Source organism: Rhamphochromis sp. 'chilingali' (assembly GCF_963969265.1).
Source record: "Rhamphochromis sp. 'chilingali' genome assembly, chromosome: 19".
In the NCBI taxonomy this organism is placed as follows: Eukaryota; Metazoa; Chordata; class Actinopteri; order Cichliformes; family Cichlidae; genus Rhamphochromis; species Rhamphochromis sp. 'chilingali'.
This window is the reverse complement of record NC_137946.1, coordinates 10,770,417-10,838,296: the sequence shown is the minus strand read 5'-3', so window position 1 is coordinate 10,838,296 and position 67,880 is coordinate 10,770,417. Positions and strand designations below refer to the sequence as shown.

General features: G+C 40.9%; 6 protein-coding genes across 10 annotated transcripts; 1 reads left to right on the top strand and 5 right to left on the bottom strand.

The window, feature by feature from the left end:
- The first annotated feature begins 8,605 nt into the window (after positions 1–8,605).
- gng3 (guanine nucleotide binding protein (G protein), gamma 3) lies at positions 8,606–15,351 on the top strand. The gene is made up of 3 exons (XM_080866581.1): positions 8,606–9,093; positions 9,933–10,032; positions 13,191–15,351. Exons 2-3 carry the CDS (start codon positions 9,934–9,936, stop codon positions 13,317–13,319), a joined length of 228 nt encoding a protein of 75 aa, XP_080722707.1. The 5' UTR covers positions 8,606–9,093; position 9,933; the 3' UTR covers positions 13,320–15,351.
- Positions 14,784–17,913, bottom strand: banf1 (barrier to autointegration nuclear assembly factor 1). Of its 2 annotated transcripts, none has more exons than XM_080866579.1 (3): positions 17,764–17,913; positions 16,816–16,955; positions 14,784–16,368 (listed from the first exon to the last, which is right to left on the bottom strand). In XM_080866579.1, exons 2-3 carry the CDS (start codon positions 16,939–16,941, stop codon positions 16,222–16,224), a joined length of 273 nt encoding a protein of 90 aa, XP_080722705.1. In that variant the 5' UTR covers positions 16,942–16,955; positions 17,764–17,913; the 3' UTR covers positions 14,784–16,221. The 2 variants fall into 2 exon arrangements, with proteins under 2 accessions (XP_080722705.1, XP_080722706.1); XM_080866580.1 differs by having other exon boundaries at positions 16,816–16,975; positions 17,764–17,864.
- Positions 17,914–18,085: 172 nt separating this feature from the next.
- prdx5 (peroxiredoxin 5) lies at positions 18,086–21,078 on the bottom strand. Its single transcript, XM_080866578.1, has 6 exons — positions 20,786–21,078; positions 19,478–19,612; positions 19,266–19,397; positions 19,073–19,111; positions 18,926–18,990; positions 18,086–18,417 (listed from the first exon to the last, which is right to left on the bottom strand). The coding sequence occupies exons 1-6, from the start codon at positions 20,879–20,881 to the stop codon at positions 18,312–18,314; spliced, it is 573 nt and encodes a 190-aa protein (XP_080722704.1). The 5' UTR covers positions 20,882–21,078; the 3' UTR covers positions 18,086–18,311.
- Positions 21,079–26,228: 5,150 nt separating this feature from the next.
- esrra (estrogen-related receptor alpha) lies at positions 26,229–37,846 on the bottom strand. Of its 2 annotated transcripts, XM_080866431.1 has the most exons (8): positions 37,590–37,846; positions 35,838–35,940; positions 29,567–29,950; positions 29,009–29,125; positions 28,789–28,902; positions 27,734–27,901; positions 27,095–27,364; positions 26,229–26,635 (listed from the first exon to the last, which is right to left on the bottom strand). In XM_080866431.1, the coding sequence occupies exons 3-8, from the start codon at positions 29,943–29,945 to the stop codon at positions 26,382–26,384; spliced, it is 1,302 nt and encodes a 433-aa protein (XP_080722557.1). In that variant the 5' UTR covers positions 29,946–29,950; positions 35,838–35,940; positions 37,590–37,846; the 3' UTR covers positions 26,229–26,381. The 2 variants fall into 2 exon arrangements, with proteins under 2 accessions (XP_080722557.1, XP_080722558.1); XM_080866432.1 differs by lacking the exons at positions 35,838–35,940; positions 37,590–37,846 and adding an exon at positions 34,732–34,888.
- A 4,697-nt stretch (positions 37,847–42,543) lies between these two features.
- kcnk4b (potassium channel, subfamily K, member 4b) lies at positions 42,544–52,068 on the bottom strand. Of its 3 annotated transcripts, XM_080867196.1 has the most exons (8): positions 50,765–52,068; positions 49,555–49,684; positions 49,001–49,262; positions 46,007–46,121; positions 45,731–45,891; positions 45,009–45,195; positions 43,716–43,858; positions 42,544–43,627 (listed from the first exon to the last, which is right to left on the bottom strand). In XM_080867196.1, the coding sequence occupies exons 3-8, from the start codon at positions 49,187–49,189 to the stop codon at positions 43,019–43,021; spliced, it is 1,404 nt and encodes a 467-aa protein (XP_080723322.1). In that variant the 5' UTR covers positions 49,190–49,262; positions 49,555–49,684; positions 50,765–52,068; the 3' UTR covers positions 42,544–43,018. The 3 variants fall into 3 exon arrangements, with proteins under 3 accessions (XP_080723322.1, XP_080723324.1, XP_080723323.1); XM_080867198.1 differs by lacking the exon at positions 50,765–52,068 and having other exon boundaries at positions 49,555–49,840; XM_080867197.1 differs by lacking the exons at positions 49,001–49,262; positions 49,555–49,684; positions 50,765–52,068 and adding an exon at positions 48,236–48,349.
- Positions 52,069–57,618: 5,550 nt separating this feature from the next.
- On the bottom strand, positions 57,619–67,318 carry adssl (adenylosuccinate synthase, like). Its single transcript, XM_080867446.1, has 13 exons — positions 67,031–67,318; positions 66,451–66,553; positions 65,885–65,953; positions 62,270–62,320; positions 62,128–62,194; positions 61,897–62,004; positions 61,383–61,464; positions 60,623–60,749; positions 60,365–60,519; positions 59,827–59,951; positions 59,590–59,687; positions 58,536–58,685; positions 57,619–58,423 (listed from the first exon to the last, which is right to left on the bottom strand). Exons 1-13 carry the CDS (start codon positions 67,262–67,264, stop codon positions 58,371–58,373), a joined length of 1,422 nt encoding a protein of 473 aa, XP_080723572.1. The 5' UTR covers positions 67,265–67,318; the 3' UTR covers positions 57,619–58,370.
- Positions 67,319–67,880: the final 562 nt, after the last annotated feature.

Genomic DNA, 67,880 nt, shown 5'->3' with positions numbered 1-67,880 from the left:
AGGATATTGATTCATTGGTGTGATGATGATGATGATGATGATGATGATGATGGGGTAACTCAAGAGAAAAAGTAGACCACCCCGTTCCTAAAGGGGGTAAGAACTCTTCAGGTTTGCCTATCAGAGTAATGCTATGCTGATTCGCTGTCCTTCTTCCTCCAGAGACCTAAAAAAAACCTCATGTTATCGAACCTGTGATGCTCTTCTGTGCCCCCCTTCCCACCCTTTTCATAATGGATTGTTAATCTTAAGCAAATGTAATATTTTCATATTGTAATAACTGGTCCTCGTATTTAGAAAACATTTTTACCTTCATGTACCGACTATACTCTTCATAATTCTTTGAGGTGCACTGTGACAAATACAATGCTGCTATATCACAAAGACTATTATTCTGCACGTCACATTTAGCCGATGCCAGAAGCTAAAGGTGACAGATACAAAGTGGGCTCAAATACAGAGGCCCTGCTTCCGTTGTTTGAATTCAATCCAGGCTTCTTTGTGCTGCCTCGGTGCGGTGTATTAATCTCAAAGCGACTTCGTGCACAACTGTAGGATCTGTAGCTGTCCTGTTGGTCTTCCTTTACAAGCATGACTGGATGGAAAGAAAGAGTCAAATGTAGCAGTTTCTAAAAGCTCATCTCATTCCTGACAGTGGTTAAAAAGTCTGTGATGTCTTTTTCTGCAGATTAAATCTATTCCAAACACAGAAGAAACAATTTATGGGTGAATTCTAATTAGCTGATTATTCCTAACCGATTTTGAACCATCGTGAGGTTTTTTTCAGCAGGTGATGGTGCAGATGTGGAAGCAGTTCTGCTTCAGTGTTCTTTGCAAATAAGCCCACATTTTGACTTGTTTGAGAGGCAGTTGTTACGTAGCATTACTAGCAGAAGAAAATCCTGGCAGACAAAAACTGGGGGACAGCATCTAACAACCATTGGGGAATTTTGCAGCAGTTGCACCTACAGCCACTAAATTCAGTGGTTTCAGTTTTGTGTTGCCATTGTTGTAACAAGCACATTTTTATTAAATAGAGTCAAAATAACTACTGAATGAATTGCCATGAAATTACATTTTAAGTCTTCATCAGTAGATGACGAGTTATTAAAACATTGCTGCCTGTGAGCTTCAGCTGTGCTTTGATGTTCATCACTAGCTAAACTTCATCATGCATGCTCACAGTAACAGTGGTTAGCACAGTGATCTTTAACTGTTTTTATACACACATGTGAGTCCAGATACGCTATCAATGCTAAGAAGTTGGCACCAGACATGCTGGCTCCAAAGCTACTGGACAGCTACTGATGGACTACCGATGTTAGTAATTATGAGAGAAGTAAACACAAGAAATGTACCAATGGTTTGCAGATGCAGCCCACAGATACTGTCTCCCATGATTTTCTTCAGATGGAAATCAGTAAAAGTCATCTACGTAAGACTTTGGAACATTTTATTCCCGAAATGTGGGCTTGTTCTCAGAAAGCCGAAATATCTCTGCACCAGCACTGGCTTCAGTACAGCGTCAGTGGTAAATGATAGCCCAAACCAGCACTGTTGTCATGGTGCAGTGCTGTTCTAGACATAATACGAACTTTTGGGGGGGGGGGTTGTTTTTAAGTGCATTACAGAAATGTGGTATGCCTCAAAACAGAAGTGTATTGCGCATAAACCTTCATAGTTTTAGCTGCTAGAGTTTCTGCGGATTTTTTTTTATCTCCATGAGATCAAGAACAAGTTGCCCAAAGTGATTTTTGTTGGGGTTTTTTTGTTGTTTTATTTTGTTTATTGGTCGACAAGTTGAAGCCTGAGCTATAATAATGCCTAAGGAAAAAGTTCCTTCAACTGAAGAAAAACTCTTTACCTGACTTTCACATTCAGGCATTTTGCCTGAATATATTTAGACCTGGTTTCATTTCTATCCGTGTAAAACAGAATATATTCTTAGCATAAACATGCTTTGAGTCTTATAAACTCTGAGAATATTGAGTAGACCTCAGAAATAGTCCAAAACAATACATCAAAAAATTATAGTGTAGCACAAAACAATATGCAAAAAAAACTAGTGGTGTTATTCTTAAATATTCTTCAGAGAATCTGTAACTAGCAAATCAGCCAGTGTCAGCCTTCTGATATATATCTCTGATGTACACCGGCCTTCATTGAGGCTTCCGGGACCTGCCAGAGAGAAATGAAGTTTGGAAGCTTAAAGTTTTGAAATGTAAATGATGAAAAAAGTGATGTGGGTTCAAATTCTTATCCAGGCAGGAGTCTTGTGCAACACAAAAGCACACCAGCTGCAAATAAGGTTCTTTGTGGAAATGCTGTCTGGACAGTGGCTGCTAACAAACTCGTTCATTCATGTACTTTCTCTTCCATTTCTTACATGTTTGATTAGCAGCAGCTCTGATTACACGGGTTCCTGTGTTGGTGACATGACTGAAGATTTCCCATCAAGTGATTAAACTGCTGTCTTGTCTCTCTTTTGTTGGTTATAGCTGAATATGATAATGTTACCATAATAGCATCCCTAAAGTGTGTGGTGCAAAACCTGATGGCTGGATTGTGAAGTTGTTCTCCGTGTTTATTTCTAGTAACCACACTGGAACTGGCTCTTTTAATAAAGAAATTCTGAGAAATGATTATGTCTGGGAGTGTGTGTTGTACATTTAAAAAAAGAAAAAAAAACCTGTAAACGCTCGGAGAACACAAACATCCAGTGCACTGTGATAGGCTGATGTGCGCCCTCTTGACCGATCACCAGCACTCTCTGAATGGAGTCAGTAGTGTCTGTTTGGAAAGTATTGAACGCTTAGGTTTCCGTCAATACAAATGACCAATTGCAATTGATGATTCTTATGATCACCCCACCCAGATCTGCTTTGCTCATCATTATATAAAACTGGTTTGGGATTCACAGCACTGCGATGGAGCACCCCGGGGCAGATCAATCAGAGACAGAGAGGTTAAAACCAACTCAGCATCTGCCTGGTAATAACCGCTTCAAATAAAAGCAATACTGCATCAACTATATGTAACTGTGGGGACCACATCACAATGAACCTTTTCCTTGTGCATCAGTCCATACTGAAATACAGTACCTTGCAAAATGTAGGCACCTAACATGTCTAGATCAATTTGTGAATTTTGTAGTCACAAATATCCATGAATTCATTTATTGAGGCTAGTCGCATGAAGTCACCTGACTTCCTGCACACATTGCTAGAACGTTGTCAGCCATATTGGATGTGACACAACCACCATTTCCTAGGGAAAAATATGTCTTCCCCAGCTGGTTGGCAGGGGTTTGGGACTGGACCAGTGATCACTTTGGTTGCTAGCCAGTTGCTATGGTTGCCTGTAACTTTTCATGTTTATCTGCAAATACTTGCTACTAACTATACTAACTACTATTTGGGCAGTAGAAAAACATAAATGGAGACTGTTCACCTTCAAAGTAAAAGTTGCAACTCAGCATTGCAGCTGACATGTTTCAAAAGTCACAACTTCTGCTTTGAAGGTGAACCTTGTGTTGCAGTTTTCATGGTTTCACGACAGATTGGAGAGTCCTGGACAGTGTTCGTAGACAAGTCTGTCACTTCACCGCAATTTGATTTATACAGCGCCAAATCAAAACACTAAACTCAAAGTGTTTTATCTTTTTAGGTAAGTACCCTACAATAATACAGAGAAAATCTCAAGCAAAAGTGAGAAGGAAAAACTCCCTTTTGACACAAAGAAATCTCGATCAGAATCAGGCGTGCATCTGCTGGAGAGGCATGCATCTGCTGCGACTGGTTTGGGGAGAGGGCAAAAGGAGAGAGCAGAGGGGTTCTGTTCAAACTATGACCATACAATGTGCTAGTGACCAAAGGAGCCACGAGGAGGTTTTTGCCAACCGGTTAGGGATTAAGCATGTTTCCATAGCAACAGATGGTTGCCAGGAGGTCACTGACAAGATGTAGACCTGCATGACTGGTGCTTTAGCAGCCAGCTTCCCAGCAACCACTTGCAACCAGTCAGGAAATACACATATTTGCTTGCCAGATGGTTGCAGACCAGTCCCTAGGCCTCCACGAGTGATACATTATTCACTTGATCCTACATTGTCACTATAATTGTCAAACAAATGGTGGACAAGTTAACATTGCATGGTTAGGGGTGATGTGTATGCAAAGCCTCGGTATAATAAATTTTGTTTCCTGGAAGATGAATCCCAATGACTGGGGTAATTCCCTGGCTCTTTTTTTTAGCACTATCATAAGACTCATGAAGTATTGGTTGGTTATGTTGATATTTGGTGCATACATTCATATTTCTCTGTAGACATAAACTTTATCATTGAGCCTTTCATTCTCCATCTAATCAACTTAGCAGCCATCTTGGATTGAATCCATGTATTTACTTTGCAGTCTGTATCTAAGTGAATGGGGAGAGCCATAAATTGAGAGTTATATCCAGTAAAGCAAGAAAAAAAAAGGTTTGGCAAAACGTTGCACCAAGTTAAGTTTTTTCCCCCATTAAGTTGTACTTGTACTACACGTGCACATGCATTGTTTCACATTACAGCTTTTAAAACCTTCCCATTTCAGCTGTTGATTGGACTACATGGGTGATAACTATCTTTCATGTTCAGAATTCTCCCATAAATTTCTATTCAGGATCCTTTGAGTGCCTTATCTAATGTCTTTGCTGCCACCTGCCAGCATTGTGAGCATGTTAGCAGTCTGATGTTGTACTGCCTAGCAAACACAGACAGTATAAAAGAAGCTCCCATGATGTCCTATTGTGAAGCATTAAGCTGAATATTTTTGGTGTTACCATCTGTGTGTTTTCGAACCAGATGTGACGAGCGAGGGGTGGATCTGACTGTGGCTCTAATAATGACCATGATTCACACAGTGATCTTCATGTTTTATTCAGTACGACCTGAAACCAGCGTGTGAGCCCATTAAGTCATCAGGATAGCTTTTACTGAGGTTGTGGACCAAAGGAACCGAGAGCTGTTTTTCCATGGATTTCCAGAAAACTTATTGCAGTCAGAAGAGCCGTTTCCTCCTCCTCCTTATACTTTCACGTGCTCCCTTTAGGTCTCGCCACAGTGTATCATCTGCCTTGAACTCACCCTACGTCTAGCATCCTTTAACGTCACACCAACTCTCCATGTTTTCCTTCACTGCATCCATGAATCTTCTCCACTATACCTCCTCTGCACATGCCAAACCATCCCAGCCTTGCCTGGGATGGTTAAGACTTTGAAAGACTTTGAAAGTCTTAACATCTTTTAACTCTGTCACCTCCAGCTCAGCTTGCTGACATCATAGCAGGTCCCACTGTCGTCACGGAAACCTTTCCTCCCAGTCTTGCTGCCCTGGCGCTTATCTCCACTCACTCCACCCTGCCTTTACTCTCTTCTTCTCTCTTTTGCCTTGTCCTTTTCTTTGGATGGTTGACCCCAGGTTTCACTGTATCTGCTCCTTGCAGCTTTACTGTTACACCTGTCTCCTTCTCATTGGCACACATGTAATCTGTTGCGTTTCTACTGATGAATCTAAACCATTATGGTGAAGATGGTGACTGCTGTCTTTGAGGCGTCAGAATGTTCGCATCGTTGCAGTTTACTCCAAAACGTATCAGAGAAAACCACTATGTGATATTCAGGAAACTGCTTGTAGCGCATTCAAATATTACTCAATGGTGAATTTCCTGAATGTTTACATAGTGAAGCTTTTGTCGGACACATCTTTATCTCAGCTGCTTGCACATCTGTTGCCACCTTTAGTACAGTGTGTGGCGGTATGATGGCAACAATCTACTCGCTACAATTGCATCAGTCTCCTGAAACCAGCCTCCTATCAAAGTGTGGGCATTTTACAAGATAGCTCATCAACCAGTGATGTGTGATGACTCAGAGGCTATTGCAACGGATGCTTTAATGTGAAAATGTCCACACAGATTTTATTTAAAAGCGCCAGCTCTTTTTACAAGCTAGAAATCATCAGACATAAATGGTCCCACAGATAATGCATTAAGCATTTTGCTCTTCGATACGAGCATTTCACCGACTGTTGAGCTGACACACACCCAGCGTTTCAGCACCACAGCGGAATCAATGGCCCCAAATGGCTTAAAATGAAAGTCTTTTACCAACATTGTTTCAATATTTATTGACATCAACCTCGAGGCAGAGAAGTGCCCTGCGTGCTACATGCTTTCAGACAAAAGCAAGGCAGTGACTGGGTCACAAGAGTTTCTCTTGAAATTGCAGTGTGTTTGAGAGGAAAGTGATTATCCCTCTTTACTTATGCAGGGAGATAACAAGACAAGATCTTATCCTCGCTGCCATTTTTCTGCCTTGTTATTGAAAATGGTCCTAAATTTGTGTTTGCTAAAAATCATTTTCCTATCAGGTGCATAGAGTGAAGCTGCAGTAAAGACATAAGACTGGTTGTCTCTCAGCTTTGAGTCTCCAGATTCATAGGTCCCAGTGTGGCATGGCAGTAATTATGTTCAACTTAATTAAGCTTTGTTAATTATGTAAAAAGGAGTAATAAAAGGTCATTAAAGGCATCATTTAAAGGATGCAAAATGAAACACCGAGTTAACACCTGAAATTTTGCTAAACTGGATTTATGCACATTTTAAGTTGACCTTTCACCGAGCCACACCTCTATTTTCTCCTGCATTGTTTTCCCACTTACGCTTGACACCATTTTTTTTTTTCATTAGTACGGCATCAGATAATTAGCTGACTTATCTGTTGGATGTGCACCCACACTAATTATAACAGAGAATAACCTGCAGAGATGAAAGAGGAGCTCTGGTAGACCATCTGGTGAGTGCTTTAGACACGGCTCCTGCAGTCATGTAGTGGTTTGTACCTGCTGTCGTTGTTTTTTCAGAGTTTGTGCCAGCACAAAAAAACTATCATAGGGTTGAAACTGGTTCTCACAATACAAGTAATGTTACCAAATACCTGCTGGGTTCATTTCTCAGATGTGCTGCCTGAAATGGGTCTGCTCAGCAGAAAAATACACGACAGAAAAATGACCTGAAAAGCAGTGAACTTCTACAGCTTATATTGGTATATACTGTATTCTATACCATACATGTTAAGAATAAGAACATGAACTATTCCTCTAAGTCATATCACTAAAATTATATCAAAACAATATGGTGTGATGTGTGGTTTATTACATATATAGTGCACAGCAGATGTGTTCAATCCAACATTATATGTAACGTATTCCTGTTTCCTGTGTTCTTTGTTAATGTTTTATCAGTTAGCATTAAATAGATTAGAAAAGAGCAGCATTATCGTGCTAGAATTTTATAATTAGAAAGCCACTAATGACGACACATTTTTAGTGGCTTTCCTTTCAGGTTTTGATGTTGCTTCTTGCTGCTGAGATTTGATTAAATTCTGCCGGCACCATCCAGCAGATGGAGTACTTGAACCTCAGTAGCAGCTTATCTTTTCACCTTCCACCATTGTATGCGCTGCAGCAGAGTAATCAACAGTAGAATAAGTCATGTCTGCACCATATACAGTACAATAGTTAGTTGAAATTAAATTTGTGATTGTCTTCCTCCACTCTCTCTCTCTCCATGCTTTCCCATCCACGCTCCACCATTACACTGTCTAATAAAGGGAAAAGGCACGAAAATTATTATTTAAGAAGAAAACAAATAAATGAGCTATGGCCTGTAACTGGAGCTCATTTATTGCTGGTGGTTATAGGTTATGCGGGAACCACTCACACCTTACCATGGCACAAATAATGTTCACTGACATGCACAGATGTCTTTTTCCTTCTCATTTTTAAAAAGAACAAATTATTTTTAATGAATTTCACTTTGATTTGGGCAACTTTACACCAAACACAAAGTTTAAATTCTGTTCTACTGTATTATTATTATTATTATTATTATTATTATTATTATTATTATTATTATTATTATTATTATTATTTCATACCAACGTTGCAACTTATGGCAAGCAAAACGGACAAACTAGCTGGAACGCGATACGCCCCTCAGTAACCAGAGACCATACAAATGAAAAGATTCCACAGTCGAAAAAGAGATGAGAAGGGCAGCAGCACAGCGCCATTAAAGCCAAGAAAACACTAGCATAGCAAAGATGGCGTCGGACTGCTTTTTCAAACTTCAACTCCGTGTTGTAGGTTTTCAGGCTGTCTACTCGAGTTTCTCTTAATATAATTAACTTTGCGCAATGGTCAGTATTCTATTACTTTATAGTCCAGTCTTCACTGTAGAGTTAAACACACAGAGTGGTGTTTTTCTTCTTCTTGTACATAGCGACAGCCATAGCTGTTGTTGGCGGTGAGCTAACGGAGCTCTTAACTTCACAGCGTCTTTGGTCTAACGGCGTCGTAAAAATCTGGTTTCTGACAAAATCTACGTCCCTTCTGCCATTTTCTTTTTCTTTAACATTATAATATGTACAAATTGAGCCACTAATCTGAATTATCTGTAGCACATAATTATTTAAATGCTAGCCGACATCTCCCCAATTTAAAATGTGATGTAAACCATTGAGCCAGACTGCAGCAGTCCCCATAGCAACAGAGGAGAGGGTGGACATCACAAATGGCACAGAGACGCATCATGATTCACACCACTGGAGCTCACGTCCCAAGCTGTGTATAGCATTTTAGCACTGAAAACTAATCCCAGACCACACAGACAGCCCTGCTCCATGTCAGAGATTGAAACCTGAGAGATTCCAGTTGGCCCCAATTTCCTCAGCACAAACGTGGTACAATCCACCCACATTAGAAAACCTTTACCAATGCTCCCCCCTCCCTCTGTCTGGCAGGTACCACTCACTGCTGAGGGGGTTATCCTATCCATCCACCGCAAATCTAGCCCTCGTTGTGGCAGAATTGCAGTGCATTGGACTGTACAGAGCAGGGTACCATCCAGGCTGTTGTCTGTGAGGGGTGGGGTCCGGCTACACTCATACCACCAACCATAAGCTGACAGAGGGACACCAGAGAGGCAGAAAAAGACAGGGGAAAAAAGAGAGAAGAGGGGGGAAGACTGCACCTGAAGAGGAATATAATACGGGTAAGGAGAAAAGGGGGGTGGATGGAGGGAGAAGGAAAAAGACAATGGGGAAAGGTCCAGAATGGTTCAAATAGATTCGTTCCTTTGATGCTATGCTTTTTTCCCCCCTTTCCTTCCTGCTGACAGTCCATTTAATTTCAGTCCTTTTTCCATCTGTGACACGTTTTTCCCCATTTGTTATATGTGGGCATCATTTCGTGAATGGCTGCAGTGGTTATTTCATTCCACATTTGATATTTCTGTGCCTGTTCCCGTTCATAGTGGGAGAATCTGTGGGCTATAGTGAATGATGCTTACCATTTGGCCCAGTTTGTGTGTTGCCTTTGCATTTTTGAAAATATATGGGAATTTGATCCCATATCAGATATCAGATGACATAATGTGGCAGCTGTGCCGATTCTGTGACACAGTATTGACTGATATTTATAATATCTGGCTTCATGCTTGCCTTAAAGCCCAGCTTGCCTAAATACATAAATAATATAATGCAATTTTTGAGCACAGTTTTTTTTGTCTTAAGAGCTTTATATAATGTATTTGTCTAAAAACTGGTTCTCATGTGTATTCCATTTGATTAAGCAGCTGTTATTTAAAAATAATAATAAAAATCCTCTTAATAAACCTGTATAATGGCAATGAATAGTGCCACCATAGCTCACTGCAACCATATTTGTATTTCTAATATTTTTCATGGCTCTAAAAATCCATTCAAAGTGAAGGATGCATGCAACACAAAAACAGTAAGATGATAAATTATTTTTTCATTTCAGTCAAACAAATGCACAAATCTACTGAATGCTTTTCCTGTCTCTTCTATACGTCGCCATGTTTGTGGCTAGGATGAAAGGAGACACCCCAGTGAACAGCACCATGAGTGTCGGCCAAGCCAGGAAGCTGGTGGAGCAACTGAAGATCGAGGCTAGTTTCTGCAGGATAAAGGTGAGGCGCACGTATTTATCGTGAAGTTTGGTCCAAAACAGCACAAACGAAAGTTTTCTGCTTTAAAAAAATCAAGAAAGGAATTCTTTGATATGTTGTGATAAGTCAGTTCTGTCAGATGCTAATAATTGTGCCGCACAAACTAAATGCAAGTTTGGTTTGAAGATTTTGTTGTAAGCGATGATGGGTAGGCAGTGATGACCTTCTCAAACATACTTTAAGTGAAGGCTTCCCACTGGAGGCTTTCCAAATGGTTTTTGGCTTGCATGATGTTCCTAATTGCATCAAAGCCACCTTGCAGAGGCACCTTGCCTCTTTGTAAGAAATAATCCACGAGCGTTAAAATGAGCAGGAGGCAAACTTGTCTCATGCTACCATGAGAGCAAAGTTTTAGAGATAAGCTTTATCTGCTGGCACCTCTGGCCAATAATCAGAACCTGAAGCAGAAGGTTTGTCTTCACAGAGGTCCAGCACTCTTTCAAAACCTTTGAAACATCTGGCTGTTCAATGTAAAGGTTGAAATTGTTGTTAGAGAGAGATCCACATAAGGAGCACAAGAGCTAAATAATAATTCAGTTAACGTTCAGTTACTTTTATGTTTGCACATTTCATGCTCATATTTAGATTTTATTAAGAAAACTATCCATTCATACATACAAACATCATTTCACGGTCAATCAAAGCAATTTTGAGTCAAGTAAGAACATATTGAATTTTAATTGTTGTTGATGTGTTTGTGGTGTTACTATGTTTTATCTTCTTTACATAATCTACAGTAGTATGTCCATACAGACACATTCAAAATATTATCTACTGTGTGTGGGGCTTGTGAGGGTCCTACAAAGATTTCATGTTCTGACTGTTCCACAGTGTACCTGTGAAAATACAAATGAGAAAGAGCAGAGGCCAAAATAATGCTCATGCATATAAACGATCACAGCAAAGATAAAGATATACAGTGGGGCAAAAAAGTATTTAGTCAGCCACCGATTGTGCAAGTTCCCCCACCTAAAATGATGACAGAGGTCAGTAATTTGCACCAGAGGTACACTTCAACTGTGAGAGACAGAATGTGTAAAAAAAAAAAATCCATGAATCCACATGGTAGGATTTGTAAAGAATTTATTCGTAAATCAGGGTGGAAAATAAGTATTTGGTCAATAACAAAAATACAACTCAATACTTTGTAACATAACCTTTGTTGGCAATAACAGAGGTCAAACGTTTACTATAGGTCTTTACCAGGTTTGCACACACAGTAGCTGGTATTTTGGCCCATTCCTCCATGCAGATCTTCTCGAGAGCAGTGATGTTTTGGGGCTGTCGCCGAGCAACACGGACTTTCAACTCCCGCCACAGATTTTCTATGGGGTTGAGGTCTGGAGACTGGCTAGGCCACTCCAGGACTTTCAAATGCTTCTTACGGAGCCACTCCTTTGTTGCCCGGGCGGTGTGTTTTGGATCATTGTCATGTTGGAAGACCCAGCCTCGTTTCATCTTCAAAGTTCTCACTGATGGAAGGAGGTTTTGGCTCAAAATCTCACGATACATGGCCCCATTCATTCTGTCCTTAACACGGATCAGTCGTCCTGTCCCCTTGGCAGAAAAACAGCCCCATAGCATGATGTTTCCACCCCCATGCTTCACAGTAGGTATGGTGTTCTTGGGATGCAACTCAGTATTCGTCTTCCTCCAAACACGACGAGTTGAGTTTATACCAAAAAGTTCTACTTTGGTTTCATCTGACCACATGACATTCTCCCAATCCTCTGCTGTATCATCCATGTGCTCTCTGGCAAACTTCAGACGGGCCTGGACATGCACTGGCTTTAGCAGTGGAACACGTCTGGCACTGCGGGATTTGATTCCCTGCCGTTGTAGTGTGTTACTGATGGTGACCTTTGTTACTTTGGTCCCAGCTCTCTGCAGGTCATTCACCAGGTCCCCCCGTGTGGTTCTGGGATCTTTGCTCACCGTTCTCATGATCATTTTGACCCCACGGGATGAGATCTTGCGTGGAGCCCCAGATCGAGGGAGATTATCAGTGGTCTTGTATGTCTTCCATTTTCTGATGATTGCTCCCACAGTTGATTTTTTCACACCAACCTGCTTGCCTATTGTAGATTCACTCTTCCCAGTCTGGTGCAGGTCTACAATACTTTTCCTGGTGTCCTTCGAAAGCTCTTTGGAGTCTGACTGTTTGAGGCTGTGGACAGGTCTCTTTTATACAGATGATGAGTTCAAACAGGTGCCATTCATACAGGTAACGAGTGGGGGACAGAAAAGCTTCTTACAGAAGACGTTACAGGTCTGTGAGAGCCAGAGATTTTCCTTGTTTGAGGTGACCAAATACTTATTTTCCACCCTAATTTACGAATAAATTCTTTACAAATCCTACCATGTGAATTCATGGATTTTTTTTTCCACATTCTGTCTCTCACAGTTGAAGTGTACCTCTGGTGCAAATTACTGACCTCTGTCATCATTTTAGGTGGGGGAACTTGCACAATCGGTGGCTGACTAAATACTTTTTTGCCCCACTGTAACTCAAAACAAGGATGAGGGTCTGAAACATCCATCGATCCTCCCATCCGTTTACTTATGTTTATCCACTTCAGGCTCATGGTGAGGCTGGAGCCTGTCCCAGCTACCATGGAGCAAAAGGTGAAGTGGACCCCGCACAGGTCACCAGTCTGTCGCAGCTCTAACACTGACAACCATTCCCAGCCACTCCTATGGCCATTTTAGAATAACCAATCTAACACACACAGATCATGCAAACTCTACGCAGAAGGCTGGCTGGTGGATTCAAATAGAGGATTTTCTGTCTGCAATGCCACTATACCACCCGGGTTAAAAGCAGCATGCAAAAAATCAATAACTGTCGCTATTAAAGCACCTTGAGATGACTCCTATAACAGCAAGAGGCATCTCAAGGTGCTTTAAATTCATTTAATATTAATCACACAGTATTATAAGCAAGGATTTGGCGACTGTGGGGAGGAAGTCACTAAGTTCCTGATTTTACAGGGAAATTACCTGCAAATCACCAGGATCAGCCAGCTCCCTACTGTGACCACTCAGAGGCGGGATGAGGGGAAAGTGTAAAGGGGAAAAATGTAATTAAATGCTCTAAACCCCATCGTCTCCACCTCCAGGTATCAAAGGCAGCAGCCGACCTGATGGCATACTGCGACGCACACGCCTGCGACGACCCCCTGATCACCCCCGTGCCCACCTCAGAGAACCCCTTCAGGGAGAAGAAGTTCTTCTGCGCTTTGCTTTGAGACAAATCAGGGATTGTTGTGATGAAAAAGTACAACTGTACAGTATGTACATCTATGTACAGTATGTACATGTACTTCCAATCTGAATAAGACATTAATGTACTATAGTAACGTTGCATAAAAGCTGCCGATGTACAGTACATAACCAACTACAAAATGTCTTGAACTAAATTCTTATACTGCGAACATCTGTCTCAATGTTAGAGGAGGGCAAACAAGAATAATTTAACATTTAATCAATAAAGAGTTAGAAAAATCACAAAGTTGCTAAAAGTCTCAAGGGAAGGGGGAAAAACAAAGAGCGTTCATCTGAAAGGAAACACATGCATCTCATGCTCAAATAGGTTACAAGTAACTGCCAGAAGGGACAACATGATCACCAAGTATCTTATTTCTCCACCAGTCACAGGCAACAGATTCATATTGAAACTGGGAACCTAAATTACATTAGGTCTCGGCATTATGGAGGACATGTCTCAGCTCTCCCCATTTAAATTCCCCATAAATGAGAAGACTAATGCCGCGTAATCAAACACATTTTCATTCTTTGTCTACTCGTAGGCAGAGGTCATAACATGGATGCTCCTCTCACAAGTAGCAGCATTTTTTTTCTAATCTAATCTATTGTTGACCTTCGTCATTCACTGTTTAGCCCTGTCTTGGCAGTTACTTGTTTACAACTGGACACATGCAATTGATTTGGGGGGTTTTGGGAGTGGGGGAGGGTATTAAGATTTTAGCCTCTTCTTTTTTTGCTCATTTCTATACTATTGCCGTAGTGTGGATGTGGACGTGTGTGTATGCATAGGTGCTACTGTGAAACTTGAGCAACAATTCTGTGCATCGGATCACTGTCAAATTGAGATTTTGTAGTTAAATAGCACACACACACAAACCCAAACACATTCCAGGAGTTATGGACTTTCAACATCTAATCTAAGCCACTGAAGTAAGATCATCTAATCGGTTATTCTGAGCCTGTCATAATAATAATTTTCTAATTCTTTAAGACATGAAAATAAAAACAAGTAAATGAAGCAGTCTTAATGTACTTTTAAGGACAAGTGTGCATCATTGTTATTTTAAATGATCAGAGGATCTCCAGAGCAGGGGTTCTTAGTGGTTTCCAGAAAAGTCATGGATCAACCAGTGTCACTTTCTCCATCTAAAGTACTGTCAGCTGTTAAGTTTCAACACCACTTTCATAAAAGGAAACGAAAAACTGCTCTTCTCGTGTCCGTGACCTGGAACTTTTGGAAACGCCTCCCTCCTGCTTTGGAGCATTCAAAAAGAAAAAAAAAAAATGAGTGACATATTTTCATCATGTTGCAAATATCTGGAGCTTTGGCAGAAAAAAGGGTAACCATGGAAACGAAGCACTGAAATAAAGCCTCCTGTCATCAAACATTTTCTGTCTCTTGGGGTGTTCTCTGATAAAATGCACAGGAAAAAAAAAAAAACATGTTCAAATGTGATACTTGCTTTTTATTGTTTTATAATAAAAGCAATAGAAAAGCTGAAACCTTTTCACAGTCAAATGCAAACACGTGGGCCTGCATTATAACAAAGAGCTGCTACACACTGGTTACATCTTCATACAGCTTGATAACTGGTGGTGGGTTTCAGCATTTGAACGGAAGATTAGGGAATACAGTGTGAACATGCAGTGTTGTGGACTTTATACTTCTTTAGACCAAGTTAAATGTTTAAAGTAACATGCATTAAGGCATCTCATGTCTAGAAATTCAAAGACAAAACATAGCTCAGCTATGAAGACCTGACCTAAATATCAGGCTCACTGTTGTAACAAAATGCACACAGTGTAGGATTTTCATTTAAAGCCGCTTAAACCAATAAAGGATATTTTATTTGTAAGTCACATGACAGTGGATTAAGAGGGTTTCTCCGCTCTTACTCAGCTTGTAAGTTGCAGAAAGAAAAGAAAGCCTACTACTTTTAACCTACTTTAATTAGCTGCTAACATGGTTTTGCTAGATCTATCACTGTGGGTTTGGATCAGGATGGCTGCTGTCTGACGCTCACCAACTCGTAACTTTGCTTTCACGACCTCCACAGAAGGTTTGCATTTTTTTACTAGCAGCACAACTAGCTGTGATATCGAGCTTTCTAACAAACACAATATCTAAGTTACCAGCAATAGAGACACTTTTATTATTGAAAGTATTGTTTTGTTACATTGGCATCTTTATTTATATACATTTCAATCTTCAAGTCCAAACAAGCTCAGAGTAGACTAGATGTAGGACTGTGGTGTGTCTTCATTTGCAAGACACAAAGATAAAACACTTCACATACATATATCTATATAAATCTCTAAATACCAGTGTCAGTTGAATCTTTTTTTAGGTTTAGTTTTCAGGTTTCACATTAAATTAGCCAAATCTTCTGCCAAACAGACAATCCTTATCAAGAAATCGTTGAAGCAGTGCTGGTGGAACTACAGTACATGAAACTGTGATGATGTGCTACTTAAAAAAAATGGACAACTCATATCAAACCTTCCAGTAGCATTTAAAAACAAGCAAATGGTGCAAGCAGCCCAAAAGCATCAGGTGACTACAGGTGTTAGTGTAGACTGTACAGGTAAACCATCACATTAAATAGAAAGAAATGTGCTGAAATAAATGAAAACAAATCGTGAAGTTAAAAAGAGTTTACCTCTAAAACTGCCATAATGAGCTTAAAATGGTAACTTCTTAACGCACTGTCAACAATGAACACACTAGAAATTTACATTTTTTAAATTTTGAACAGAAAGTACACATAGTATTCCAATAGTTGGGCCACATGGATATTATAAGCAGGGGCTGAATTAAAAGAAAATCAGAAGAGGTAATGTACAGCTTGGACTTCAGAAGTACAAAAACAAATGACTGAATGTTTATAGGAAGGCATCGCACCATTCCTTAAGACAGCCATAGCAGTCACCTTGTTGTTTGACATTTGCTCCGCAAGTGTCCTTCAGCCAATCTCGGAAAAGCTCCTCGTCTTTCTTTAGCACTAGAAACTGTCCGAGGACGACATATGCCTGTGGAAGTGGATGTGAAGACACAACACAAGAATGTAATTAAGACCGATGGGCGAGTATCTAAGAATGAGCCACATCTGTTCTGATAACGAGCAGATCCAGTTTTTAACTGAACCTGAAAAACTGCACAGATGAGTATTTGTTTGGGTGTGTTTGATCAAATTCATAGCTCATTTGACAAGAGAACAACTCTTCTGCGACAACAAACGTTTACAGATGTCCAGAAGAAAAACTGCAGCTTGTTTTTCTTTACATCACAACTTTAGTTGTGCTAGTTTTCCAAAAATAAGAACTAATCTGTTAAGCTTGCGTCAGCTGTGATATACTGCTGCTGTAAGTTAAGATTATTTCAATATTATTCAAAGTAATCAATACCTACTAGGTAAAATAACTTAAAATTACTGTGTGAATAAACACACTGCAGAAGCTAATCAAAAACCAAGTCACCTTGTCAAAACCCTTATCCTCCAGTCTTTTGCCAAGGACTTCTCCGATGCCTGCCAGAGCCATCACTGGCTTCTCTCCCATGGGCTCGGCCACGAAGTCTTTATGTTTTTGGGATGTCGATGACATGGTCTCTTTGGAGTCTGTCAAATAATAGCAGGTGCTAAACGGTAATATAAACAGATCTGACAAGTGAAAACAATACTTACCCAATTTCGTGAAAAGAAAGAATATTTCGTAAAATTACAAATCTAATTTTACTTATATTTTTATCAGTAACTGATAGACTGCACAGAAACTTCTTTAGACAGTAGTTGAACATGATATGGTTTAATGTTTGGCTACTCATGTCAACTCTAGTTATGAACCAAGCCTACAGTGCGAACATATCAACAAGTGCCGTATCTTTCTCTACAGCAATGACTTATTTTATGGAGCTCTGAGTGCTAATGCTAATATATTCAACATCTGGGGTTACCAACTGATCGTCATTACAGAGTAGCATCTAGTCAGACTCACCAAACACAACTACACCCGTGAAATATTTCGCCTGATTGCTTAACGTAAGTGCAGTACAAGCAGTTGAATTGCGCGCGCAACACATTTCAATGCTAAGCGTTTTAGCACACCGAGCTAAAGTTCACTAGCTTCCAGTTTATATTACTGCTTTTTTTCCTACATAGCCGCAGCTTCTTGGCGGGAGATATGTCCATCTCAAAGCCAGGGCTTGCTCCTAAAATAATCACAGACTATCAAGTTAATGCTGTAAAGCTAGAAATCAGGGGCTCATATTTTAGGCGCCTACAAATTAGCCTAACTTGAGCTAATGAAGCTTTAACGCTACTAATCTAATTTTTATTTTTCCTATGAAGCTCATTTACAAATAACCTCTTCCTTTGGGGCACGTCTGCGTTTATCACAACAAAAACCCACAGCTGCGTATCAACTTACCCGTTAGTCTCCCGTCCAAGCTTGAAATTAACGTAGTTAGCTGAAAAGCTACGTGCTTTCGATTTCTGTATAAGCACCGGCGACCACAATGCAATGCGCAGGCTCTCTGCGGCTTCAGGTCAAAAATCGCGTGACGTCATTTCCCCCTGATTTTGATCTCGCAGGATAAACAGACAAACCTCTAGGGCATAACCAACTTTTAATGAGGTATTTCGATTATCACGTTTATCATAAATTATAATAAGCACGTCTTCATTTTTGCCTGTCACACGTTGCTGAGGTGGCAGACACTTTGTAATAAACAGGCAAAGAAAACAGTGTATATTGCTTTCAGTGTGCATTTTATTAACTAGGGAGTAACAGTATACACAGACTGATGCACCGTCCTTAGGATTGGCTTTCATGTCATGGTTGTGCGCATTAATCATCTTCTAACTCAGCTTCTGACACCAGCATGGCATTTGCATCAGTCTTTGGGTTGAGGAGGCGAAAGCTTAAGTAGGTTTATAACTGCAACTTTCACAGTAGCTCGGGGTGTGCGGCTTCTTTTATTCAGCTGACAAAATGCTGGAAGCCAGGCTGCAGGTCAGCCCGGTGCCATCTGGCTCCACATTGAGCTTCTTTACAACTCCGTCTTCCACCAACATAGAATATCTGAAACAACATGAAATACACACTCCAATCTACTTTAGGTAAGACCAACAGAACAAATAACAGTTATGTTGTGTGCAGTTTGTCTTTAATCAGTATGGACAGAATTAAGATTGAAAAATCAGTAGAAACTTCACAAACACTGCAGTTATCTGCAACCTTTGCACAATGAATCAATTGCAGTGGTAGAGGTGCAAAAGCAGGTAATGTGCAAAAGGCCGTATGTAAAAGCATTTCCACTCACTCACTCGCTGCTCCACTCTTAAGTGAGCAGTAAAGTGATTCTGGACAGCTATAAAGTCAACATACTGTGTCATACATACTGTGTCATCATAAGTGTACTATTGTGTAGTGACACTGTTAGCACACAGAACTGCACAGAAAGTACTTATTATGTTCAAGGCAGGAATGATTGTGGGAATGATTGTGGGGATATAGTGCATAAACTTTCTTACTGTGCAAACTTGTTATTAATAAAATTCAGGAATTTAAGACAAACAAAAAAGGTTACCTCTTGGATCGCTTATTCCCAAGTACCTGCACGATTTGATCACTGTCAAGTAACAGGTCAACTGCCTAAGGCAAAGAAAGATGAATTAATAGTCAGTCACTAAAGCTTCAAGTAGCGCTGGAATATAAAGCAGATATTGGTTTTTACCTTTGTGAATGCTCCAGTGGGATCAGCCAGCATCCGCACCTGCAGAGGAAAAGTGGCCATAAGCTCAGCATTACTGCATCCTTAAAGTTCATTTTGGCCATTTCCCAGGTCTTTGTCCAAGACTAACATGTCACAGAGCTCTCTAATTGTTCAGAAAAGCCATCTAAATGCAGGTTGTTCAGTTGTACTCTACCTTTCCATCAGCTCCATGCTCTTTTCCCCATGCAGCCATGACAAACGCATCGTTGACAGAGATACATGCTATTTCCTGTATACCTTTATTCTTCAGTTCTGCAGCCTGCTCCACAAAACCTGGGAGGTGAGTCTGAAAACAAAAAAAATAAATAATTAATAAGGTCAGCTGATTATCAATGTGTACAGGCACTGTTAACAGTGTGGACTCACTTTGGAACAGCCAGGTGTAAATGCTCCAGGTACAGCAAAGAGGACTCCTTTCTTCCCCTTAAACAGTTGATCCATAGCCACCTTATTCCCTGGCTCCCCCTCCTGGACCTCCACTGCAGGAATATGTTCACCCACCTGATGAGAGGCAAGATGACAATACAGAACAATGGTGACCTACATTTCACATTACTGAAGTGAGCAATACTAATGTGCATGTCTCTGGAGGACATTGCATGCACTGCTATTTGTGTTACGTTTAGCCTGCACTTGCACAGAAGTGCTGCAGGATGACACAGTGGAGGGAGAGGGGTTTTTCTCTACGTACGTACGAACGATAGATACAAAAACACACCCATCTAATATTCAGCTTCCTATTTATTAATAAACAAGGCTTGCAGGATCTTGCACGGCCACTGGGGGGCGACAAATCATACAATTAGAACCCATCGGTTCTCTGATTGGATTGTTAAATTTGTGATTGACATGACATTGACCAAATAGGTTCAAAATTCGTACTTGTAACTTGAAACTTGAGTGCAGAGTTTCACACGTATTTTTTGGCTAAGTCCACAAACAAATCTTTTTTTTACGCACACACAAATTCTTGTTTCACATACAAATCCTGATTTTCAAGTACAAAACTGATTTTCAAGTACAAAACTGATTTACAAGTACAAAATATTTATGACCACAATTTGAGCCCATAAAAAAGCCGTATCACCCATAACAAGAGACAATAATCTGAACTGCAATGCACTTGAGTAACGTTATCCTACAAAAAATGGGTTAAATAACCCAATGTTGCAACGATTTGCATGGCCGTGAAGTGAATTCAGAAAAGCTGCAAGTGACCCAAATACAACATATATACTTATACTTGGGTGCACATATACTGGCCGTGATTTTGGCTGTATTTAAAACAAACAAACAAACAAACAAACAAAAGAAAATAGCGGAATACTGCCTTGACGGGCCTTAAAAAGTACCATGAGTGTGCATCTATAAAATAAACAAGCCTAGTCGACTAAAGAGAAGGTGAGATTGATTTACACGCAAGCTACGCTCAAAATGAGTTTAACAGGTGGGGGAGGAAGGTGCGGAGACAAGCACCGACAGGACGGCTGTTATTAACAACCGATAATGATGAAGATAACGGCTGTCACGGGGACGGAATTCACACGGATAGTTAGCATCGTGAGCTACAAATAAACAACGTAACCGCTTTATTTAGCAAGTTATAGTAAAACGCACTGACACAGTCGCATTTGGCTCGTGCATGTCCGGCAGCGAAACGCTCGCAAGCCTTACCTGAATCGGCATTTTGGATGTCGGAGTAATGTGCAGTAGTCTAGCGCTCTGGAGCACACGGGAACTTCTGAGTACAGCGGATGTCACGGGGAGCATTGTAGCTGTTTAGCAAGGTATTAGGAAAGCGGTTGGTGGGGCTTTTATCGTGCCGTGTGCGCTGCCTTAATTTCCGCTTGGACACGCCCAAAGCTCACTTGTCACTCTTACCTCGGGTACAGTTACCTACACTGCTGTCCCACATTAGGTCTGGCTGTAGGTACGTAGTTGCCAGATTTGGGCCCGCTAAGCCTTTATTTACTGCGCCATCTGCTAGCAAACCCACATGTCTACAGTTAGGGCTAGAGACTGAAAGTAGCCCGTGGAGCTATAGCAGTTCCGATAAAGAAAAATAACTTTGCACAATGCAAGGGAAGACTTCACCAAAGTCAGGAAAATGTTATATATGTGTGGGCAGATGGTTCACATATTGATTGTATCAATACCAGTGACGGTATGGGTATCGGATGGATGTTTTGTTTCTATCCTCCTAAATTCCCACTGAATTGTGTTAGTAATTTTTTGGAGGGGGTAAATGACAAAAATATACCTTATATGCTGGCTTTATGGGTTGAAAGTGTCAGCATTGGTATTGGCAATACTGGCCCTGCATTTACTTGGCATTGAGTCAGTATCCAAATTTGCAGTATCACACAGAGCGAATATTCATACTTTTATACTATTAGGCCTTTTTCACAGAAAAAATGATGGTTTGGTTCCATGAAGCCTGTTAGTGAGCCACAGCAGCGAAGTAGTCACACAGTGTATGAAGCCAACCCTCCCAAATCGATCACAGCCCTTGGTTATACACCTGTGTTTCCATTGCTGTGACAAATTAAAAGCAGGCTCTAAAAGGGCTCTTCAGGGACACAAACGCCTTCATTACTCACATCACATTTTGACTGCGTGTATAAAATATGCTACAGTACATTTAGCCCACCATTAAGCTGCTCCTGCTATTTTGGCATCTGTTAAAACATCTATGTGTTTTTTTAGACTTTAAAGACAGCCTTGTGTGTGCGAATGGAATTAACCAGGGCTAAATGTAGTTAACCATACTAAATGATTAAAGACTGAATTGTTATTTCATTATTTGGATCAACCACAAACATTTATTCAAAAATGTGAGTGAGCTTCTGTTGTAACACTGGGCCAAACTGTATTGATTCACTGTTTGAAAATTAAAATGTGTGACAGCATATCTCTATTGGTCCCTGGGGTCTGGCTGCAGTATAAGTCATAAACCCTGTCCTGTCCATGTTAGCAGATGAGACTGGGATAAAACTAAAACAAAACAGCTCTCCTCTTAAAAATTTTTTCAAAGAGATGCTTTCTACCATTATTATTAATTTTCATCATGCTGATTTGGGTACTGGGGGCCTCTGTTAAAATAAGTTTGATTTTAATTACTAAATGCTGTAATACCGGGGAGAAATCTCTATTTGGGAATTACAGACAGAGTAGTGATGTTGAGAGGAGATCCAGCATTTCCACAACAACTTTTATATAGTGACTTTTATATTGTGAGTCAGCAGCATGTGTAAACTCATGGTCCTGGGGCCAAATCTGGCCCTTTCCAAATTTTAATCTGGTCGCCAGCCTGTTCAGGTTCTTGGTAATTTTTTGCTTTGTAGTAATTAATTAAATGTAAAGGCACACCTACGCTGCCACTACAAGATTAGCTTACAATTTGCCAGTTAGGCTATATGATACATGTAAACAACATGACCAAAGGTAGTTGATCATATGATGATTGGCTATGGGAGACTTTTATAAAGCTGTGCAGACAATACTAACAATTATTCTTTTACTTATTTTACATTTCTGTTTCGTTATGCCCCATATTACCAGGATCTGCTATATATTTTATACAGGAAGGGGGCAAATATACGACCTGGAGGCCAAAAAAAAAAATCTTCCAATCCAAGTCACTAGGTGGCGTTGGAGAATGGAAAAATTACAGAGGAGAGGGGCATGAATTTTGCACTTCATATTACCATAACTCACCATAAATACCGGCATAAACCATTAAATATGTCCCTGTTGCTCACTATTTACTTAAAAAAAAAGTGTCTACAATGAAATATATATTTATACATACAAATAGCTGTGGCCATACCGACTCTGACTTTGCCTGGATTAGCAAGATCCATGTCAGGAGGCTACTGGAACAAAGGGGGGATGTTGCACAGGAACCTCAAGCTCCACAGTCCTGTGCAGGATCTTTGCTGTTCCAACAACTCTTCTGGACGCTCTTTGGATGTTGTTTCTGGGATCTACTTGGGGGCCACTGCACCAAGTGCTCCAATTACCACTGGGACCACTGTTGCCTTCACCCCCCTGGTGCTAAAGAGAAAACCTGGGGGCAAAGCAAGGTCCAATTCATCAACAGTTAAGAGCATGTCCAAAGGTGATATGGTCAAAAATACGACGACACTTACAGCTTCAACAGTGGTCTTCATCACAGTACCCTCATAAAACACCCCCCCTCCCCCCGGAATACACATGCATACACATCCACAGGGAGAGATGAGACCAATGGTATGCGGTGGTGGTGTGTCCATTTATTACACAACACAAAGCACCTACAATAATCCACTCCCTTTTTGCGTCAGACAGTGGAAGATCTCACTTTTTTTTTCACAGTGATTTTTATGTGGACAAGTTTAGACACGGACATCAAACTTTGATCTAAATGGGGAAAAAAAAAAAAAAAAATAGCCTACACACAGAAATTCACAGCCAGTATCACACAAAAAAAAGAAAGCAGTGTCAACAAACAACAGTAAATTGAGTAAAAAATAGAATTTAATCATTTAAATAGTCTTTCAAAATACAAACATTGATTTGAATTTCTAAATAATATACCGTTTAGTAGCTATTCTTAATTATAACTGGCAATGCTTATATGTACACCGTGGCTATACAAGGAAAGGTGTGAGGTTTGGTAAATTTATTGTATTGCTTATTTATATTAATGCGCACGTATGCAAGTAGACCCACAAATGACTGTATGACGTCAACAGTGACACTGCAAATGGCCCTCCACCCTAACCCCCGCCGTACCTAAAATGCTAGTGAAAAAAAGAAAAGAAAAATCTACCTTTGCATATATGACCCGTTAATATGGAGAAACTTAGCGGCATCTATGTTTTTGCTATCTTTAAAAAGGTTTGAGAAACATGGCTAGAACACAAGTTTTTCTTTTTAAAAAGACAGACGTATATAAGCTCAAACTTATGAAAACAAGACCAAACAGATCCATCAGTGTCACATTTTGCCAGATTTCCCATTCCACAGTGCCAGCTGTTGCTTATGTAGCACCCATGGATTAGCAGTTGCACTGTTTTAGCTTTACCACCACATCAACTGTGACACACACACACACACACACACACACTTTCTCTCACGAGGCATTTATGAGCCATACACTCCGTAAAGAAAACAGAAACAAATGAACTGCGGGACATTCGGTATGCCCACTACCCACTTTTTAAAACTGACAACAGATCACGAGTTACATTTGTCTCCACAGTTTGTTTGTTTTTGGCCATCTGGCTTACTCTGCCTCCTGAGGTAGCCTTCTGTAGCCTCACCATGCCACCGGACCTATAGAGCCAAGTAAATTGATCCCTAAAATCACAATCAACCTCAGACGACACACACCTGTTTACATTAAAAACACAATCAGCATTCACTTTATCCAACCCCACAACAGTGTGTTTACAATGTAAATAAAATACCCTTAAATCCTAAAAAGGAAATTGTATGAAAAAAAGAGAAAAAAAAAAAAGAAGCAAGTTTCAAGTCTTTACAAATTTCAGTACACTGTGAGCTGCACAAATAAAATTATAATTGGGGGTGGGTGGTTTTCTCACATTTGCTGGCTTTTTTTTTTGTTTTTTGTTAGTTTTTTTTGTTAAAATGTCCACTACAAATTGCATGTTTCTGTTTATTTCAGTGGAATTGTACATGGCTAAAAGATTAATGGCCCTTTTGGCCACTAAATATTATTTTTAGGGATCTGATTTTATTATCCGACACTGTAGCTTTGCATCGCATGGAAAGCTTACTACAGTGATCATTTATGCTGTAAATATACAAACCTGCTGAACAGTAAGCAGGACTTCCACACATCCAAAAGGGAAGATGTTGCATTTCTTGTTGCCCTAAGCCCATAATTGGGCACTTGCAAAAGTTCAACAGATCAGCTGATCTCATATAAAAGCATCTGAGATCTATGCAACATTCTTCACCACTGCAGAAAAATGCAGCAATGTCTCAACGTACACGTATCAATCATACAAATTAGTGTTACACATCACAGCCCACAAATCAAACAGGACAGACCTTTTCTTTTTTTCTTCAAAAACACACCTGCTGAAGTCAAAAACTGTGATTCTAGTGGAGTAGAGAGGGCAGTATACTTTTTTTTTTTTTTTTTTAAAAAGCAGATGAGGCATTTCTTTTCTAATCGCTCGTTGCCACACTAGCTTTAATGTCCAAGAGCCGTGTTCGTCCCTGATCTCAGTGTAGCTCATTGGTTTCGACTGCATACGAACAAACACACATGCTTGCTTGGATGGAAGCCTTTTTTTGTGTGTGCCAGTAGGATTTACATACAACACTTTACATATAAATTAACTTCCAAGCGGAGCATTTTATGTGCATACAGTCTTCATATACACTTCTCCTGGACTGTGAATCCATTGCACAAACTTGTAAAAGACAGCTGCACTCACACCAGCGGCTTCCGCTTCACAATTTAATCCCCAAAGTGCTGCAGTTTTTTCTCAAATGTTTTTTTTGTTTTGTTTTTTTTAAATGTACTCATTTGGCTTCCCTGACCAAACCGGTTTCTACTAGAAGCTCGATTTTTTTGTTGTTTTTTTCTAAAAAGCAGCGCTTGGGGTCCCAAGAGTGAAGTACTACTAATCGAGGCATACAAATAGATGTCTCACCATTTGATCCACATTTTGAATGTGACAGACAATATTCGAGTCGTTATATTGCTTTTAACATATTGCAAGAAATTCCTATGACTTGCCTACAACGGCACACTAAACTATAGTAAATACAAGCACTTAGTGTGCACTTTATTCTGACCCCTTGTTGGACTCTCAAGCATTTTGCCGGGTATGTTATTATGGCTTTTCATGAGCAGATGTAGTACTATTTTTAAGTTCAAAAGCCACATGGTTGCAGTCTGTTATTCGGTACCTACATGTTGTTCTTCAGTGGTTAAGTAACTGCAGGTTGATGCTGTGAAGAAACATGCCGTGAAACGGTTAGAACTAAGAAATATTCTGGCATTTGTGTTAAATGTTCTCACGTGAAGAGCTTTTTACTGAACTCTGACAGTTACATCATTCTGTAAATGGCCAATTTCCACTTCACATTATTTTCCTTTCTTCCTGTGGCCTAAAGGAGATAATGATCGTTTCCTCATTATTAATTCTGAAATGAAAGCTGTCCTTTTCCATAAAACACACATCCACTCTTGAAGAGTAGCTCTCTGTTTGGGGCTTTCTCTGAATCCGCTCTACTCCTGCGTTTCTCTCTAGGGGGAGTCCATCATGGCTTCCAGCATCTCCAGGAATAGTTTGTGCATGGGCACCCCACCCCGGGTCTTGATGCTGTAGAAAGTGGTCAGAGCACGGCCAGCAGTCTGTCGGAGGAGAGGCAACGTTAAAAGAAGACGTCCTGCCCGCTGGGGGTCGTCTGGGCGCCGCTGACATTCCATCTCCAGCAGGGCCTGGTGGAGGAGGTCCCGCAGCTTCTGCACGGCCTCCATGTCCTCGATGTAAACAGAGTCTGACAGAACAACAGGGAGCACATGGTGAGGGAGTGTGGAGGGTGCTGAAATGTTCTCAGCTTTTGTCACAGAAAGAGAGGCTGCCTTGCCCGGTAATTGACTACAAACAAACTAATGTCAGTTGTTATTTATTCAACAAGCAGGGCCTGTAGTTAGCACTCATTGTAGGTGGACCTCTGAGGGACAACTACATAAAGGTTATGAGATGGGTAAACAAATCGCATCATATTTACACTACAGAGAGATCATTTGTGAGTTATTCAGCTACAGTGCGGATACCTGCAAGAAAGCAGAAGACTAGCCTTTAAAACTGGGAATATACAGTGTTACAGTGCACCTACCACTACAAGCTACAACAAAACGCTTCATAAGATGCGAGAAGTAAAGGATGTGTCAAAATACTGAATTCTGATTTATATGTTCCCATAGCTGCTTGTCTGCAGCTGCAGTAAAAGTACCTGAGTTGGTGAGTGCGATGGCTTTTAGCATGACAAATTCCTCCCGGTCCACGTTAAGGGCACGGAATCGGCGAGCGAGCTGACTAATAGCTGCATTAAGCTCTGTCAGTCCGGCTGCACGTGACATCTCCTCGTCAAGGACAAAGTCCTCTGCGAACACCACCTCGTCCTCACAGCCGAGCGAGCGGTACGCTACGCCCAGCACGAGCACCTCCAGCCACACTGACTGCAGCACTGACATCTGGTCTGCCAGAGACAGAGACAAGAAGCCTGCAGGAGAAAGCACAAAGAAAGGGACACATTTAAATGGAGGATGATGGGTTTACTGGTACCAAGCTCCAAATAATGGTTTAGATATTTTAACCAGCTTCATATGGGAATAAATACTTTCATCTGAGCTCTTAGAATAAGGTCCTTGTCTCTTGACATTAAATGCACACTGATTTGTTTTGACTGTACATTTTCTTTAAATTTATTCAGCCTTTAGAGCCACGCTCATGCAGGCCATTCATAACAACAACAATCAATATTCTAGTCATGGTGTGACTGATGCTCTTCAGCGAGCCTGGAAGTCTCTTCCGCTGTTGCCATGCTATTGCTGCCTCTCCTCCCCTCCTTTATTCTCTCTGCATCTCTTACCAGGAATGTGTTTGGCCCAGCCGATGATCACAACCAGCTCACGGTCAGCCAGGTCACAAAGGGTGGTGAGCGTACGCTGGGCCGTGTCCGGCTGCAGAGGGTCGGGCATGGCAAATAACTTTTCTGGCTCTGCTACTAGAAGGTGGGACACGATGATGTTGGAGGAATCTGTCACAAAAACACACAACAAACAATGCATTAATTACTGTATACATTCAGACATGTTGATACCCACAACATCAGCACTGTCATTATCTAAACAAACGCATTCAGATATATTTTGATGATCTCCATTACTCTTCACTGTATTATACGCAGCGCTCTATGTACAGTATATAAATATGGATTTTAAAAATAGGCTTAGGATCTGCCAGCTTTGCCTGCTGCTTATGATCATTATTCTATGTTTATACCACAGCCAGATTCATGTAGCTTGAACAATCCAGGTCAAATTACATTAAATTAAAATCATTACAGAGCCAAAGCTTTTCCTGACCTGCTGATTTAAAGAGTGAAGACTAACAGTGAACCACATCAGGCACTAGGGGGAGCTGTGTTGTAGCTAATTCCAGTTTATTCCAGTTTTGTGTGTTGCTTTTATTTTCTGAGGAGCTTTCCTTTAAAACTTTACATTTTTAAGGGGAAAATTGTTCATTTCCAAACACATAAATCCACATTTTAACGTTAACTCAGTGCAAAGGGGAAAAAAATCTCCCAAATTAACCAAATCCATCTGTATTTCTCCCTTTTTTCTACATCACTATCTTTCATCTTCTTTCAACTTCTTGTCATGAGTAACTTACTCCTGGCCCGGGCTGCGCTCTGCCTGTTAGTGATATGCAGTAGACATTTCTGTGAAATTTAGTCACCATCAGTGTAAGAATTCACGAGTTATAGCCAAAAAAGTGTTTCATGTTGCCACGGTGACCTATGACCGACTACTAATCAGTGCATCCTTGACTCGAAGGGAACTTTTGTGCCACATTTGCAGAAACTCCTTGAAGGCTATTTCATGACACACACAAAAAAGCATAATACAATTTATCAAAGCTCACTTTTTTCGCTCTCCTTTGTCAGCGGTAGAGGAGCACTCTGGTATGTTGCATTCTCCACTTCTGGGCGTCTTTTGTACTTCTGCCTTCCACCCCTGACCCTGTCCAGACGAACTCCTACATTGTGCAAGAATCAGCAGTTCTCATTTAGGTCAGCAATAAACTAAGCAACTGCACAATAATGAACATATTGGAATAATAATCAAAGTCTGGTCACACTCACCCTCTTTAAGCATGCCTACTTTCAAGCACTTGGTGAAGCGGCATGCCTGGCAAGCCTTTCTGCGCCTTTTAGTGATTTCACACTCATTTGATGCTGGACAGCTATATTCAATGTTACCTATATGAAGAAGCAGAAAATGTTAATCTCAACGAATGTACAAATAAATTCGCGAAGAAGCAAGTGCCTATACTCTCTCTTATCTTTCAACCACACACACATTCTGCTATTCCTCTTTTTTTATGTCCTACACTCCGACTATACCAATCCTCATACAGAGGTGTGACAGTGATTTTGTTACACTCTCTGGAAAGTTACAGAAATAATGTCAGGAGTTCATGAAGGTCCCAGAAACAAGCAACAATATGAAAGATTTTCAAAACTGCATACATTTCTTGTTTTTTGGGACAAAATAGCTTTTTTTTTTTTCAATCAATGAGAAGTTTTAGCGGTATTCTAGAAAACAAATACGTGTTTTATACTCTATGTTTTGTTGTGAAAACATTTAAACACATTTAAAGTGCTTTACCTGTCACTAAAGCAAACTTTACCACAACACACCTTGAATGGTTCTCTTGAAGAATGCTTTACAGGCCTCACACGATGCAACACCATAATGGTAACCTGAGGCCACATCCCCACAAACGAGACACAGCCTCTTGGGAAGCGTGCTCAGGGCGTACTTGCATCGACCTGCCCCATTTCCAGCGGAGCCCTCCTCTGCCCCATCGCCACCCTCATCCTTGAAATGGCAACGCAGAGCTGGTGTGTACAGTGGCGGGGAGTAACGTTTAACGTTGTCTCCTCGGGTCACTCCGCCTCCGCTATGAGAAGAATCTGAGGAGGCCCCGCCAGGGCTGGTCCGACCTCCCCCGCCTCCCTCTGGACTACTTGGTTCTGCCTTTATGTAGACATCTGACCGACGCTCACGGGAAGACATGATGTCTGCAGGGCAAAAGGAAAAAGAAATGTCAAAGTAAATAATAGCACAGAGACTTTTAACTCACATCTATATCTCTGAGAAAATCATCAGTCACAGATTTTCATGATAACAAACAAAAGTAATAAAATGATAAAGCAAAGAAAAAAAGGATGTAAATAAACATCTCAGTAGTGTAGTGCCCCTTCATGGGCTACAACACTTTACCATATTCCCACCCCAGTCTTTAGTCCTTCTTAAAGCTTTTTAAACCATCAAACTGTTTGCACTACTGTGTGGGATTTGTGATGGTTTGAGCATAAACACTGTAATCAGAAGGAAACAGGCAGCAGAGAGAAAAACATTTCAAGTTGTGGTGATGCAAATGCTGCTTTAATCTACTATCAAATTAACCTCAACTAACCTTCCCTAAACTAAATGGTAAATGGACTGATTCATATATAGCACTCTTCTACTCTGAGCACTCAAAGCACTTTTCACAACTTGCCTAATTCACCCATTCTCACAAGCAGTTTTTTTCTATGCTCTTTCTATCCAACATTTACACTCTGATGGATGCATCTTGCCCAAAGATGTTTGACCTGCACCACCAACCTTCTGATTAGTAGGAGACCTGCTCTACCACCTGAGCTATATATGTATGTGTGCTTAAAAGTACAGTGTGTAAAATCTTACAGCAGATTGTAGCTCACAGTCTACAATTGCTGTAATCAGACTTTTGCATAATCTTAGCCACTGTAGGACAAAGACATTAAAACACATTACGTTTAGACTGTACCCCATAACAGCAGCCATTATGGGGAAACGCAGAGCATCTGGGAACATGTTTCTTCTACTGTTGCTGCATAAAAACATTTTTGTACAAACTAAATTTGAATATATTTAAATAATATCGACACTTGGAAAGAAATCAGGAATGAAAAACTGATAAGTGTCAATGAAATATTTTCTAGAATTTTACATTTTTTCCCTCCAGTCATCTCAAACACTCTTGTCGCCGTTCATCTGTAGAGAGTACAGGGTGTCACTTTGTTGTTTACCCAGATGTCAATATGTGCCCGTGTCTATTTATTCTGAATGATTAAAACTTTGTAAAATGAGTCTATTAGGAATCTGTAATTCAGTGAAATGTACTTCTGCCCAATAAAAGCAACACCGAGTATCGCTGTTAAGAATGTCCTGAACTTTTCTGTCAGTACGCGCTGCTGTTTTTGTTTGTCTGTCAGCTGGCATAAGTGAATGTTTCTTTGAAGAGGATCAAATATTTCTGAACTCATACATGACATGAGAATGTACTCACACTGTTTATCAGAGAGAAAGTGCAATCTTTAGGACACTCAAGCCTAACATTAGCTGACACAGCGTTAGCGTTTAACCAGTTGTTGTTGTTGTTGTTTAGCCAGCTCGTCGCCAGCTATCCAGAGACGGGAGGGTCATCTGCTGACAGATTAGACCCCTGACTTCAGCTCAGGAGATGAGGCTTGAATGAGAAGCAAGGGGATATTTTACCCAGATGCCAGTGGTGTTGTCTCTTTCATTTGTGTTTTCACTTCTTTGGTCAAGGGGACCCCCTCTCAGATGATGAAACATAAGTATGAACCTTCCTATTTGGAGTCTGAGGATGCAAACATAAAATAAACTGTCCCTCCAAATGCTTATGAGTTCTCCCTTCCTCAACCTTTGACATACTACATATGTGGCTGGTCCTCTACATACATACAAGAAAATGCCATTTGGCTTCTCACACAATTTAAAATACATCCTCCACCAATTAAAACAATTAATTAATTCAAGCACTCCGCAAATCAATGCCTGAACATGTGACTGCATGAGCCAACTGCAGCTGCACCTGGCAGCTCGAAGTTTCCTGGACTAGTCTGGATGTGTAACACTTCATTAAATGGCTGATGCACAACAAATATTTAAATGTCTGGCACAGCAGAAAGCAGATAATCATCTAGTGACTAGAATTACTCCCTACTTTAGAGAGGTTAATCAAAAATAAATCATATTCAGCAACACAACTTATTCAACCACAAACTGCAGTATGCACAGACATGAAGGCCAAAAATAAATGAATAAATAGTGCAATGGTTGCTGCAGTGAACTTTCCAACATCAACTCAGCCATCCTTAAAAGCGAGCCTTTACCGAGCCTCAGCAAATCCATCCGCACACTGAAATCATCAAAGTAATCACGTTCCATTTGGCTAAAGGCGTGTGTCCACCAAACACTGTGAGTAAGCAAGACTTCAGGAAAACGGTCACCATAATGGACAAAAGAGCGATTCTTGAAGTAGTAATACCTGACGAGTATGTGAAACATTACTGGGGAAAAAGAAAGGGTTTATCTAGTTCTTTGAGTTTTATTCGCATCCATCATGCAGGTGCAATGAATTAAGTAAAAAACTTCATACTATTTGTCATCAAAGATTGGTTTGTGAACATTAACAAACAGGAATGTGGTGCAACACAAAAGTGAAATCAGTGGCCTGTTCATTTAGTACAGTTTTTTTTTTAAATGTTTCTTCTAAAAAACACACTGAATTTAGATAAATAAGTAGGTCCAATTTTATTTTGACACAAAGATTTGTACAAACGTGAAATGAAATGCATGAAAGTGCAACAAAAATATTGTCAACGATCTTAATGAATAATTATGACAAATAATCATGACCTTAATGCTGAACAAAATAATCATGATCATCATATTGGCCATAATCTTGCCTTCTAAAGATATTAATGAAAGCTATCAAAAACACGTCGCACCTAATAGAACTACACCTCTGTCATATTTCAAGTCATTAAGATGTCTAAGGTGAGTGAATGGAGGCCACTGTGCTATAAAGAAGTCACTCAATCACATAACTTGTATTCAAATAAGTAAGCAAAAGTAGTAGTCTGTAGTTCTAACTTAAATTATGCTAGCAAAAATAGTAAACATGTTATATTTGGGATGTTTATGAATCTCAATACAAGCGTATAAAAAAGTTAATGAGTCTCAGTACACAGTCGAGATGGCACTCCAGCGAAGGAGAGAAGTACGCAGAAGATGTTGTTTGACATAAAAAATGAAAGAGAAGATTCAATTACCCAAGTGAACATGCACTTCTAATACCAAAATCTGCATCTCTGTGAGTAATTCTGTGTAATGCTTTTAAGCTCAACTTAGTTTTAAAGCCAAATGTCAGGGTTCTTAATGTCAACCATCCATATAAAATAAGACAATCAGCTTAAGAGCAGTCTGATCTCTGACATATAATGTAATAATATCAATGGGGCATCTGAGGTTTCTCGTCTTTATGTAACTTAACAAACTGGTGGGCGAGTGTTTGCATGCACAAACTGACCACCGCTTTGCCCAGCCCAAGCGAGGGTCATCAATTCAGAAGAGAGCGGATCACGCCTGTATTTAATCACTATAAAGACAGACAGTTGATAAATTGCCACCAAAACACTCTTGACATGTTTTATTATTCTACCTGAAACGAACTTTGTTTTCTTGATTTGAATTGCGAAATTGAGAAAGTAACCGTAACGTGAGCATGAACTGTCTCTTAGCTTCACCTCTTAAGCATTAATGCAGACCCTTACTTGAATGACTGTGTTAATAGATCACTGCGTGAGGACGTTGAGGAGGATTTCTGCAGTCTAAATAGCCTCAATCCAGTTAAGTCCTCAGTTTCTCTTGCACACATAGTAGCAATCTACTGCAATTATCCAACATTTTTCTATTTGTTTATCAGGTGGGCTGATAATCCACTCAAGTCTCGTATAATTACAAAACATGTGACTGTGACAACAAAAACAGTGAAGATTCTGAGGCTTTTTGTGATATAATCAATAAACATCAGTCCTGGGCTGGTCAGCTTTGAGTGGTTTATCTCTGTCAGTTTAAAAAATTACTACTAATTACTACTGTGTCAATAATAAACAGCCTCTTGTTCAGACATATTTAACATCAAACTGCACTTCTAAGACATGACCATCAGAAAAGAGCTTTCTGTCTTTGCTGATGGGAACCACTGAGAACAGAACAGAGAGCCTCAGACTGAAAGCACACTATGAGAAAAACAGTCAGAGTTAGTCAGTCCTACTAACAGTGTCAGTAGGTACTTCCCAAGCAAGTAAGCCTTTATCATACTTATTGCTGCAGCAGATAACCCAATCCTATGGTTGCTGGCATACAATTTTCTTTGGAGTTTGCCCTCTCTGTATATGAAAGCTGTTTGGCAAGCCTCGGACACGTCAAAGAAACTTATCCTGTTTAAAGTTTAGCCTACCTGGACTCACTGAAAGCTCAGTTAATCGCTCAACCAGACAGTACCAGTAGTAGCACATAAACACAGATACTGAACAGTGTCATTTGGCTTTGCTCGGACTTGAGTCAGATCATCAGGTCACCATGTGCACCGCTGGCCAATTCGACTTCTTCTTTGGGAAATGTCGGTTTCTTCATAGAAAATGTTAACAAGCATGCGATGATAGCTCTCTGGTTACTCATTGATTCGACTAAAGCAGCGCGTAAAACCTAAAGAGGTCTGCTAAATAGCTCTGTTATCTACTTTATCAGCCATAGAAACGCGTGGTGTTTGCTGTAAACTAATTCCAGCGTGTTTGGTGTAACGTTAGCATGAGCTAGCTTCAAGAGTAGCGAATACATAAATGATAACTGTATGTTAGCTAACTAGGCTAGCTAGCCTACGTTAATCCTGACTATCCAGCTCTCTCCCCCTAGGGCCGAGGTTTATTTTGGTCACTCTAACCCGGACTAGGCTGCATCTTACCTGAGCGGTGACTAGAGCAGCACTGAACGATAAGTCTCCCCACGGTGTGCTATCATGACACAGATCCAGCAGAAAAATCAGTATCCAGACCACCAGCTCCTGCTAGCTCGTGCTGGCTATGTGCGGAGATGGGCCGGCCTACAATCGGCTTTCCCTAACAGCTGGGAGGCGATGCAGGCTAAGCACATAGTAACACTTTCACACTGTCATCTGATTAAAGCGTGTTTGTAAATGTCTCATTTTAAAAGTTAAGCGTCATATATTTACTATATTTTTTGAATGGAGTAAAGGAAGATCCCAAATTATACTGATCAAATATAAGATGCTTCATTGCCAGCTGGAAATCTGATTGGCATTGTCAGAATTATAAGTTAGCATTGTTAATGAAGGATGCAATTAAACTTCTAAACTGTAATATATATTATTTTTGATCAAATGTTTCAGCTTGCTTAAACTAACAACAAAGTTACAATAATCTAGGGGAAGACAGCTAAACTTTTAGCTCCTGGTGTTACACACAAATGTATACTGCTGAAGATGTGTTTCCCCTCACACAGTATCCCCAAAACAAAAAAGAAATTTAAAGTGTCACTGAAGAGCCACAGGCTGATACATTAATTGTTCTTTCTTTCTGTCATCTATCTGCCTCTTGCCCCTCCCTAACCCATATTTTCTGTTTGCAGAGCAATCACGGCCTGTCGTTTCAAGTTTGTGCCCTCATGATATAATTTCGACAACAGACCAAGAGAAGTATCTGTGTTTAGCTGATGAGCCTGCTTTTCTCAAACAGGAACATGTCCTGGAAAGTGTATGACTGCAACAAAACCATCATAATATACGGGTAACATATATAAGTAATGAAAAATACGGTTGTGGCACTGTAACATTATTCTCTGTTGTTTTTACTCAGCCTCAATCCTTCTACAAACTTGCTCATATCTGTGCATGTCCTAAAGGCGTCAGCTGAAAGTCTACCACAAAGTCTACCTTTATAATGACTGAATTGTGAGGAAAAAGAGGCACTTGTTAACACATAATCCCAATTGAAACACGGCATAACGGTGTAACATTTCATCAACATAAAAGGTGACGTAGGAACAGCTTACCTGTTTGGTGACCTGGAGCTTGAAGCCTGTGTATGTCTCACTCCAGAAGACAGCTCAGTAAAATGATATTGCTGTGGGCTGAAGTCTGCAGTTACCGGGACACCTGCGAAGCAAGCAAACGCTTCTGAGAGTATTCCCAAAACTTGCAGCCAAGCCAAAGAGTTTGCTTTTCATGTTTGCCCTTTGTGCTTTGAATGGTCAAATCCCCACAAGGACACCGCGTCCGGCCTCATAATGACCATAATGTATGCAAACTCGCAGCAAATGATTGGCAGGCTCCTAACAATAACTGTGGAGCTAATCTTCACATGATCCAGAGGAAGCATGTGCTCTGCCAACAGTTTTTGTTTCTTCTCTAATGAGGCGTATGGATACACCTAAAACCAACTGTCTTTCCAAAAATACATAACCCAGCCTATCTATCCAGATTTTTACACACACTGCTCATACCCTCCCCCTTTACACTGCGTGACACACTCCAAAGGTCACAGTCACAGGAATGCTTGAAGGACAGACAGAGAAAAGCCAACACCTTGTCTTTCAGTCATACAAAGTTATAAACTTAAGTTTGGTGATAAAGCTATGTAAATAATTAAATTACTTAGGCTTAAAAACAAACACAAAAACCCCAAATGGAATAGTATTCCAGCTTGTTGTTAAAGTCTAAATATGACTGTTAAAAAAATGCCATATCCCAAAAAAGGACACCTATTTTAAGCAACTTTAAAAGTGTGCAAGGCTCTTATATATGAAAACAAACTGAGATGCTTTTCCCATTTTGTCTGGAGGTTAAAACAGCTGACAATTTCATTTTTATAAGTCGTTTCAGTTTCAGACTCTAATCCCAGTAGACTGTTGCACCCAAACAGCTCCTTGTCATAAATGGATTTCCAAGTACACTTTCTATTACATAAGCAAAAAGTCAAATATCACACCTCGACAAGCTCCTTATGTCTTCAACCGTTTAAAGCTTTCTTATCGTGGTTTTGTCAGGGGCAAGGTCTCCGTCAGTGACACGGCATCACATTCACAGACGCGACACTAAACTCAGTTTAAGGGTTTTAAATGCGGCGCACTGTGGAGACAGGGAGAACAGCACCCAGGGGTGACCTTGCCTTACTGATCTCGGACCGGTGAAAGGTTAATTGCCGAAGTGGATTATGCCTTAAGATCAGGGATCTCAATCCTGGCCCAGGAGGCTCGACAACTTACATAGTTCGGTGTGTTAAAACCGAGAGAAATATAACTCGGGAGATTAAAATACACAGAAGAGAAGTTAAAGTGTGAACAACTGAAGAAGAAGTGCCGGAGGGGCATTCTGCACATGAGAACTTGCTGTTTAAGTAACAGCATGCAAGAAAGAAAAACAGAAGAAAACACTTATCATCTGCATGTTGGTCTTTATTTTCTACATTAACGAGTGTGGCTTACAGGTGACTAGAGTACTAACCACCAACGACTCCTCTAGCATTTATTGAAGCATGAATTAGTCCCAAGGTATACATGTGTTATAAGCTTGAAATATGGCGTGCACTGCAAATTATCCCACAGTGTAGGCTATTAACTATTTTCCGGCTCGTGTCCCATATCCCCATTAACGTGGTCAGGCGAACTTAGAGCTCTTTCGGGCAAATCGTGCATGCACATCAGGCTGTCGTCAAGACAGCTGCCACGTCCAAAAAACACTAATAATGGGCAAAACACCCCATGTGTGCTCAACCTCGGAAGTGTAGGCTAAGACAAGATACTTACTAGGAAATGTAAAAACATCACGGGGTCGTTTTTGTTCTTAAATATTTGAGGTCAGTCAAGTCTTTGCGGATTGCAAGTCCACTGGCAGTTGAACTGGATTAATGGCGCCGTAAGAGCCTCGCGACGTTTCTCACATCGCATCACGATGTTAGCATGTAAAAAAGGAGATAACAACAACCGGCGACACAATGTCTTCGCCCGGCTGTTCGGCTCCGTCCACTGCTGTTAAAAAATTCCCGTCTTCGCCTTCCACAACTGAGGTTGTAGCTGAACCTTAGCGTCAAGTCTCCAACAAAAACAGCATCCACATCCGGTAAGAGTATTTCACAGCAAAACTCCGTCGACATATTAAACCTTTCAAACATTTACCAAGCGGGAAGATGACCAAAAATAAAAAATAATCCAGTACAAAAGTCTCCCTCCTTTCCGTCAAATCCGTAACACATTTTAAAAAAGATAGAGACGCTGATATTCTTAAAACGAACTCTAAATGCTGCTTTTATTTTAACAGTTCAACTTCCGGCACACCTCTGGCTTTCTTCCGCGCATTTGACGGAACTCAGTGACGTAGCCTGGATCTCGTGCCTGCTCTCCTCCCTCTGCCACAATTTGCGTCCACTGGGTCTCCGTTACGTCTGCACGCACCTACAACCCGCGTCATCCGCATTTTAATAAGGGCCTGCAACTCGTGAAAAAAATATGACCCACTCCACGTTAATTCGCGTACAGTCAAGGTGTATTCATTCATTTAGTCGAGCTGCTTCAAAGTGCTGATTTCAGACCATTGAGTGCTTTTTATAGCAGTGAACCCTTCCACACTAAAGAAAAAAACCCCACGGCTTTCATATTTGCTGTGAGATTAAAAACACGGGTCTGTTGTATTATTATACGTTTTGTGGCCTATATTCAGAAAGCCTTTATGCTTAAAACACCATAACGAAAATGGCTTTCTGCAACATGCTTTATTATTATAATTATCACATTAGCTATAGGGCACAAAATGAGGCTGCATGTCCTTTCCAGGACACCTCTGTGGAAAATGTAGTCATGCTTTTGGTCTTGTGACGCTGACCCGTCTCACTCCGCCGCTGCACAGCATCTGGACATGAGCCAAGGAAGAAGAGATGAGGAGAGCTGTGCCAAGGGTTGAGAAAGTAAAATAATTAAAGGATAGTAGTCTGAATTTAAAAAAAGGAAAGAAAAGAAAAATACTTGCTTGGAATACAAAGTTCGCCCCCTGTGTTATCCTGTATGGGCTTTTGTGTAAGCCTGCTCTACCAAGGTTCACTTTATTTGGCAATTTTATTATACAGCAAAGAAAACAAACGATTTTCTTTTGTCAAACTTAGAAGCCTCCTGCTTCTAGAAATAGTCTGCTGCCCCCTGCGCTCCCCAACACGCCTGGCAACAGCTGGCATTAAGAAAGCAGAGGAGTTGTCACGAAAGAGTTGAAAAGCTTTTCTACTGGTGTGGTGAAAGTGGAGAGGAGGGGGAGGAAATCAAGAAAGACAAAGAAATCGGAGTAACCATAGTAGCCTATTATTTAGATATCTCCACCCCAAAGCTGCCCGGCGTGATCCGGCTCTAATTATAGCCCAGTATACGTTGGTTTCAACTGAAGCAGTGAGCGCTGTGTCCGAGGTGCGGGACAGCAGGCTCGCTGTGGTTACATAGATGCGGCGCGCTCGCGGGCAGGATTTTCGTGGCGCGCGCCTCACAGGGAAAACTGACGGCGGTGTCACTGCGACCTTGAAGCAAGGTCATTCAGCCTGTGCTGCAGAGACTGCAATTCTTCTGCGGGACTGCATCACACTGCTGCAGACTCTGCATTATCCGGTTGGAGGCGAAACCCGTCATGCTATGTTCGTTAGATTTGCGCACAAATCTGTTTAAAGCGTTTTGTACGATTGTGTTTAGCGTAATAATATAGGTCTAAACACGTGACTGCGCATTGAGTGTGGATGTGCGGGAATCAGAAACCTAAAAAAGAAATAGAAAAAAACACAGTGAATGCCAGATGGGGTCCCTGCGGGTGCTCCTCATAGGGGGTCATGACCTGAGACAGGTGTCAGCTGATAGGCTACATAAATTCTAACAAGAAGCTCTTTTTTTCTTTCTGTATCCACAAAAGGCACTGGGCACTGCATTAGTGAGTCATAGCCAGCACGACTGACTGAAAACAGTCTCCACCTATACTACAGACGCTTATTATTAGACTACAGGCTGTAGCAGGCTGATTCCAGAGTGGGGCTGAACTCATTTGGTGCACTTAGATCCACCTTAAAACTTAAAAAAAAAAAAAGAAAAGAAAAGCTGGTCATACAGATTCAGCCATCACCAAAAAATGCAAGAGAGCACAGGGGGAACATTCTCTTCACAGATGTTTTATGCTGCTCTGCTGTGCACATGCCATGTTGTAGTGGTTATGAATAGCAAGGTCAATGTGCGCAAATGTGGGGTGAGATCAGAGAAGGCTGATTTGATTATATGTTCAGGATGGTCATGTGAGTGCTGACTAACTCTGTCAGTTTTGTTTGAAATGACCTGTATCGGACCGTGACTAGAGCTTCAGTGTGTCCTCGTTATGGGGCAGCTTTGGGGATATGTCTCTAACTGACACTACACTACAGTCTGTCTCTTCTTTTTTTAAAAACCTGAATACAGAAAAGCTTACATATTTACAATCCTATAAAATATTTATTTATTTCGATTTTAATTTAGAGTGGAATTATTCTTTAAATCCAGGCCAGTAGTGCTTTAGCCCACCCATGTGGCCACCACTCGACCCCTGGTGGCAGCTCGGGGAAACTGCAGCAGCGGTGCTGATGACGTTATAGCAGCTGAGCAAGTGTCCTCCAGTTAAAGGTCACCCACTGCCACTGCACATCATCGCTGTCTCCTGACTTCCTGATTGCAATGCCAGAACAGTGCCTTTTCTTTTTAGACATCCTGCGGGGAAAGTGTCAGATTTCCAGAGGCCGGTCGACCACTCCGTTGTTTTCTGCGCTCTGCTTACTCACCACGCAGACATGACTGCAGGCTGCAAGTGTGGCATCTAGGTGGTCACAAACAAGCGCACACAGAGGGATAAATTTCAGTTTTCAGTTACAGATTAGATGTGTGAAGTACAGTTGCATCTTTGACATTGAAGGTTTGCGCCACCTGCTGGCCGTGTTTAGAGAGAAACAAGCTGAGGAGGAGGAGGGGTGTGTATCTACATTAGTGACAGTCTCAACTTTTGTGTATCTGATATTTTGTAACATTAAGGTACACCGGCTTTCCTTTAAAAAAAAGGATACATAGAACAAAAGAGCAGCAGTCACACTGTACTGCTGCACTGTGTTTGTCCTTGGTGCCATTTTCAGGTTGAAACAAGCTAGAATTTCAAACAGACTATCATTTACACGAGTCAAATGAGCAGCTACACAGCACATTCTTAAAAGGATAGACTGACAACTCAAAGGTCCATGCTATAATGCTATTTATACACTGCATTATGTGTGATATGCAAGTCTGACAGCGTATGCCTGCTTTTGTCTCCACCAGCCTAACCAGGCCTATAGAATGCATTAAAGTCAATGCTCGAGTTACTTTATCGTGCTTAGAGTGATACTTTTTCTTCTTATTGCTGTTTGTAGCTATATGCCATGTTTTCTGCCAATATGGCTGCACGCTAAATATAAACTTTTACTTCAAATGTGATTATTTTTGACTCTAAACTAAGCATCTGTTCAGTTGAGGAAGAATACAGTATTCTCAAATCATCCCCTCAAATTAGAAAGTGATTTTTAAAAGCATCTTCATTTTACCAGTGTTTTTTTTTTAAACCATTGGTCCTCAATTACCAAACATATACATTAGCCCGTTCTTGCATCATTGTGATGTCATAAATAAATAATGATGAATGATGAATAAATAAAAAGTGTTTTGTACAGTAATCTCTATGTCCTTTTATATGATATATTACTTAATATGTTTATTGAATTACTTTATTTCAAGGTCAACTATGACCTTGGGCGCCAACCATGAAGGTCAAGGTCAAATGCTTAGCCAGCCTAGTTACTCGTGTCCCTCATACAAGGCCTTGTATATTGTGAAGAAGGTTGAAGACCATCCGTAAAAATCGTGGGTATTATAAAGTTTTTACTGAATTTCACATTGACTGAATTTTCACCAAAATGAAATCACCTTGAGCTGTTTCCTGTATCTACCATCACACAGAAATTGGAAATGATATCTGGTAAACTGTGGACACTAGACTGCTAACAAACAGGCAAACAACCAGACAAACAAACTGAACTGTTTACATACTCCCTGCGTTTCCAGGGAGAATGAACTGAAATGAACCCATTCATCCAGTTTCTTAGCTGCTTATCCAGTTTAGGTTTGCAGGGGGGCTGGAGCCTACCTGTCATAGGGCAAAAGGTAAGGTACACCCTGGACAGGTCACTAGTTCATCATAGAGCTAACACGAGGAGACACACAAGCATTCACACCCACAGCATCAACAGTTAACCTAACATGTATGTCCCCCATACAAATTCTACACAGAACGGTCAAAGTAGCTCAATGGATTTAAATTCAGAAACAGGAATGAACAGAAGTGTGAGAGATGGGGGATGATGCTGGAAATCTTTGAAAAATGTGAAGAAGAAAGAAAATTGAACTTTTAAATTTATTTCCATGTGTTGCACCTTTTCCTGTTGGTAAATACTCCACCCCTCCTTGCCATTCCTACTACAAAAAGGAATTAAGTAGAGATAAACAAACTAATGACAGAAAAGCCTCTGTTTGTCACTATCTACTATAGAGATTTGGGGTTTTATTATAGTGGGCCCACAGTTAAAATGAAAATATTTTTTTAATATAAATAAGATGATTACTATATTTGCCTATTGGTAATAAAATGCTCAATTCATTTCTTGTTTTATTAAAAACAACTTTATTAGGCAGATGTATGTAGTGCAATAGAATTCAATGCATTTGGCCATGAAAATCTAAATATAATGCAGTTTACAGGATTTAAAAAAGATTTCAATACATACCAAAAATGTACAAGAGGATCTCGAGTACCTGTTTATTTGTTGGAGGGATTCAGTAGTTACTGTCACAGATCAGAGAAGCCTCTCTTCAGCACACTGGTGTATAAAGTTTATCGTGACTACTATAAAGATTGTTCACAGAGTCGTCCTTCAGTCCTGGCCCACTAGAGAGCAGTAACTCCTCAGCAAGTAAAGGGAACACTGGCATGAAAATCTCTTCATCACCTTTAAGGGAGGCATAAACACTCACATGCTAAGAACATTAAATGCAAAACCACACGTGGCTAAGGCTTCGACATCTTGTTTTTATCTTGAATGTCTGTATGCAGGCACTATATATTCTACAATTAAAACTCCTCTGTCAAACGAGACTCAATACATTTGCTATCATTCACAAGGCTTGGGTGGCAAATCTGGAACGGATCTGGGGTTTCTATTGGGTTCCTTCTTGTTAGTGCTGTTGGGGCTGTTGTTTTTGTGGTTCCTCTGAGGAACTGGCCTTCTGTGGCGTCTCCTTTTTGGCTGACGGGGATTGGGCTTTGTTGGATTTAGCAGGGGATCCAAATGTAGTTTGCCGCTCTGAGTATCCGAGGACTCGTCAATAAATGCAAGGTTTTCACCAAAGTAGTCCAGAGGCTGGGACAGGTGGGGGTCAGGAGGAGCCTCCTCCTGTTTGGGTTCTGCAGGCTTTTCTTCTGGGACTCGCTCCGTCTGAGTGGCCTGAGAATCTGTCTCCGATCCAGACCCTGACTCATTAGAGGAGGACGATGATGAAGACGAATATGACCCAGACTCTTCCTGACTCTCACGCTGCTCTTCTTGCCCCTCAGGCACCCCATTAGCTGATACACTGTGACCATGGCTTCGAGGGCCGTGGCGGCGCTTTCTCCTACGCCGTTTAAAGGGGTCATCGATTTTTCCTGGCATGCGAAAGTCCACCGACATATTTTGGATGTTCTGAGTCCAGTCAGTGGCGTGGGCTCGCAACTCCTCCATCTGAAAGGAAAAGGATGAAAGCAGAGGTGATGGAGAGGAAGTAGTGGAGACAGCAGGTGATAAAACAGGCATAAAAGAACAGGAGTACCTCAGCCCTGGTCTTCTTTGAAAGAACCCGGAGCCAGTTACCAATCATTGTGAGGATAGATGCAAAGTATGCAAGCCCCAACAAGATCCAGAACCACACCAAGGGTTTGTACCAGTGGTCGCTGCCTTCCTTTCCTGAATCCCCTTTGACACAAAGACACATTATACAGAAGCAGGAGGTAAAAAGGGGCCAGCGCATTCACACATCCGCCCATGAAGCCATCCATTTCCATGGAGTAAATAAACTGTTAAGATAGCAGACTAGCTAATCAATAATTCATCTGTGAAGAAAATCATCATAAATAATTTACGACATTGTCCGCGCTAAGTGAACTTAATGCACCACGACTGACAGCTATATTTATGGATGACTAATTAAGTCATAGCTCCTACTTATCAACAGATCAATACCTTCAACGAAAAAGAAAAGTATGAAAAAGTAAATGATATAAGCTATACTGATCTGGAAGCTATGATTGTGTTTCAGCTGCATCACTTTTATAGAGCCTAATAAAGCAGGATGTACACTAGTGGCAGGCTATGGGCATCCGTGGTGGTGCACAGGGTGTGGAGAGTGGAAAGGATCTCATCTTAATAAAAATAAAAACAAAAACAAGCACAAAAAAATCCTGCAGACTAATTATTGGGGAGATACTGGTGGTCTGATGTGACCTCAGGGGTGAAATAAACCTGTCCTCTCTGCATAAAGTAAGGGTGAGCACTGACTGTCTGAAGAAAAACCTGACACCAGATCCACCCACCCACTTATCTAGTTTAGGGTCATGGAGGGGGCTGGAGCCTATCCCTACTGCCGCCTCTCTCATGCTGTATTTTTTGGTGTTTTGTTCCTCCAGCTGTCGAAAGCCTTAGTTACATATTATTGCGCAATTTACATGACGAACTGCTCTCGAATAAATAGCACAGCTGATTATCCGGTACTGAAATAAAGTCCGCCTATAAAAGCATCAAAGTTTCAAATGTCAGCTTATCAGTAATAAAGTTTTATAATAATCAAATATGTCAGAACAAGCAGAAGGAGCCATTTAAAAACTTTGACAGTATCAAAACACATGGATTGGGTGGGGGTGAGGGGGTGGTGGGGATCACCTCCCTTCAAGCTCTTATAAAGAATGGAACTATCAACAGAGACCAAAGCCATTTCTTGTAACTGGCTAGAATGATAAAGGGCCACCGCTTGAACTAAAATAATACTGAGACAGATGGCCTTTTTCCATTTCCACTTTCCTATTCTGTGTGCACCACTGCAAACCAGCGTGGGTGGTTGATTATATACCTGCAACATAGTCTCCAAACCCCACTGTGGTCAAGGTGATAACCACGAAGTAGGCTGATTCCAGCAGGGTCCACTCCTCCACCTCTTGAAAAATGAAGATTGGCAGCGCAACAAAGAGCACGCAACCCAACAGGATGGACAGGACAGCTGAGATCACACGCACGATGGTGGGACTAACTCGCCATTTCTGTCAGAAAAGGATAACCAATTAGTTCCATGAATATATAGCCTGTATATAAAAGATGGACGTGGTGACGTGATGTCACTCATTTCTTTGTGAAGTCATTTTTTAAGCCTTGAGTTCAGTCTTTTCGCCATCTCCTCTTTAGCGTTTTGAAACCAGACGTCATGAACGAGGTTTGGGTCTGACTGAGAAACCAGCCTGCCAAGCTATGCCGACTCTGAATCTTATCCTATTTTATCACATTTCTGACACTGATTGGACCCCAAATATACAAAATAAAAATCTTGTTATGTCTGAGAAGACTTGATACCATCAACTGAGGCCATAAATGTTTTGGATGAAGGGAACCAAACGCTTCTATGCAATTGAGACCAATTTCTTCTTTTCAAATACAGGTGTAGGCTTTAGATGATGTAAGGCATTGGCTTCACTCTTCAGACCCAAATGTTAGATCCATCTATTATTTATAAAATCTATGGATAAGTATGTTTACAGTGGCAGTAAAGAAGACATTTTAAATATTTTTTGAAGCTCTGACCAGGAAGAGCTTCTCTATCTTGGCCACAGTTTTCCTCAGCCCAGTACCCAGATGGTCTCCCACTCCAGCGAGCAGGATACCAAACATTGGGATTCCCACCAGGGCATAGAAGATGCAGAACAGCTGCCCTCCTTCTGTTTTGGGAGAAATGTTTCCAAAACCTGCACATGTGGGATCAGAGGTAGAAGAGCAGTTGTTTAAAGACTTCAGATGTAATTAATGAGTCCCATCATGCAATTAAATTTAATGAACAAGGACTTTTAGCTGGACACCAACCGATGGTTGTGATAATGGTCCCTGAGAAAAAAAAGGCACTGGCCAGATCCCATTTGCTGACAAATGTAGCGTTGCCTATGGGATCCACACCTGCTCCAGTGGCCTCCACCACCTCCTGGGAAGGGACAGTGGGGGGAAGGTTAGTACTTAGTTGATGAAACACTCCAATAATTAATGTTTCACTGGAAAAGAGGCATTAACAAACACACGAATGAATGAACCCATCCCTGCTACGGGGTACAAAATGCACTGTCATGATCAAAAGCAGGAAGTTAGCGGCGATGAGCAGCTGTGACGGCTCCATTCTGTCCCGGGCATATCGAACCGCTTACAGCACAGAATCAAATTCCCTGATTAAATTATCGGAACATAAACCTAAGCATGATGAGGTTATGAATTAACTTGGCCTCTGCAGAAATCATTAAAACCAATCAATTAAAAGTTTAGATTGAAGATTGTAGAAATGTCTACTGCCAAGTACGTCTGTCCCAACAGATTAGCAGAAACTGACTGAACTTCTCACCCTTTCAAATTCTATTTGTGCAGTGACAACTGACTAAAAGAGTAGGTTTGAAGTAGGAATCAAATCAGTGACACTGTAATTACAAGATATGTGCTGTAACTGTTCGGGTATCAGTGAGCTCTGACTTTGCATGAATTTACCTGCATTCTAGTGGATACAGGAAGACACTGCAGTGAGGTTTTGTGTCCAGAGGGTTTAGCATACGATAATTAGGTTACTTTTACTCCTCAAGTTACATTAAAAGCGAGAGGCAAATTATGAGGTTAGTCATGCGCACCTCAGTCTCAGCCTGTGTACTCTGTGTACCGCAGAAAGGGATGATTTGGAGCCAGAAATATAATCCTTAGTAACTGTGTTCAAGAAACGTCCTGGGAATGCTAACCATAAGTGAGAGGTTCAGGTTTTCATGACACAATTCCCTCACAGATGTAGTGAAATACACAACATACATGCAAACAGCAACTATGAAAACACAATGGTGTTCATACTTTACATGCTATCAAATGTATGTGATATAGAAGTATTAATTAATCTGCTTATTATTGACAATCATTTGTCAATGTCACATGATTGTTTAGATAGCCAGCAAAACTTTATAAAGAAGGAAATTGAGCCAGGGGATGTTGTCACACTGACTTCATGAATTGCTTGAAAGATTTAATATTTATCTATATTCTTATATTTATTTAATTTCAGCGTACAAACTGGCAGCTGTAAAAGTTGTAATTTCGCTTATCTAAGCTCAGCTTATACTGATATACAAAAGGAGACCCTGCACTGATAGCCAGACCATGTGAAAAAAAGTCACGTGGAGAAAGTTCACCAAGCACACCTCATTATTTATTAGCCTTTCAAATCCATAAATTTAGAATCTGGGGTTGGCAGTGATAAGAATGTCTATACGGAGGGACAGCTGAAGCTCTTATTTAAATCTGACATCTCGAGTCTGCTGCTCTATCTGGTACGGTGGTGTCATCTTGCCAAGAGCTGAAGAGCTCCCTAAGGTTTTCAGATAAACATTTACAGTGACGAATCAGAAAGTAGCTGCACAAATTTTGCCTGAATTGAAGACCTCCGGAAAATTCTTTCAGTGTCCAAAAATAACATTAGACAATTACACAACATGCCTACATCAAGGCAATGATACTTTTGTTTAATAAATTCTTCAATAAAATAAATGTCACATGATCAACCACATCAATATCTGCTGGTAGAAAATATAGCATGATCTTTGATAAAGTATGGTGTGCTATGTGACAGATGCTTGAGGAGGAAACTGCAACTAGAAGATGAAACATCTGAATGTAACATCAGTTCGGTGACACATGATCCACAGTGGCTCAATAGCAGTTTTCGTGTAAGCCGACATTAAGTGCATTGTGTCCCCACTTCTATAAGTGCACTGAGGTGCAAAGTTCACCCAAACCATCCCAATCCTTTCTTTCTTTTTCTGATGGAACCAAACGGACGCTATCATCACATCACTGGCTGCATATTATGAGTGCATTTTTTTAAAAGCACAATATATTAGTATCTACATGATTTTAATCAAGCAAATTGTCAAATGCTCTTTTTACAAGTAGAGAAACAAGAAAGTGTTTCAGCTTGGACTTCTTACTGTGCTCACCTATTCATTTGGATATTTAAAAAAAACACACCTAATCGCTCATGTGCTTCCTCTAAATAAACACAAAATACAACAAGACCTGCTTGCGTGCTTCAGTGTCCTTTGATCCCTTTAACCTTTTCCCAAATGTCGCCGAGTTCATGCGTAGATCGCTTTGCAAGCGTAAACAGTAATTTACAATGTTCATTCTAGAGTGAGGACAAGCGTCTCAGGATCACAGCTAGGTTGCCAACGCTCGACCCATCTGTGGATCAGCTGTCACGCAGTTACACTCATGAAAGGAACCTTGCATAGCTGCTCTGACCACACCTGTTATCTGGCTCATAGTCGTCGTGCTGTGCCGCTGCACTGTGTCACCAGCAAAGCTCCACTGAACACGTTACACATCTGAATGATCATCCTAAGGATCCACAAACTCAGCCAGTGCGTATAAAACATGAAGCAGGTATGTGTCACGCACTCAGCAAAAGTGTATTTTTAGCTAGAGAGGCAGTCGGCATCAGAGGTCATCATGACACTTGTTTGGAGTTTGTTAATATATGATTAACAGAAAGCAGCAGCTGGGCAAAGCTAGAGTCACTTTTTGAATGCAAAATGTGTAGTTTCAGTAACTCAAAGTTTGCTGTATGCTGTTCGATTTAGTTAGTTGCAGTATCATATCAGGTAATATCGTGTCATGTAGTATCGTATCGTATCGTATCGTATCGTTTCGTGTCTTATTGTTTAGTATTGTATCGTAGCAATCAATATGACGCTGTACCTGATGGAGATTGTAAAAGAGAAACAGAAACAATTTTTACATTTTCGAAATAAAAGCCAGATAGTGAATGGCTCCTCTCTGTACCTCTATAAGAACCTCCAGCTTGTCTGAGTCGACACAGGAGAAGTTCAGCAGGAAGTCCCGGCGTGTGTCCTGCAGCTTCATGTGCACGCCCTCCTCCTGCGGAGCCTCCAGGGCACGGAACACCACAGCTCCCAGCACCAAGTAAAGAAGAACCCCCGTCAAGATGGCGAGCAGGGTGGAGCAGCGCATGGCTGCACCTCCACTCAGTCCAAACGTTGGCTGCTGCTTCTCTCTGCCAGCCTCAGCACTGGAGTTGCTGCAGCTGAAATATCAGCAACCACACAAGTAGACTGGTTACACACTGACTACGGAGCCTGACAGTAGCCCAGGCTGCCCACACGCCTGCAGCAGCCAGACTATTAGGTCCACAGCAGGCATTAAATGGACTCAGTCATCACCACTCTGCTGACACACATTGAATGCAACATCCAGCACATAAAGCCTGCTCTGTGACCTGCCTTTAACTGAACAGATGTTGCATGAGTATCTATAAAAGATAAGCGATCCATGTCATGAATAGCTAAAACAGATGCGATCATAACAGTGGTGCTCACCTGTTAAGCCGCCCTAGTTGCCCCCGTTTTCGTCTTTTCCAGTCCCTCTCTGTGCTGGCTCTGAGGATGGAGTCCCTAGAGCCGTAACCACTGGGGAGCCCGTCCCCCTCACACTCTGAAGGAGGGGACACTACACGGGACCACAGACAGATTTTTATGTGTAATTCAGCAGTTAGTTTCAAATGAGTAAAGAGGAGCAAAGGGCTCACTTCCTTTAAAAAAAAATAGCTGTCAGCGCCAAGGATCAATGACAAAGAAACAAAGCCCTGAGGTGTGGCAGTGCAGTTGTTGTTGTTTCATACATCATCTGTACACATATGTATAACAGAAGCCTTTAGTTAGTGATGACCCCCAAAAAAGGGGGGTTTCCAGCACTGGATGGAAAGTTAGAGAATTATGATTTGGTTTATTCCCTTTAGGTGATGTTGATCAAAAGTTACAGTGCTGGTGTGGAACAGCGGTGGAACTAAAAAACCAACAGATATGTCAGACACTTTCTGGGAAGTTTAGGAAATTATTTAAGAAGGTAGTATTTTCACTGGGATTTGATAAGTCTGCCACTTGCTATTCATTTTGCATTACTGGTCTGTAAGCCAGAAAAGGAAAACAAAAGAAGCTCTCATCCTCTGAAGTGGTGCTGTAGTCAGCAGGTCCGCTGGATTGGATCCAAAATTAGAGCAATAAATTGTCACACTATGACTGCAAAAAGCACTTGGGCTCCGAAGACTTTTACAGCTGCTAGGACTACACAAGGGGGCAGTCCATTTACTGAATTAAATGCATTCCAATCAGGAGTATTTATGAAGCACATCCTTTAACAGCATAAAATTACCTTAAATATTTGGTTTGTATATACAATCTCATAGATTTGTAAAACAGTCAGTAAAATAGAACAAATATCCAAAGGTGCATGTGAGTAACCGTGTAACTGTAGTTCTTTAAAGAACATACTTATCTACACTACTCCAAAGAACATCTAAACACTGATCACAGCAAAGCAGTTATTCAACGTAAACATATATAAGACTACAGCACAGACTGATCATGGACCAGCTGACAGAAGGAAGTTGTTCTATCCTGTGCATTAAGTCCCAGCAGTGCTTCTGCAGCAGCTAAGCTTTATCCATCCACAGTGATACCATTTTATTACCACTTAGAGTCCCTCTGGGTCCATAAGATTCATGGTACTGACCGGCCCCTGTGTGCTTACCTCAATATGTAGGATCATAAGATTCCAGAGAAACGGCCACCTCATGCAAAGCGTTTCAGGAGTTCGAGCAGCTGCATACTGGGAGTTTGTGTGTGTGAGAGTGAGTGTGTGTGAGAATGATGGCTGGTGCTGAGTGCACACGCAGCAGAAGATACTCAGTCAAACTGACTTTATATAGATAGTGAGGGAGTGAACTGAAGTGAGACACAGAGAGAGAGAAGGCGGAGATGGTGGTGAAGCTAGACTCAGCTTGTTCAGTGTCTTTTTTAAAGATTTCAGACGTGCCGCATGCACATGATGCAGTTTGGATCGTTTGCTTTATTTTGTCATTTTAACGTTTCTCCTGTGCATGAGCATGTTACAGAAGAACCTCTGCTGAAATCCCACGTTTTGCAAAGCTACCTCTGTATCTCTGTGGGATCAATGTTTAAGATTTATTGCCATCTGATTGGTGTTACACTGCAAACTCTGCAGCGGGAAGCCAGCTCAGCCACCCTTCACCCAACCCTCAATAACCTGTCTTCCTCACAAGCAAGAACTGCTGCTGTTCCCTCTGTGTGTGTGTTTACAGGGTTGGGGATACGGTTTTTTTCTAAGAAAACTAAGTGAACTTTCAGACATCCAGAGTAACATTCAGCTCAACACATTGCTGTTGCAGATTTACGAGTCCTGGAGTTATATTATACATCGCCCCAAATCAGGAAGATGGGTGTTATAGGTGATTTATTACACTCATTTCCAGCTCTATACTTTTATTCTTGGTATCTGAAAGAGTAGCTTTGGATGATTTACTAATACCGGGCCTTGGTGTAGCTCCTCAGCTTACCAGTTTGGACAGTGGCTAACTTTCTTCTGATTGGCTGCCCCTCGCAAACAGAAGGCTTAAGTGACAGATAGGTGTGGCTAAGATGACTATATTAGGGATGATAACCATTCTCACTGACATCATATGCATAGAGATGGGGAAAAAAATGTTGGAGTGCTTACTTGCACCTTGTAGTTTGAAAAACTGAGCATGTTCATTATGAGCTTCTGTCTCTGAAATATTATTATTATTATTATTATTATTATTAATGACAGAAAGTTCCAGCAAAGCATAATAGGTTCCGTTTAAATTTGAATACATCTGCAGAAAGTTTTGTTTGCCTCTGTTTCAGCTTTTCACTTTGCCATCTTCCCAGATTTAGAGAGTACTCATCAAAGGCTTGGAGAGATCTACTCATTCGACTTTATTTCCTTTATGTTTTTGTAATTTTTTTACAGAACAATACTGAAGATATCAAGACACAAAAAGCACCCATGGAAACACAAAAACAATAAATAAATCTTCACAGTGCCTTACCCTGGAACAGTTTTCCATTAGCTGAAGTCTTTTGTAAGGTCCACATGTGTATTAACTACATGCTAAACAAGCACATTTTTGCTCACTTCAACATGTCACTTAATGTCAATTAAGTCTTGTGCGTTCATCAGAATCGACCCGGAAAGACTCCAGTCTGGGCCACTGGCCCATTCTTAGGAAAACATTAAGGAGGGCATTTATTTTGGACGTTTTACTGTATTTTTACAGGTTTTACAGCCATTGCTACTGATACTGATACAGACCACTCCCCTGGGCATTACCACACTATACCAACCAGAACTACAGATGTATTGCTTACAATTTAAGCTCAGAGAGTCATGATGACAGATTTCTTTCATTGAGTCAAGCAGAATTTCTTTATGTGGAAAAACTGAGACATACCATTGTACTTATTTGTCTTACATTAAGATATCTGAAGGATTAAATGCGTAGTTAAACTTGATAAAGAAAAGAAAGTTTCAATGTTCAGGCCCACTTAAGATCAAAATGGGCTCCCATGACGCTTTGCTAAAGACACTTGATTTATTCAGAACTCAAGGCCATTGAAAGCAATTTCCTGAATGTAACATCCCACAAAGTTTGTAGAAAAAAATTGCTTTGTGGGAACATTATTCTTCAACAGTGCACAACTTGAGTTTCTGGAAGAGCTATTTTACCAAGAAGCAGAGTGCTGGAGAGCTGGCAATCCCAAATGACATGGTTAGGGATGGGTTGGGCCACAGATTGCAGGAAAAGCAGCCAACTTGTGCTCAGGGTGTGTGGGAAACCACGTGAAGTAACAATCTGTTGTAAAAAAAGTGAACAGGTATTTGAAGAATCAAATACCTTAAACATTTTTGTTTTAACGTGATCTTTATGCAGTCTAAGCAGTTTTATGTATTTAAAAAAAAACTATATTTCAACTAATAGTTTTGATGTTGACACCGCTTTGAAATGTGGAAAATGTCCAGAAAATTATATGACAGCATAAAGTGTCTTAATGAAGCGCTGAGCTATCAGAACAGCTTCAGTGTGTTTTGAGAAGGATTATTTGGAATTGTGCTGGAGAAATTTATCACCGTTCATTCAAAAGATATTCCTTTTATTGGCGTCTTAATGAAGTCGGTGGGGAGAACTGTTTAACTGGATGTTAATTATTTTTAAAAAATGTCCCATAAGTGTTAAAGTGGGTTGAGATTTGTTAACAGACCATTTCATGCTCTGTAAATAACTCAGTGACCACTCTTACCTAACGCTTGGAGGCACTGCCATCCTGGAAACGATCGCTCTCATCTGGATAAAAGTGTCAAAGTGACCAGAACCTTATTTAATCATCTAACACTAAATCTGATGAACGGTTTTGCTGTTTTTCACACAGGAGGACATGAAGATTGTTTTCACCGGTTGGGCAGTTAAGATTACCACTCAACAATTAATCCAACACATCTATAATCCTACACTTCTAATTCATTTTAACCAGAAGTCTAAAGTACGTTATCATAAGAAATTTAGGGACAGATTCACTGCGATCTTTCCACCTCCATTTTCCAGGGTTAGGCTGAGGGTTCCTTTGAAATAGTAATTCAGCTGATCCTACACAGGTTGAGATACTGCCCTGGCAAAAATTGCCAATTCACCACGGTAGCCATGCTGATAGTCTGCTGAAGTCCCCGACAGCTACAGGTGCAAAAAGCCAAACTTCAGGACAGTTGAACGATGCTGAAGATCCAACCAGACAACAGATCACTGTGCTGCTGTGCGCTAAAGCTGAATTAGGGAAAGAGATTTGAAGAGCTGAGGGTGGGGTGGTGGTGGCGAAAAAACATTTTGGGATTGAGAAGATTGGGACTGACCACCTAAGCCAACTGCCGTGGTGGTCAGTGGTGATTGTGTGTACTGCTGTTTCATGTCAACTATTCTTTAGCGAACCTGCTTTTAGTTTGTTTGTTTAAATCAATAAAAGAACAGCTGAGTGAAATGCCTGTCCATTTCTCCTTTTGGTGTGGGCTGATTTTATTAATACTTCTTCAAAGAACTCTGTGACTGGTGTTTGTCTTATTTAAATTGCTTTATTTACTTGCTTATTTACACTGTGTGATTCACAGCAAACAACTGAGGGATGCACTGCAAAAAACATTTGACACATCCAGGATTTCTTGGTGTTAGAACCAAAAACCCCAGTCAGAGTTATGAGTATCAACACGGTGGCATGTTAATCTGAATTTATAAGGTCATTATAGCACTACGTGTGAAAATGTGAAACTTTTAAACGTCAAAGAATAATCGGTTCATTCAGGTCTGTCACTTTATCGCAACTTAATGGGAATGGCTTTAGATTTTTGCCAAACACGCAGAGAATCTGGTGCCTTCACAGATGTGCAGGTTACTCCTGCCATGCATGCAAATGCACGCAATTATGGCTCTTAAACAGTGCAGTAGATGCAGAAAAACCTAATTCCAATGATATTACAGTTGCCTAAAACTAAACTAAAAACTACAACTAGATGTAAAAAAAATATCTTAGCTCACAGATATAACAATAAAAATAAGACTTTTGAAAACTTTTAAATTCAAATGATTTTCAAATACTTGGAAAACTGAAATAAAATAAAAATGTAAAAGAATGTATCATTAGTTTTTGTTTATTTGGTAAAAAATTGTTATTACATGTTATTACATCTATAATAATACCTATGTCTAACGAGCAAACCAACCCAGAGGATGAACTGTAACTTAAACAAACACTATTCAGAAAATATTAAACAAAATAAATTGCAAGGCAACATTTTAGAGTATCTTTAATGTGCAATTTTTAAAATTAAAGTTCCTGGATTCATTTACATTTTACACTGCGCACCACCTTTTTACTAGTTTTGTAGGATGTACATGTTACTGATAAGAAAGTTCGGTGTAATATATGAATCAATGTTAATCAGCGATTACTAAAAGCACACTAAGTAACACCTTAGTCCAGCTGGGTTATCAGTTTAAGCGACAAAAGGATGTGAGTATATATTACAGCATGATAGCAATTCCTTAGACAAGTGCATTATGTTATGTATTCAGATGCATTTGTCTAAGGAGTTTATGCTAAGTGAGATAAGCTTGACAAGTCTGTCTCCATCTTTTCCTGCAGATACTTTGTACTCGATCTGTGCGTGCTGAGCAACAGCACTGGATTTATTACGCGCACTCGCCAAATAAACTGTTAAATGCGTTTAGCTCCTCAATTCAATCTGCGTGAGAGCTGCTGTCTCGTTCTTTCAAAATCTGAACACAGTCCAACTGCAGTGAAACAGGTGTCTTATTACTCCAACTGCATAAATCATGACAGCACGGAGTAAGAAGTGGGTTTACAGGAAAGGGGAAAGAAATGCAGATGCAGAATTCAGTGGTAAACAGAGTTCTGCGAAAATCAGGAGTTGCTCCCCTAAAATGTACCTCCTGCATAAATCATACCTGGAAAAGCTTTTTTTTTTACTTTAGGGAGTGACAGAAAAAGCACTCCCAAAATATACTCCTCTGAGAAGTTACGCAGGAATCAAAAATTCATAACAATTCATGTTATTTCTCATAGTTAAAGTCATCATGCGAATAAGTTACTTACTTCTCGCTGACCAGTGCTTATAAGTGTCCTTTCAGTTATATGTGTGATCTGGTAATCTGAAGGTGAATTCATTAAAGGTCCATCCAGCGGGAGAAGTGGAAGCAGGAACCAGGCACAAACATTGGAGGCAACAAACGCTCAAACTGACTGACCTGATGTAAAATGTGCTCCCAATTACATGTAAAAGGAAGGTGGTGGTAAACAAAAGAGAGGGAGGGGAAGGGGGCAGAAAGGAGGAGGACTACGCTGCTATTATGAGCACTTTATTTTCAATTAAGCCTCCTTGCATCTACTGCAAGCTCACTTTCTGGCATTTTTGATGATGCAGGGACTTCTTAGACTGGAAATTGACTGATTAGCAGACGTTTGCAATTTTAGTAATTTAAGGGAAGATGCACTTCCAACGTGCAGAAGTAGGACAAGCATCAGCAACAGACTGATGTTTTTCATTTTTTATAGCAGCATCAAGAAATCAAGTCTTCGTGTACTTTTATGTACCGATTGTAAACTGTGGTTCAGGAATTCATCCTTTACCAGCTTGTGAAGTTAAGTATTTAACATATTGTTATGGGTTTAAGTATAATAGAAAACAAAGCAGTGAAATCTGAAACAATCACTCCAACAAATTCATAATTAACTGCATAAATTTATAATTAAATTGTTGAGCCAATAAGAGCACAAGACTACACTGAATTCAAAACTATTTTGTGGTGTTCGGTAGGAAAAATTTGGGGTGATTTGGTGAATTTATTTTTGCCCCTCCCAAAGGCATGGACCACAGTGTGACCAGTGTGTCCAACTTTGAACCAGATAATTTTGTGGTGCCATATGGAGATATAGGCAATGCTATGCAATGCAGCTGACATGCAGACTGAGTCTAACACCACACCCTGGCACTGGACTGGTAGGTAACATTATATGGTGGGTTTCTCTTATAGCTGCATCCACACTGGTAGCGATCCACAGTGCCATGGTGATCAGAGGCCATAGAAAGGAAATGACATTTAGCTATTTAAAAAGAAAACAAAAAAATAGTTGAGATTACTGTTGGTCGTCACTGAAATGACGACCAATGAGAGAACAGAATCCCACTGACATATGACCTGGTAGTTCATTGGTTAGAGGATTATGTAGGCAACCAGAGCCTTCAATGTCCAGTGTTTTCAACAAGAAATTTCACTTATTATGTGGAGGCACCTTTAGGGTTGGGCGGGGCACGGCCCGATGGTTCAGCAGTAAACCCAACCAAAAAAGGAAATATTTTGTAATTGTAAAGTTTAAAGTTACAACAACAACAAGACTTGAAAAAAAATAAATAAACACAAACATCAGAAACCTGGTGATTCAGTATTTAAAGTTAAGCTGCTCTTAATGGCAAAATCAATTGTGGGTTGTTGCATCTCCCCATCCGTCTTACTAGTTTTGATACAAGATATTAAGTTTACACACTTTAATCATTTAATTTCCCACCAACAAACACCCCATCATCATCCTGAGATGTCCAATGAGCAGCAGAGAACACCTGTGTGCCTGTTCAGGGCCTTTAACCCATTAGAAAGTCTGAATATCTGGGAAGCCCCAGTACAGTTACACCTCTTATCGATTGGCAAAAGAATCCACTTTACACTCTAATCTAATACCTCCACGTTCTGAAAAGCTTTTAAACTCTAGAGGAAGTCAACTTAAAGAGGGTGCAAACCAAGAAAGATTGAGAGAAAAAATATTTCAGGGTGACAGCGGACTGAAAAATGCATGAAGCTGCTGATAGACTGAGCCTCCTTTCGTCTCTCAGTCTGCTAAAACCATCAGGAATACTGAGATCTGTCCAGAGCAGGTTTTTTTGGAATAAAACATGCTTCCAGAAAACAATTCACTGCATTAGGAAAGAAGAAGACTCTCTAAATATCAGGGTTTCCTTTTGTTGACTTTTATTTAATAGCAAGTTGAGTAAGCATCATACAAGATGGACCAAATACATAAAATGATCAACTAACGTAGCAAATCTGTGTGTGGATGTGAAAATGTCTTCAACTAAAGTTGCTTAGTGTCAATTTATGCTTTTTTTTTCTTTTATTAACAATTGTTTCAAAGCAATACGTCCATTCCAACAATCCCCATAGAGCGCATGTTACAAACTTTATGAGATTGATTCATGTCTGGTCTTGTAAAGTGATCTAAAATTGCTCAATAGAAAAGTTCACAACCACAACATGGCTCACCCTCTAATAACAAAGTCGGAAAATAACCTTTTAAATACAAACGGCTTCCACACCTGTTCATCAGTGGCTCTACAGGTAAAAAAATAACTGCATGGTGAACAGATGTCAAATGAGCTAAATTAGCCTCCAATGTTAAAAATATACTGAGGAATGGCTTCAAGAATAATTGACTTTTTTGTACAAGCTTTTTAAAAATCAAGACCCTCATTAATACGTAGAATCGGTGGAATGCATAAATTATATCTGAAGAATTACCGTGGATGTGTTGGACAAGCAGCAACTGAAAGGCTTCACAGGTACCTTTGCTGGTAAAGTATTCCTACCGGGTAGAGTGTGCATTTTAAACTCTTCTGGTAAACCTATGAAAACCTCAAGGTATCATCTGAGCTGGTGTCGAGGACTGCAGGGGGGAGGCGGGGGAAGCAGAAGACGGAGAGATCAAAACAGTTTGATGATGCTCTCCCTGGACTTGCCGACTCCGACCCACTTCACTGAAATGAGAAGACGCAGGGACCAAAATTCGATTGGCAGGTTTTGGCAAAGCGAACAAAGACGTTGGCTGCAGTTTCCATCCCCATTAAACTAAAGTATCTCTTTACAAACCTGGCACTTGCAGGAAGTCCTCGATGAACCGAATATAATTTTGAGCCTGCACCGGAAGCTCCTCGAAACTCCGAGCCGTCTCCGTGCTGCAGCACCAGCCGGGCAACGTTTCGTATTCCACTTTCACTTGTGTCAAAACGTCCATGTTTGCTGCAAAAGAAGCATCGTTCAGAGAAAAATCGGTCCTGGGAAATCCAGCGCACCGGCCCACAAAAACCCACTGAGCAAAAAGAAATGATAACGTGCTGTTTTTGTGCAGCTCTGGTGCCATTTTAAACAGAGGAGACCCTTCTGATTCATTAACTTCATGATTCAACTTCTTCTATTTGGCAGTACAAACAGAGAGATGAAGACGATAAAGCTGCGTCTGAACAGATTTTGACAAACTCAGGATGTTGCACTTCCTGTTGGGGAAAAAAAAAAAGCTGACCCATGTGAAATAAAGACCCCCCCCCCCCCCCATATTTCTGTCAATAAAGCTGGAGTAGGCAACATGTTTCTAGGCATCTCTAACAAAAAGAAGAAGAAAAGAAAAATCTATAATAACTTTTCAGCATATTGTTGTTTAAGTGGTCTGAGTAGGAAATGTGCAAATGTAGCCTGCTAAGGGCCACAGCAGCAGATCAGGTGAATAACAAGCGAGATGTGAGATACAGGCACGATGGATGTAAGCAGAGAGCAGCCACCTCAGAGAGCATTGTTCAAATCCTGTGTGAAGTCAGGAATCAATCTCAACTTCCTTTTATGGAGCACAGTTGTGTTTGTGATTGTCTGGGTGGAGGGGTCTGGATAACTGACCAGCCATAAACAATCAAAGACTTCAAAATGTCACGCGATCAACTGTTAGACTCAAATGTATAAGGATAGCACTATTCTGAAGAATGTGTACATCCTCACATCTTTTCACATTGTTGTGACACTTGTTTCAGAAGTTACTGAGTCACAGAAACACTAAATCCTGACTTTAAGCTCTAAACTGGGCTCAAACTGTTCTTTCGAACCGTTGCATTTATACCATTTTTCTACAGATCTAGAAAACCTGGGAACATCCTACCTGGAAAACTTGGCAGAGGTTGTCCATTAACCTTATATGCCACGGCCACTTTAATCTCAGGCAGCGTGTCCAAAATGTCCAGCTTCGTCAGAGCAATTCTGCAGAAAGAATTTGTGTTCAGCTTTGATCACAACACAAAGAGCACATGGTGAAACTTGCTTCTAAACATAGCAACGATGCCAGTAATTACATCAGCCAGCGAGGGAAATATTCTGAAATCGTTTGAATGTTCCTTACGCAGAGAAGCCATTGACCATGTGGGCATATCTGACCAAAATCAGGTCCAGCCAACCACAACGCCGCCTTCTGCCCGTGGTCACACCGAACTCTCTGCCTCTACTCTGTAACAGATTCCCGGTCTCCTGCGGAGCAAGAAAGAGACACACAAAGTCAGTTTAAAGAGGGGAAAAAAACAATAAATAAATGGGAAGCATATTCCTTGATTTCAAGAGGCAATCACACCAATACTGCTTGCTCTAATAACTTTACTTTGTACAGAAAGTCAGATAAACATATATTCATCTCTAGTAACACCTGCATGCACACTCCACTGTCATGCTCTCTACAGTACCGGGGATTTGCTGTAATCTGGGGGATCTGAATTGACGTAAGTTTGGCCACAATCATGCGTCTGTAACATCAGGTTGGCAGCTGACCACAGAGGCTGAGCAACTGATGATGTTACAGTCCATATTGGACACACAGTAGAAACTGCAGGAAGTAACTAGGATTTTTTTTAAAGCACAAAAAAAACAATTTGTGTCTTTTTACTCACGTTATCCTGTTCTGTTGGAAACGCACCAACACCCACACGGGTGGTGTAAGCTTTGACAACGCCGTACACTCGGCCAACATAGGACGGAGGCACCCCGAGTCCAGTGCATACGCCTCCAACGGTGCAGTTAGAAGATGTCACGAAAGGATACGTGCCTGAACAGAAAAACACCTGTTAATGTGAGGAAGCAACAAAACAAACAAAACACAACACGTCCATCATCTCAACTCAAATATTTAAAAACCTGTAGATGCTCACCAAAGTCAATATCCAGGAGAGCAGCGTTGGCTCCCTCCACCAGGATTTTCTTACTGGGTCCAGTAAGAGCTCTGTGCATGAAGTACACCCCGTCAGTTACCAGAGGACGCAGTCTCTCTGTGTATTCCTGAGAACACACACAAAAATATCACTTGATGAAAATCTATAAGACTTACCTATACTACTAAGTAAATAATCCGTTTATAGTGCTGTCATTAGAAATCATTTTTCTCAGATACATGAAAGTCCAGCAAACATGGCTGAAACCCTGACATCCCCTCCCTGATCGAAACTGGCCACAGCATGACAACAAAAAACTGAACTGTGGATAGATGAAAGTTTACAGAGGTCGGGTCAGACGGTCTCTGTAAGCTGATTTTCTTTGAATAAGTTGACCCTCACAACAAAAGGTTTAAACAGCAGAGGAGTGGGGCTACTCTGCTCACAGCCATGCACAAAGATGTTATGCAGCTATCACACTAATCAAACAAACTGGACGGGACTCAGGCACGGTACATGCTAAGATAGTCAGACTACAGGTATAGGTCCACTATCTTAGCCTTACCCCTGTTAACATCACCTGTTTTTCCTGCTATGAATACAATGAATATAAGAACTCCCAGTAACACAGGCAGCTAAATGAAATTCAGCCATCATTAACCTTTACACCTGTGATTTTTCCTCTTGTGATGTAGGCCCAACACCAACACCTGAGCCATATAATACCATGAAATACCTCTATGTGATAAGCAGATCTCACCTTCAACTGTTGCAGTTCGCTGTCGATGTCGACATTAAGGTTTGGGTACATGGTGCGAAAATGTTCCGCCAGCATGCGAAACCTGCAAACCATGACGAGCAGGACAGATTATTAGTTAGACACGTTAATGCATGTTTATGTGGAGCCTGTCTTTATGCAGCTGTGCTTCCACTGATTAGAGTTTTAACCTGACACACAGGAGAGAACGACTACGTTACATAAGGTTTCCATAAAAGCTTTTTCAGCTGTTTTCCATAGATGGGTGCTGCCACCTGCTGGTAGGAGATTGCATAAACTGACAATAACTGGACTAATGTGTTATAACACCTCATGTTTTGTCTGTGAGATGTTCCATTTTTTTTAAAATCCTTAAAATGTATGCCTAAACTTGCCATCTGACCAATCTATGATTCAAAATCACTTAAACAGCGTTCCTGTCGGCGGCCACATTATCACGTTATGGTGAGGTGATAAGACTGTGCAACATGAGGTAGAGAAAAAACAAAGCGCTTACTTCTCCTCAAAAACTTTGAAATCTGAGACGAGGTCACAGACTCGCAGACCGTTCCGGGCAGCTTTCGAGGAGTAGGCAGGACCGATGCCCTTCTTAGTGGTCCCTAAACTGGAGCACGAATAAACACAACAAAGTCTATTAGGAAGTGCACACTAAACACAAAGTCATCCCCAGTCTTTAATGCTGTTATACTGCATGCTATTATTAACAGTCATAAAATATTTGATTTACTTTTTCCCTTCTTGCTGCTGCCTCTGCTGCTCCTGGATTCCATCAACAGCTTGATGGAAGTTGAACACTACAGGAGGACAAACGGGACTGTCAATAAGAACACGTGTGTTACTCAAAACTTTGAGGAGAAACTCTTACTCACCGATGTGGGCGCGATCTGAAATCTTTAATCTTTCCTCCCATCCTTGTAATCCTGCACAGGAAACAACGATTCACGTGGTGCAATGTTTTTACTGCAGGAAGCATCTTTTTTCTCTTCTTCTGCATTATTATTGATGCGTGCGCACACACACACACAGACTAATAAACATTTGCTTCATGAAAAGCATAAAACCACTGAACTAGTGAGATGTTAAATGTTGAGAGTGAGAGGCGAGACAAGAGCATGGTTACCACTTTACTGTCTCACATCTTCGTTTAACACTCAGTAAACTTTATAGGCCTTTTCCACTCGAACCTACTCGGGTCCGATCTGTTTTCAGGGTTTTCCATTAGGTGCCAGGTACTTTTTTAGTACCTGCTTGGCCGGAGTTTCCAAGCAATCTGAGACAATCCGAAATTGTGACATCAGGCTGCACGCCACCAACTGGCTAGTAAGTGGCATCAGAGTCATGAGAGTGTCTCCTTAATGAAAATCAAAACTGTCATTTTTGAAACCTGACAACAAGTGAAATGGTTACACAGAAGAACACTGTGATCACAGAGCGTGACAAAAAAACCACAGACTGAGCAGCAGGTATACCATCGCCTCCACGTGCTCCTTTGTTGTGGCAATCGTGTCACATATAAATGACATCACGAGACTCTCGGTTACGTTGCTATAACGACTCCCCGCACATTAAGTGGTACTCAATTGTAATGGAAAATGAGTCGAGCTGAGAAGGTACTAGTGGAAAAGGGGTATTGGTGAACTGAGGACACCCACTGCACTATTTCTTTCTTTCTTTTTTTTATTTATTTCTTTTGTTCTTCCTTGCAGTGTAACTAAAGAAGAACTGGCATATATGTTGCTGCACTTTTATGCATCTTCATATTGCAGCACACCTCTTCTCCCCTTCCTCTGCAGTGGGCAGACTGCAGTCCCTGTAAAATAAATATCTGATGATTTATATAATGAAACAATGCTTGTTTACAATTTTACCGGATTTTGGACAGCCGTTCTTCCTCATTTGCCTTAGAGCATTTCCAAATATTAAGGAAGGGTGAAAATGACTCAGTCTGGTGTGACAAACTGTTTTGAAGGATTTCACACATTCCTTGAGCCTTTTGAACACCTGAGTATTTATCGTAATAGCACACAAACCCAAATTTGTGACTGTCATGACAGATTTACGGTTCCAAACATTGTTCAGTTTTATCCAGTTTAATCATCATAGAGATGCAAAGGAAAAGACTATTTGCTGGAGCTGGAGTTAGTCGAGAAACTGTTTTACTCTTGTTTTATACAGTGGGGCAAAAAAGTATTTAGTCAGCCACCGATTGTGCAAGTTCCCCCACTTAAAATGATGACAGAGGTCAGTAATTTGCACCAGAGGTACACTTCAACTGTGAGAGACAGAATGTGAAAAAAAAATCCATGAATTCACATGGTAGGATTTGTAAAGAATTTATTCGTAAATCAGGGTGGAAAATAAGTATTTGGTCACCTCAAACAAGGAAAATCTCTGGCTCTCACAGACCTGTAACGTCTTCTGTAAGAAGCTTTTCTGTCCCCCACTCGTTACCTGTATGAATGGCACCTATTTGAACTCATCATCTGTATAAAAGACACCTGTCCACAGCCTCAAACAGTCAGACTCCAAACTTCGCCATGGCCAAGACCAAAGAGCTTTCGAAGGACACCAGGAAAAGTATTGTAGACCTGCACCAGACTGGGAAGAGTGAATCTACAATAGGCAAGCAGCTTGGTGTGAAAAAATCAACTGTGGGAGCAATCATCAGAAAATGGAAGACATACAAGACCACTGATAATCTCCCTCGATCTGGGGCTCCACGCAAGATCTCATCCCGTGGGGTCAAAATGATCATGAGAACGGTGAGCAAAGATCCCAGAACCACACGGGGGGACCTGGTGAATGACCTGCAGAGAGCTGGGACCAAAGTAACAAAGGTCACCATCAGTAACACACTACAACGGCAGGGAATCAAATCCCGCAGTGCCAGACGTGTTCCGCTGCTGAAGCCAGTGCATGTCCAGGCCCGTCTGAAGTTTGCCAGAGAGCACATGGATGATACAGCAGAGGATTGGGAGAATGTCATGTGGTCAGATGAAACCAAAGTAGAACTTTTTGGTATAAACTCAACTCGTCGTGTTTGGAGGAAGACGAATACTGAGTTGCATCCCAAGAACACCATACCTACTGTGAAGCATGGGGGTGGAAACATCATGCTATGGGGCTGTTTTTCTGCCAAGGGGACAGGACGACTGATCCGTGTTAAGGACAGAATGAATGGGGCCATGTATCGTGAGATTTTGAGCCAAAACCACCTTCCATCAGTGAGAACTTTGAAGATGAAACGAGGCTGGGTCTTCCAACATGACAATGATCCAAAACACACCGCCCGGGCAACAAAGGAGTGGCTCCGTAAGAAGCATTTGAAAGTCCTGGAGTGGCCTAGCCAGTCTCCAGACCTCAACCCCATAGAAAATCTGTGGCGGGAGTTGAAAGTCCGTGTTGCTCGGCGACAGCCCCAAAACATCACTGCTCTCGAGAAGATCTGCATGGAGGAATGGGCCAAAATACCAGCTACTGTGTGTGCAAACCTGGTAAAGACCTATAGTAAACGTTTGACCTCTGTTATTGCCAACAAAGGTTATGTTACAAAGTATTGAGTTGTATTTTTGTTATTGACCAAATACTTATTTTCCACCCTGATTTACGAATAAATTCTTTACAAATCCTACCATGTGGATTCATTGATTTTTTTTTCACATTCTGTCTCTCACAGTTGAAGTGTACCTCTGGTGCAAATTACTGACCTCTGTCATCATTTTAGGTGGGGGAACTTGCACAATCGGTGGCTGACTAAATACTTTTTTGCCCCACTGTAGTTGTGGTGCAAACACTCTTTCAATACAGTCAGAAGACATTCAACACACATGTTCACTGCACTATTTCTGAAACGCTGTCAGCCAGTTTGGAGCCTCCTAATTTCAATAAGCTCTAAATGTTTTCAGATCTGTTAGGAAGGCCAGTTTTATCTCCCAGCCTCTTGATACGAAAGCCATGCTGCTGGAATACATGCAGCATGTGCTTTTGCAGCATCTTGCTTCAACATCCAAGGCCTTTCCTGAGAAATCTCATTTAATGCTGATCTTATTCAGCATTAAATAGGGAGAGATACTCATACCATCACAGATATCAGCTTATTATCAAATGATGGCATTCCTTGTGTATCTGCAATTTTGAAAACTGGCAAATGTTACAAAAAAAATAAAAAAAATCACTCTGGGAAGCAGTTTTTATAGCCAGAAATGTTACTAATTAACATAGCTGGTTGTGAAATAAGCAAGTTAATTAGTACAATGTTGTTTTTAATATTACACAACACCATCTCACCGTTTCAAATCCAAAATAAATCCAAAAACAAAGATATAAGGGTTCGTCTCACTCTTATTTATTTATTTTTTAAATATTATATAATGCCATTTTACAATACGTCCCAGTTTTGTTTTAATAATACAAATATCTTTTTTTTTTTTGGGGGGGGGGGGTAAATCTACCCTGAAATGATCCTTTATGCTGTGACACTGTACCTTTGCCTTTACGCAGATTCTTTTCGGCCTCCTCAAACAGTCCCGGCAGGTGTATCACCACTCCGTTACCTGTAAGGTGAAACTGAACTTTTAACAAGCCTCGTATAACTCATCTTATACACTTTAGCATCAAGTGTTCCAGTGTGGGAAACAAACTGCTCATGTTTTCCCTCAGCTTTTGTTTGGATGACATCTCAGTGCACCCCTCTCCCAGTTTCCTGTTTTTACAGTAAGCCTACTGGAAACAAAAGCTATTAAAAGCATGACATCCAAACAAAACATACAATAAAGAGATGAGGAATGAAGCACAACAGCACACTGTACATGGTTTAATTCCTGTGGCTGTAAAACTGCACTGACTAGGAGGTCTTTTTATTATCTAGACGAGCCTTAATAACACAGGATCTGGGTAATGTCCTTAACAGCGTGAAACAGACGGACTGATAAGACTGTCTGCCTGTCTGCGTATGACGTTCACTCTGATAAAGGTGATTATTAATGCGTTATAGCATCTTCATCACGCTTCACCATCAGCGAGACTTTCAAAACTCAAGGCTCGCCCTTACCAATGAATGAGATGGCCTTCTTGTTGAGCACCCCACTGGGCAGCAGATGGAAGTCGTACTCCACAGAATCCACAACCACGGTGTGACCTGCATTGTTTCCTCCCTGTGAACACAACATAACATCCATAACCTGCTCACAGCATAAGACCGATACAATGTTGTGTTGTGGTAAAACATGTTCAGTGTGAACAAAGGGTTAAAAGCTCCTGTTCCTGTAGGCGCTGTGTGGCTTTAACAAAGTAAACAATAGCACTTTTATTCGTAGGTGCGTCATTCCATTATATAATGTCATGTTCACGGTCATTTGTCTAACTCTGTAAAACTGTATGGATTTCGAAGCACCACATTAGATTACAAACGACCGTACTTAGGTAGTAGTGCTCGTTAGCGCCACAGCAGCTCTACATCCGGGGAGGTCAGCCAAGGTTGTTGACGTCGGTCATGAATATTTAACTGCAGCTAAACGGTGACGAGGCTCTCCATAGCCCCGCGTTATATTCACAACAAGCCCAAGAAAAGTGTAAGAAGTGGTGTGTTTAAGGGTAAAAGGTGACAAAAGATCGACAGCGTAGCTTGGTACCTGGCACCTGCACACAATATCCGCATCCATGGCGAGTAAGTCCACTACTTTGCCTTTTCCTTCGTCTCCCCACTGCGCTCCGAGCACGACGGTCACTTTGTTCTGCGGCTCCTTCGGAGTCCTGAGTGGGTGCTCCTGCGGGACACCCTCCCGCGGTCGCTTAACGACCGGCTCCCCGTTCAGGGACGTGCTCTCCCGACCGTTAACGTTAGCCATGCTGCTTTCGGATGCCATGCTGCTGCCCCTCTTCCCGCAAACCGGAAAATCGTATTGGCGCGTTCTCTCGTCTACGGGAAGTGCTCGACTTCCGCTTTACGGGACATCCTCTTTTAGCTTTACTTTTTCTTCCCCCTGAAAATAAAACATACGTGTTCACACATAATTATTATCAGTATCTATCATGTCAATTTATGCTGACTAACTGCTATATAAACGCCTTGTCGGTCAGTTAAATTGTTTTTTTTTTTGGTGTCTAATTTAAAAGTAACACACTCACTGATCTCCACTTCCGCTATCAAAGGTTTTTTTTTCAACATTCGTGATTTTCTTTTTAGTGTATTCTGTTTTTTTTTACTTTACTTTTATTGTATTTAACTCATCAGTTGGTAATTTGAGTAATAAATTAAAGTTCCCTTTTAAAACTGCAATAGAGAGCAATTCAGTCAGAGGCACAGCAGAGGGCACCAGTGAGCAAGTCATCTGAGAACACTGAAAGACTAAATTAATTATTTACGTTGTTGCACTGTCAGTATCTACGAAGCTGTGTTTTTAAAAGAAGAAAAACGCAATAATAAATCTAAAAATATACAGCAAACCTAGGTTCCTATTTTTGTTCTATAAAGACAGTACA

What these genes read in the sequence shown, in the direction of transcription:
- gng3 (XM_080866581.1), top strand. Translation starts at nt 9,934, where the DNA reads ATGAAAGGAGACACCCCAGTGAACAGCACCATGAGTGTCGGCCAAGCC. An exon ending in CTAGTTTCTGCAGGATAAAG is followed by an intron (nt 10,033 to 13,190) that starts GTGAGGCGCACG and finishes CTCCACCTCCAG; the next exon opens with GTATCAAAGGCAGCAGCCGA.
- banf1 (XM_080866579.1), bottom strand. Translation starts at nt 16,941, where the DNA reads ATGTCATCGACATCCCAAAAACATAAAGACTTCGTGGCCGAGCCCATG. An exon ending in AGGATAAGGGTTTTGACAAG is followed by an intron (nt 16,369 to 16,815) that starts GTGACTTGGTTT and finishes CCACTTCCACAG; the next exon opens with GCATATGTCGTCCTCGGACA.
- prdx5 (XM_080866578.1), bottom strand. Translation starts at nt 20,881, where the DNA reads ATGCTCCCCGTGACATCCGCTGTACTCAGAAGTTCCCGTGTGCTCCAG. An exon ending in AGCATGGAGCTGATGGAAAG is followed by an intron (nt 19,112 to 19,265) that starts GTAGAGTACAAC and finishes TTTCCTCTGCAG; the next exon opens with GTGCGGATGCTGGCTGATCC. An exon ending in GGGAATAAGCGATCCAAGAG is followed by an intron (nt 18,418 to 18,925) that starts GTAACCTTTTTT and finishes ATGTTGTTTCAG; the next exon opens with ATATTCTATGTTGGTGGAAG.
- esrra (XM_080866431.1), bottom strand. Translation starts at nt 29,945, where the DNA reads ATGTCTTCCCGTGAGCGTCGGTCAGATGTCTACATAAAGGCAGAACCA. An exon ending in CTTCAAGAGAACCATTCAAG is followed by an intron (nt 29,126 to 29,566) that starts GTGTGTTGTGGT and finishes TTCTTCATATAG; the next exon opens with GTAACATTGAATATAGCTGT. An exon ending in GACAAAGGAGAGCGAAAAAA is followed by an intron (nt 27,902 to 28,788) that starts GTGAGCTTTGAT and finishes TTTTTGTGACAG; the next exon opens with ATTCCTCCAACATCATCGTG.
- kcnk4b (XM_080867196.1), bottom strand. Translation starts at nt 49,189, where the DNA reads ATGCGCTGCTCCACCCTGCTCGCCATCTTGACGGGGGTTCTTCTTTAC. An exon ending in GTTTGGAGACTATGTTGCAG is followed by an intron (nt 43,859 to 45,008) that starts GTATATAATCAA and finishes TTTGTGTCAAAG; the next exon opens with GGGATTCAGGAAAGGAAGGC. An exon ending in CAAAGAAGACCAGGGCTGAG is followed by an intron (nt 43,628 to 43,715) that starts GTACTCCTGTTC and finishes TTTTCCTTTCAG; the next exon opens with ATGGAGGAGTTGCGAGCCCA.
- adssl (XM_080867446.1), bottom strand. Translation starts at nt 67,264, where the DNA reads ATGGCATCCGAAAGCAGCATGGCTAACGTTAACGGTCGGGAGAGCACG. An exon ending in ATATTGTGTGCAGGTGCCAG is followed by an intron (nt 66,554 to 67,030) that starts GTACCAAGCTAC and finishes TTGTGTTCACAG; the next exon opens with GGAGGAAACAATGCAGGTCA. An exon ending in TCTCCTGGATATTGACTTTG is followed by an intron (nt 60,520 to 60,622) that starts GTGAGCATCTAC and finishes TTTTCTGTTCAG; the next exon opens with GCACGTATCCTTTCGTGACA.